We start from the raw sequence: 71,470 nt of genomic DNA, 5'->3' as shown, positions 1-71,470 counted from the left end.
AATGATGGAAGTCGTTCTCTGTAATGAGGGAGTGTATGAATGGAATTGTACATTACCTGTATCAGTAGCAAGTGCAGATAGACTGTGCTAACTGCATCTTTAGATTTCCCCTATTCGATTTGCCTTAGCCCAGAAAGCATTAATAATGAATTCTGACTGTACCACTGGGAATTATCCTGTAATAAATTAAGATCATTAAAAATTAAAACTCTTTAAAAATAGAAGAGAAAGTAAACAAGATAGTTGAGGGTATTGCTGTTAGATACACTGCAGAAACAAACCTCCCGACAGTCTAGTCTGGAAGCCAGACACCAAAGCTTTTGGTATAGGTAAGTAGTATCATTAAGAAACAGTAATGTTTTCTAAAAATACAATGAAGCACTGTGGGTGGTAATTATCTCAAAAGGGGGAAAAACAACTAACAATTCCCTGTGTAATTAAAATAAATTTAACATTGCAGGCTGCCTGAAAGGTATATAATACTATAATAAGCAGTGTCTTTATTATAAAGGATATTTTCAGGAAAGTTCGAGAAATTTCTGTGAAGAACAAAAAAGTGAACATCTTAGGCTGTGTGTGTGTATGTATGTGTGTGTACGTGCTAGGTTTGAACCTAGAACCTGGCTTCTGTTAAATATACATTCTACAGCTTCTGTAGACTCATTAGTAATAGAAAAATCTTAATTCTTTAAGAAAATTAGTTCTTTGATGTTTATGGATAACATTGTAATACAATTGTCCCCCATCACCACACACCCAGGACTCATTAGATCAGCTGAAAGGAGTAAAGCAAAAGTTGACTGGCCACCCTAGCACTGTGGAATAACCTCTTTCCTTTATGAAAGTACCTCAGTCTTCTAAGCTTGTCCCCCCTCCCCAATCTTCCCGAGCTGTTGTCTACCTGGTATTACTTATTCTAACATCTAGTCCTGGCTTCCTCGTTACATGTGTGTCCTGAGTACAATCACTGCCCTGCCACCACCCGGGCTTGTTAGAAAACCTAACCAGACTCCTGCATCAGGACTCACACTGTACGATTACACCCAGATGGTTTAACATACATTAAAACGTTGAGAAGCATGGAGAGCCTCTTACGGTCTGGAATTCTGGAATGCACATTGCTATGAATACTTTTACGTACAGGGTAGCAGAATCTTAGGATACTTCCTTTGCCTCCAAGAACATCTGGGGCCAGGGCTCATGGACATGGCTCAGAAGTAGAGCATTTGACTGGCATGCACAAAACCCTAGGTTCAATTTCTGGCACTGGAATAAAAATCCTCATGCCAACACGCAGTTGTTCTTTTTACCTATGCCAAAAAGTATGTTAGTTAGGCTTGAACCACAAGCAGTACTTCATTATTCGTTCACAAAATGTATCATACATTGAATCAGGCACCAGTGAGAATGTTTACACCACATTGGATGGGTTCAAATCCTCTGGTGATGTATTTTTTTGGAGGGAGGATCCAGAGAATGCTTATCTTGATGATCAAAATAGTGTTTCTGGAATAACTCCCCACAGATACTTCCAGATACTGGGGGTCATTTGGACTCAGGGCTTTACTCATATTAGTTAAGCACTCTACCACTTGCATGATGCCAATAGCTCTGTGGAGTTCCTGGGATCTTGAAAGAATCTCTAATTGACCACACAGGCTTTGGGATGTTTAAGCTACTTTGAATTGAATATCTACTTCTGAGATCATGCCCCTTGGAGCTGGTGAGAGATATTTTTCTATAAAGGCTTCAAATTCCCTGACCAAGAGTCATACTATAACAGATAGTAATTTTTTTTGAGGGGGGGGTAAGTCGTGGGGCTTGAACTCTGGGCTTGGGCGCTATCCCTCAGTTCTTCAGCTCTCTCAGCTCAAGGCGAGCGCTCTATCGCTTGAGCCACAGCCCCACTTCTGGTTTTCTAGTGGTTTATTAGAGATAATAGTCTCATGGACTTTCCTTGCCCGGGCTGGCTTTGAAACGTGATCCTCAGATCTCAGCCTCCTGAGTAGCTAGGATTACAGATGTGAGCCACTGGCGCCCGGCTAACAGATAGTAATTTAATGGCACCAAAATGGATGGCTTTGGTTCATTATATATTTTCCTACTCAGCAGCAAATGGTGAGTCCACTGGTCCATGAAAATTAAAACTCTAAAAATGATTGACAACATTGTATTGAATAAATAATCCGTTTCACAAACCACCTCCAAAATACCTTTTGATTTTAGACTTACTAGAGCTCTGAAGTGCTTTCTGAAGCGAATTGCCTCCCACACCAAAGTGCAAAGGCCTAAGAATTCTTTCTGATGTTCTTCCTACTGACAGTGGTTTCCTCAAGAATGTCTGAGGGACCCCAGGACCTCCCTGGAGGCTTGGTTCAATTCCAGTAGCTCACTTTAGGACTTAGTCATCATGAGATCTGTGCCAGCCAGTCCCAGCAATAAGCAGGCATCCAAAGAAAGGGATAGCCTTCTTCTTTTGTCTCCTTTTTTCACTGTCTCCTCCTCTCCTCCTCCTCTTCCTCCTCTTCCTCTTTTTCTTCCTCCTTCTCCTCCTTCTTCTTCCTCTTTTTGCACTTTAGCTGAAATTATACTTGTAGAGTATACAGAACACAAGTTAAATGATTATTTATAAAAAAAAGACTACTTTGCAAAAAGAATGAATTCCAACTTATGAAGATCACAAAATGGTATGAATAGAATCTGTTGTTTATATCTTTGAGTCAGCAATAAAAGTAACAGACATAAGCAGCTTTACTCATATAATGCAGATCACAGATTCTGTGTGCTGTGCTATGTGTGTGTGTGTGTATGTGCTGCATACACATGCGCGCGTGCATTTGTGTGTGTGTGCATGCCTGTGTGTTGGGCGCTGGCCCAGATCCTCCCAGATCTGTCTCCCTAGTAGCTAGATTTATAGATCTGTGCCACCATTCCCTGGGCCTACATGACTTTTTGTATTGGCATTTATTTATTTGTTTGTTTGCTTGTTTATTTGTTTTGATGCCAGTACTAGGGCTTGAACTGAGGATCTCACATGCTTGCTTAACTTTTTCACTCAAGACTGGTGCTCTACCATTTGAACCACACCTCCACTTCTGGCATTTTCTGGTTAATTGAAGAAAAGAATCACTCAGATTTGTCTGTCTGGGCTGACTTAGAACCTCAACCCTCAGATCTCAGCCCCTTGAGTGGCTAGGATTACAGGCATGAGCCATTGGCATCCCAGTTCAGAGATTCTTAACCTCTTGTGTGAAGATACCATTGACATCCTAGACGTACCATTGATGATACCTGGATGTACCTGGAAGATATCATTGGCATCTACGATGTACTCAGAATGGTTTTGAAAATGCATGCAACAAGTTATGTAGAATAACCACAAAATCCAGTTACAATGAAATCATTACCAGAGTAATTTTTAAATCCCAAATTTGTGGTATAATAATCTATATGCAATATTACAATGCATTAAATAAAAATCTAATGGCAGGTCTAAAAGCTGGCCTTCGACTTATTTTGAAGTATTTGTAACCACTGCCAAGTGATTTGAAAACCTTCTGATTTCTACTCATTCTGGTGGTTTGTTTGCCCATATTTATAACTGAAGAAATGTTAAATTACAGGTTGAAACTAGTTGGGTTTTTTTTAAGTGTCTTGTTCCCAATCATGGTTCACACAATCCTAGTGATAAGGAACCCTTGTACTAAGTGGTTATCAGTTTTTATCTAAGTTCAGCTAAGAACCTTGTTTTTACCTGTCAGCAATTTGTGCATTCCACTTGTGTTACTGAAAACATTTCCTGTAGTAATTTCTTTAGTCTTTCTTCAATATGAAGGTTATGTGGAGACATTCTCCCCCAAGAGGTAGAGGTTGTGACTTTCATTAGATGATTTCAGTTTATTGAGTGAGCTTCTCCTGGAGCAGCATTTCCTGGTTGTCCAGTCATTGGAGGACCCATATCATGACACAAAGTATTAACTGATTAACATGGCAAAGGTTGCTTTAGGTGGAAAACTGACTGAAGTTCTCACCCTGGATGGCTTGGAAATTTGTCTGACTTGCCTTCTGTTCCTTGTAAAGAGGAATTTAGTCACATCTACACCAAGAGCACATGTTGTTAGCCAGGTAAAGAAAGTGATTTATAGCTGCGTGTCTGTGGCTGACACCTGTAATCATAGCTGCTCAGGAGGCTGAGATCTGAGGATCATGGTTTGAAGCCCAGGCAGGAAAGCCTGTAGGATTCTTATCTTTAATTAAGTACCAAAAAGCTGGAAATGGAACTGTGGCTCAGAATGGTAGAATGCCAGCACAAGACTTGGGTGAAAAAGCTAAGGGACAGGTTCCTGAGTTCAAGTCCCAGTATCAGAACAAACAAACAAACAAAGCATTATGTTCATTGTGAGGAAATAAAAAAAGGAAACACAACTATTTTCTAGGTATAGATTCCATGACTCTTGCCCCATTGTGTACTGAATAGTGTAGAAAGAAGAAGTGAGAGGAACATGGAGGCTCATCTTTCTTTATCCAAATGACAGAGCCTGACTTGCCTTCATATTGTCAAGCATTTACACTTCCTCCTGTGAACTCAGCCTCCTGCATCTCAGGCAAATTGACTCTACTAAATTGCTTGTAACTCGGGCACCAGTAGCTCATGCCTATAATCCTAGGTACTCAGGAGCCTGAGTTCTAAGAAGCACCAGCAGAACAGTCCATAAGACTTTTTTTTTCTTTTTTGCCACTGCTGGCCAAAAAACTCATGGCCTGGGCACTGTCCCTGAGATTCTTTTGCTCAAGGTTAGCACTCTACCACTTGAGCCAAAGCACCACTTCCAGCTTTTCCCATTTATGTTCTGAGGAATCAAACCTAGGGCTTCATGCATTGCATACTAGGCAAGTGCTCTACCACAAAGCCACCTTCCCAGCCCCCATAAGACCCTTATCTCCAATTAACCACCAAGAAACTGGAAGTAGAAGTGTGGCTCAAGTGGCAGAGTGCCAGCCTTGAGCAGAAAAAAAGTCACTTGAAAGCAATGAAGCCCTGGGTTCAAGCTGCAATACTGGTATATAAACAACAACAACAAAATCAGCCAAAAATACTGCAAAAGTTTCTCCTCCCAAATACTCATCAGAGAGTGATTGAATAAACAAAATCTAGTTATTTAATACAATTAAATATGATTAAGCTTTAGAAAGGAAAGATATTCAGACACATCCACAACATGGATGAACTTTTTTTTTTTTGAACTCTGGGCCTAGGCACTGTCCCTGAGCTCTTCAGCTCAAGGCTAGTGCTCTACCACTTGAGCCACAACACAACTTCTGGTTTTCTGGTGGTTTATTGGCGATCAGAGTCTCATGGACTTTCCTGCCCAGGCTGGCTTTGAACCGAGATCCTCAGATCCCAGCCTCCTGAGTAGCTAGGATTACAGGTGTGAGCTATCAGTGCCCAGATTGGATGAACTTTGAAAACATTGTGATAAGTGAAATCAGCCAGCCACAAAAGACAAAAAAAGGTTAAGTTAATGATTCCATTTCTATGGGGCTTCTGGGATGGTCAGATTCACAGAGGCAGAAAGGAGGAGGATGGTCGCCAGAGGCCGTTGCTTTATGGGAATAGTTTATGTTTTGCCAAAATGATTGTACAACAATGTGAGTGTACTTCACACTAATGAAATGTACACCTAAAACTAGCTAAAATAGTGAATTTTATACATGTAGATTTTACTATAATTAATAATTATTTTAATGGAGTAAAAAGGCCCAGGGGAAAAAAATAGATGTGTCAATTAGGAAAACATTTAAGCTCTTAGGGTGTAATTTCAAAAGCTACTTGGAGGCTGTGTGCCTGTGGCTCAGGCCTATAATACTAGCTACTCAGGAGGCTGAAATCTGAGGATCACAGTTTGAGCTCATCCCAGGTAGACAAGCCTGAGAAGCTCTTATCTCCAATCAATCACCAGAAAGCTGGAAGTGGAGGTATTGCTCAATTGGTAGAATGTCAGTCTTTTTTTAAAAAGTTGTATAAACAGATTTTATTCAGGAATAATTGCAACAGGGGAAAAGTGAAATAGTCTCAGTTCTGAAGACAGCAAGGAAAAATAGGGTAAATAGTCATCTTATATTTTTAAGTGGTGGTACTGGGATTTGAACTCAGGGCCTCTTGCTTTTTAGGCAAGCACTCGACCACTAAGCCATAGTCCCAGCCTAGAGTGTTGGTCTTAAGCAAAAATGTCAATCGAGAGTTCACTCCCTGAATTCGAATCCCAGTATTACCCCCCGCCCCCCATACAGTAAAAGCAATTAGCTAGAGGGAAAAGTCAGATTGCAGCAGGTTGAGAAGCAAGTATGTGGTAAGGAGGCTGAGGAAGGCTCTCCTGAGAACTTTGGAGAAGCAGGAGACAAGGCAGGTCCTGTAAGGGGGCTTGTTGGACCAGGGGGATTAGGAAGGGGTGCCTGAAGAGGATTGAAGCTAGAAAGAAGTAAGATGGGACAGATCAAAGTCCTGAGTGTGGGGGGGGGCGGGCTGGGAATGTGGCTTAGTGGTACAGCGCTTGCCTAGCATGCATGCAGCCCTGGGTTCCATTCCTCAGTACCACACACTCAGAAAAAGCTGGAAGTGGTGCTGTGGCTCATGTGGTAGAGTGCTAGCCTTGAGCAAAAGGATCTCAGGGACAGTGTCCAGGTTCTGAGTTCAAGCCCCAGGACTGGCAAAAAAAATAAAGTCCTGAGGGAGGATGAGGACAGCTTGCCCCTAACAGAGAAACAGCTACTGTGCAGAGTAAGGGAGGGTGAGGATGGTAAGGAGGTAAAGGTGTGTGTGTGTGTGTGTGTGTTTGTGTGTGTGTATGTGTGTGTGTGTGTGTGTTTGTGTGTGTGTATGTGTGTGTGTGTGTGTGTGTGTGTGTGTAGATCTCAGGGCTTTCTCCATGACCCTGAGCAGGGAAAAGAGATAGTAGGGACCTAGCCGTGGTTGGCAGTCATGATTTATAATCCTTTGCTGTAAGCCTGAGAAACTGTTCTCTGGCTGATAAATACAAGGGAAAGTCCGATTGCACCATTAAACCAAGCTTGGGGTGTTGTTAGGGGAGGGGTGGTTATCAAAGTAACAACAGGGTTAATATGATGAGTTAAAGATGTTGGGGTCACTTGAGGAGCTGGAGGTGGATAAGGAAACTAATAAAAGATTGAGAGACAATAAAAAGATCCTCAGAGTGATGTTTCAAAAGGTCAAGGCAGCGTTAGGATGAAAGAACTGGAAACCCAGAGAGTTGGAGAGTTGGAGACAAAGAGCAAATGTGTGGTGGGAGGGGGGCAGGCAGAACTCAGTGTGATACAGTGTCCTAGTGAAGATGACCTTATTTATTTAGTGTGCCCATACTGGGATCTGAACTCAGGGCCTGGATGCAAGATACTCCTCTGACTGAGCTACAGCTCCACTTCCTACTTTTTGATGTTTCACTGGAGATGAGTTTTAGGGACTTTTCTACCAGGGCTGTCTTCAAGTCTTGATCCTCAGATTGCAGCTTCCTGAACTTGCTGGGATTGCAGGCATGAGCCACCAGTATCTGGCAGTCACTGGCTTTTATGTGAGTTGGGATGGGAAGTGAGACTGTGAGCCACATGGGTGATGGAACATTCTCACAGATGTTCATTTGCATGTGTCCCAAATCAAACCCAAGGTATTTTACCCCATGAGATATACAACAATGTCACTTCAGCAAATGTTACTTCTCTATGTCCACAATGCCATGATGACATAATGAGGCTGAGTCAGTACTTGGTTTTCCTTTCTGCTTCAGCATTTACTAGCCATGAACTACTGCAGTTCTCTCAATATCTCTCATAAAATGTAGTGAGGTAGTGCAAGCCTATAATCCTGGCACCCAGGAAGCTGAGGCAGGAGAAGCATGAGTTCAAGACCAGCCTGAGTTACATAATGAGAACTTGTTCCAACATTACAATATCAAAGATATCTTCAGGCTTGTTCAAAAGGCCAAGCTAAATGGGCATGTGAAAATACCTAGGTAGATAAGTAGAAATATAATTTTCACCAGAAATATGTTTTAACAGAATCTGAAGATGATTTTTCTTTCCTCTTTCTTCATAAATTTATCACTGGGCACTGGGGCTCACACCTGTTATCCTAACTACTCAGGAGGCTGAGGATCTGAGGATTGTGGTTTGAAGGCAGCCTGCAGGAAAATCCCAGAAACTCTTTTTTTTTTTTGGTCCCAGTCATAGGGCCTGAACTCTGGGCCTGGACGCTGTCCTTAGCTCTTCAGCTCTATATAGTTTTTTTTTTTTGTCGGTCGTGGGGCTTGAACTCTAGGCTTGGGCGTTTTCCCTCAGCTCTTCAACTCAAGGCGAGCGCTCTACCACTTGAGCTACAGCGCCACTAGCTCTTCAGCTCAAGGCTAGCACTCTACCACTTCAGCCACAATGCCACTTCCGGTTTTTTCTTTTTTGCTTATGTGGTGCTGAGGAATCGAACCCAGGGCCTCATGCATGCAAGGCAAGCGCTCTACTACTGAGCCACCTTCCCAGCCCCGAGAAACTCTTATTGACAATTAACTACCAAAAACCTGGAAGTGGAGGTGTGACTCAAGTGGTAGAGCAACAATCTTGAGTGAAAAAGCCAAGCAAGAGCACAAGTCTCTGAATTCAAGGCCCAGTACTTGGGTTTGCAAGCACACACACACACATCACTAAGACCCATTTCCCACTCTTTACATTGTCTTCTCAAGTCTGTACTAATCACCATACCTCCTAACTAGAAGTGTTTCTGTCTTTCTCCTCTTCCAACGCTTGTCCATCTTACAGATGACTGCCCAACTTATCTTTCTCATGCCATGTCAAGATAATGAAAAGAGGTACTAAACGTCAGATCAGACACTAGAGAAGCATTATATTTCTTCCCTTTCAAGTTCTTCATCTTTCTGGAGTCTGAGAGAGGTGAGAGGCAAAGCTAGGACTAGTAAGAAGCCAGTACAAATTAGTAGAGATGGAGGCTTCCTCTGGGGACTTGGAATGAGCCACCATCTGGCTGTGTAGATGGAGCACAAATCTATGTGGTTCACTTGAACCACATAGGTTCTCCAGGACTTCACACAGCTCCCAGAACACAGTAGGATTGGGTAGAGATGAGGAATGTTTTTTCATAAGTCTAAAGTCCATTATTTCTCTTCCCTACCACTCCCTTCTCCACCCTGCCCTGTTCCCTCTCCTCCCGTCTTCTAGGTCCAGGATCACATTTCACACCGACTCTTGACACTTCACAAGATGGATCTATTTCCACCTTGCTCTGTTCTCTCACTTAATTGCCCCCCCTTTAAGGTGTATTAATTTCACCCTCTGTAGTTGTGCTGTGCTCTGTGTGTGTGTGTGTGTGTGTGTGTGTGTGTGTGTGTGTGTGTAATTACTGGAGCTTGAACTTAAGGCTCCGGACTTTCCCTTGGCTTTTTTGCTTAAGACTGGCACTCTACCCCTTAAGCTTTCAGCATTTTAGTGGTTAATTGGAGATAAGAGTCTCAGGGACTTTCCTGCACAGACTGGCTTCAAACCATAATCCTCAAATCTTAGCCTCCTGTGAGGCTAGGATTATAAGTGTGAGCTGCCAGCTGCAGCAGTGGGTCTTTTGTGAGTCCTGGCGATGTTTACCAGCTATGTGAGTGAATTCCTCTATTCACGCCTCTGGATCTGGAAAGGGCCTTGTGCTGCCCCTGAGTCCAATAGTCATCGTTCTCACAGCAGAATCCCCTCTGTGCCCTTCGTACTCACCACTCCAACAGGACACTGCAAAGAACCTGTCTACAGTGTCCGTGTGAGCTCATTGTTGATTCATTAGCACGAGCTGTTGGGTGACTCATCACCTGCTCTGAGAACCAGCTTCCCAGGATCTCAGCACAAAGCTTCCACCAGCCTTGCAAAGCCTCTAATCTAATCTTGGCCTTCATTTACTGGGACCTTGAATATGCAGTTTACCCTTCCAGCTTCACTTCCTCCCCCAGCTCACAGAGAATGCAAACTGGTTCCTTCTCTGAAGTGCCTAGCAAGCATTACAGTTATCTGGAATACAATTTGCTTGGATTTTTAATTCAAGCTCATCATGCATAGATTGACCTCTGGACTGAAAGTATGATTGGATGAGAAATCATTAACATAATTTCTTGACAAAATATAGGCAAATGCAAAAAGTTTATAAGATTGAAGCTCTTAAACTATGATAAAGGTTTGTTGAGTATATTTATCAACAGACTTAATAAATATTCAGCCAGGCTCCAGGGGCTCACACCTGTAATCCTAGCTACTGAGATGTGAGGATCATGGTTCTAAGCCAGCCCAAGCAGGAAAGTCCATGAGAATCTTATTTCCCACTTACCAGTAAAATGCTGAAAGTGAAGACATGACTCAAGCCAGCCTTGAGCCAAAAGCCAAGTGAGAACACAAGGCCCTGAGTTCCAGCCGCAGTAATTGAAGGGGATAATAACATTGTGTGTAGGAAGAGTTGACGAGGGCTCTGGAGGAAGTTCACAGAAGTGCCAAGAGCAAGGAAGCACTTCACTCCAGTAGAGGAAATCAAGGAAGGCTTGCATAGCAATCATTCTATGTGAGCCTAGAAAGATGTGGAAGGTTCTGAGAGCTAGATATGCAGTTCAAATCGAAAGTCAGAGCATTCTGGTGGGTGACTCTAAGACTGGACTGCCAGGGAGGGATCCAGCATATGGACACCTTTGACACCATGCTAATTTGAACTTGGTCTCTGTTCTGTGAGCAATAAAAAGTTACTGAAAAGGTTTCTTTCAGGGAGGGGGGAAGAGACAGGATGACAATAATGACATGATTGAAATGTGCTTTATAAGTATCATGGTGGCACATGCCTGTAATAACAGCACTCAGGAAGCAGGGCGATTAAGAGTTCTAGGCCAGTCTGGATTACATCATGAAATCCTATCTCCAAAACCAACCAAGCAAGCAATCTATATATTTGCCAGTCCTGGGGCTTGAACTCAGACCTTGGGCTCATCTCTGAGTTTCTTTTTGCTCAAGGCTATTGCTCTACCACTTGATCCACAATGCTGCTTCTGGCTTTTTCTGGAGATAAAAGTCTCACAGACTTTTCTGCCCTGGCTGGCTTTAAATCTGGGTCCTCAGATCTCATCCTCTGCTGAGTAGCTAGAATTGCAGGTGTGAGCCACTAACATCCAACTGAGAAAGACACTTTGAGCCACAAAACTTGTTTGTTTTTAAGTGTGTGCAAATGGATAGTGCTCCTTCTTTGGCTGGACATCCTGGGAGAGTCTCAGCAAATATGCACATAAATGTGTGGTAAAGAGCAGTGCTAGTTTTGAACTGTTCTGGGCTGAAAGCCAGGCTAGAAGGAAGATGGAGATGGGGTTGATCAACTTCCTTTTGGAAACAAGTTTCTCAAGCCCTTCAGACTATGTCCTTTGGACTCCAACGACTAGTTTGTTTATAAGTAAGCACGAATTGCTACACCATGAGGGTAACTACAAAACCCTTCTTAGAATAAAGAATGGTTTGGGGCTGGGAAGGTGGCTCAGTGGTAGAGCGCTTGTCTTGCATGCATGAGGCCCTGGTTCGATTCCTCAGCAACACATAAGCAGAAAAAAGCTGGAAGTGGCACTGTGGTTCAAGTGGTAGAGCACTAGTCTTGAGCTGAAGAGCTGAGGGATAGGCCTAGGCCTCGAGGTCAAGCCCCATGACCAACAGAAGGAAAGAAAGAAAGAAAGAAAGAAAGAAAGAAAGAAAGTAGGAAGAGAAAGGAAGGAAGGAAGGAAGAAAGAAAGAAAGAAAGAAAAAGAGAAAGAAGAATGGTCAAAAAGAAAAGAAAAAAGAAAAAAGAATGGTCAACACATGGATTTCATTAGGGCTCTGTTGGTAAACTTGAATGAGGAACAAAACCCTGGGTTGGTCCCTGGAAATTGCGGTGCTGGGAGAGGAGGAGGAGGAGGCTCAGGACAGAAAAGAGCTACAGACCACACAGACAAAGATCTGTGAGGCTTCCTCACCTAGAAATAGACCTGCTCCCCAATCATGGAGAAGCCAGGAAGAAAGCAGCCTTGGTGCATGGAAACGTGATAGGTTCTGCTTTGGACTGGCTGTATGGAAAATGCTAGCTCTAGGAGACAGACTGGTCACACAGAGTCAGATTGGTGGACTTTGTGGTTAAGCTGACATCAGATGCAAGTAAGATCTCCACCAGGAAGCATGTTCTGGTTGACAGGAAGAGGAGGGGAAATGGAGGCAGGAGAGATCAGAAAAAATGAGGCTAGGGTAGCAGGAGTCAGGAACTCAAGAGACAAACAACTATATTAATGAATAGTTCAGTTAAAAGCACATAGGCACTATTTTGTTTGCTCTAAACCTTACATTCTCTCATAAGCTGCAATGTTTAGTTGAAAATAAGAATATGAAAAGAGAGAAAGAACAGATCTTCTGACCCTATCTGCTTGCCAGAATAATCAGTGGATTCTGAGAATTGAGCAAGAATATCTTATCTAGAAGAAAGACACTTATCCTGGGGTGGGGAGAACAAACATCTCTCTCTCTCTCTCTCTCTCTCTCTCTCTCACACACACACACACACACAAAATAGTGTTTGCAAAGAAAATAGCTATTTCAAGAATGGGCATGTGCTTTGAAGGGAGCGTGTGGCAGTATTCACTCTTTGTTTGAAAGGCTGCTCAAACATCTATGTCACAACAATTCATAATGAATGAACGAACTAACTCTGAAATCTCAGCGTCCAGTCCAGTACTCGGGGCTCAGGTCTGTAATCCTAGCTAGTAGGGAGGTCGGATCTGAGAATCATGGTTTAAGCCAGTCCAGGTAGGAAAGTCCAATTAACCACCCAAAGGACAGAAATGGAGGTGATGTTCCAGTGACTTTATGGTAGGAACAGCTGTGTTCTTTGGCTGAGAAGAAATTTCTGACAGAGCCATTTGTATGCTCTCAAGTAGCTGATGCTTACTTTTCTAGGGAAGGCTTTGATCTGGTTTCTTGGAGGTTAAGAAATTCTGGCTTTCTTCAGTAAATGGTGCTGGCAAAATTGGTTAACTATTTGGAGAAAACTAAAGCTAGATCCTTATATATCACCCTGCACCAGAATCAACTCCAAATGGATCAAAGACCTCGGAGTCAAAGCAGACACCCTGAAAACATTACAGGATGGAACAGGAGAAACCCTAGGTCTCCTTGGCTCAGGCCGAAATTTTCTTAATAGAGACCTAGAACCACAAAAAATCCAAGAAAGGTTGGACAAATGGGATTTCGTGAAATTGCAGAGCTTCTGCATGGCAAAGGACATAGCTAGCAAGATTAATAGAAAGCCTACAGATTGGGAGAAGATCTTCACTAGCCATACAGCGGACAAGGGTCTCATATCTAAAATATACTTGAAACTCAAAAAATTAAATCCCCCAACAACAAATCTTCAAAGAAACAACTGCCCAATAAATAAGTGGACTAAAGACTTAAAGAGAAACTTCTCTGAAGAGGAAAGAAGGATGGCCAATAGGCACATAAAGAAATGCTCAACTTCTCTAGCCATAAAACAAATGCAAATCAAAACAACATTGAGATACCACCTCACCCCAGTTAGAATGGCTATAATCAAGAACTCTAATAACAACAACTGCATTGTTGGTGGGAATGTAAACTTGTTCAAGCACTTTGGAAAGCAGTATGGAGGTTCCTCAAAAGACTCCACATAGAGCTCACCTATGACCCAACATTTCCACTTCTGGGCATTTACCCAAATGTTCACAAACAAGACCACACTAAAGCTACCAGCACGACTATGTTTATTGCAGCCTTATTTACCATAGCTAAGATATGGAACCAACCCAGATGCCCCTCAGTAGATGAATGGATCAAGAAAATGTGGTATATATACACAATGGAATTCTATGCCTCCATCAGAAAGAATGACATTGCCCCATTTGTTAGGAAATGGAAAGACTTGGAAAAAATTATATTAAGTGAAGTAAGCCAGGCCCAAAGAAACATAGGTCCCGTGGTTTCCCTTATTTGCAATAACTAGTATATGTCTGAGTCAAGCAGAAAAGGTCAGATAAGCTGATGTTAGGGAAATGAACCCTAAGATATGTATTCAAATGTTTTTTTTTCTTTCATGCGATTGTTTCTAACACATTTATAAGATTATTTCTTTGTTGCTTTGTATGTCCCTCCCCCATGGTATAACCCCTGCTTTCACTGTATTTGATGTTTTAATTTGTGGAGGGGAAGGGAAAAAACGAATCGTTTAAATAGGGATACAGGTGGACCCATTGCAACAATGAGACGTACAAATTGTTATGTCAAAAACGAACTTTACAACTTTGGTGGGGGGGAGGATGGGATGGGAAGGGGAAACAAAGGAGGAGGCTACAATGCTTGATAAGAAATGTACTCATTATCTTGCCCATGTAATTGCAACCCCTCTGTACAGTATTTTCACAATTAAAAAAATTTCTGGCTTTCTTTTTGTGTGTATGTATGTATGTGTGCACACATGTGTGTCCATGCACACACACGTGCCAGAACTGGGGTGTGAAGTCAGGACCTGCCCGTTAGCTTTTTCCACTCAAGGCTGGCTCCACTTCACTTCCAGCTTTTTAATTAGTTAATTGGAGATCAGAGACTCCTGGGTTTTCCTTTCTAGGCTGGCTTCAAACTATAATTCTCAGAACTTGAATAACTAGGATTACAGGCATGAGCCACCAGTACCTGGCCAAGAAGCTCTGACTTCTTTAATGGAGCAAGTGAACCCATTCAGCAAGCGGACTTGGAAACCACAGGTGAGACAAGGAAAGCTGAGCTGTGGTGTCTGGCGTGACTCTTTTGGAAAACAAGTTCCCAGGCTCCCTCTCTCCCTCCTCCATCCACTCCAGATTGTTCAGACACAATGTCTTTCATTAGTCAGCTGGCTTTTAACCAGCTCCTCCAGAATCCTGGCTTCACGTACTCCGGAATACTCCCCTAGAGGGAGAGTCCACCACCGGGCCTCACCTCCCTGTTACTGATATGTTTTTCTCTTCCCTTGCTTCTCTCCTCCCTAATTTACTGAGAACCCAGTAAGATATATAAGCCCAAAGATACCTTAGTGCATTCCTGTAGTTCCTGACCCAGAGGACTTTACAATCCAGGACATAAAAATTTTATGTTCTCTAAGACATAAGATTTCTACACATTTCACCATGCCATGAGGATAGAAGAAACTGGAACGTGCAATAAGATAGGGTCATGTAGCACTGAGGAAGGTCAGAAGACCTGGGGGAGGAGACATTTCCACTGAATGCAGAAAGAAGGAAGATGAGTGGAGATGTAGTTGAGAGGTAGAGCATGTGCTTTGCACGTACAAGGCTGCGAGTCTGATCCCCAGCACTGGAGAATAACAAAATGACAGTTTAAACATGCAACGATAAAGATTTCAGCCATATTATACCAAATATACATTTAATTATTCTCATGTTTTGAAGGCTCTTTTCTTCCCTTCTTTCCCTCTTTTCTTCCCTTCTTTCCCTCTTTGCTTCCTTCCTTCCCTTTCCCTTTTCCCTTCCCTTCCCTTTTCCCTTTTTCTTTTCCTTTCCTTTTCTTTCCTTCCTTCCTTTCTTTCCACTACCTCCTCCTCCTTCTTTCCCTTCTTCCTCACTCCTTCTCCACTCCCTCCCCATTCCCTCCCTCCACCCATCCTCCTTCCTTCCTTTCCTTCTTTCCTTCCTTCTTTCTTTCTTTCCTTTCTTTCTTCCTTCCTTCCTTCCTTCCTTCCTTCCTTTCTCTCTTTCTCTTTCTTTCTTTCTCTTTCTTTCTTTCTTCCTTTTTTCCTTTCTTCTTTCTTTCTCTCTTTCTTTTGTTCTTTCTTCTTTCTCTTTCTTTCCAAGTACTGGGACGTGAACTCTTTACCTGACCCTTTTGCTCATTGACTAGTGTTCTACCAACTGAGCCACATCTGAGACTAAGATACAGTCTCATTTCTGAGTGTTGAAGTCACTGGTGAGACATTTGGAAAAGGTGAGTGCAGCTGCTATCTATGTGAGTGTGTCCTCACACATGTGTGCACGTGTGAAACCTTGTCTCAACCCCTGTGTAGCCTAGCCTGGCCTCGAAATTGAGACCCTGCTGCCTTTGTCTCCTGAGTGCTGGAGTTACAGGAGTGGTCACCACGCACAGCCAACACTTACAACTATAACTCATTTCTTTTGTTTTGTTTTCTGGTACTGAGGCTTGAACTCAGGGCCTGGGTAGTAGGTGCTCAAGGCTGGACCCTACCACTTGAGCCACAGCTTTACTATCAGCTTTTTGCTGGTTAAGTGGAGTCTCTCAAATTTATCTGCCTAAATTTAACTTTGAACCTTGATCTTCAGATCTCAGCCTCCTGAGTAGCTAAGATTGTAGGCATGAGCTGCTGGCACTGGCTTCATAACTCAGTTAATAATCCACCACCACTACCCCCTACTTCAGAATCAGAGAATTGCCCACTGTCAGTGTTAGTTTGCTGACTGCTGGATGGTCATGCCATAGAACCAATGCAGATATCTTTCTGATAGCTGCCTGAATGGACCCAATCATCCTTATAGCCATTCAATATGTATTCCAATGCTGAAAGTTGAAGACAGCTTTACTCATATATCCAAGCTTCTTATAGGGAAATTGGATTTAATACATCTTAGGTGACACACAGGAAACAAAATCATTAAATCACAATGCTGACAAATACAGCCTGTGACAATGTTTTCATTGGTCTCTAGTGGCTGAGATATCTCCTCCACAAACTTTTCTACCATAGGTTATAGTATTTGGCTTAAAGCAACTTGCTAAAGTGATATGATGATAATAGTTCTCAGGATAGTGGTACTAAAGTAAAAATAAAATAATGATAATAATAATAATAGCTCCATTGTGGAAATAAAAGATTTCTAATCCTTTGAAGAGTCCATAGAGGGTGGGGATTGGGGATGAGAGAATTTTACTGGTAAATGAAATCTTAACACTGAATGCCTAAATTAATAAACTTGCTGATGTAAGTTGCAGAGAGGAAAGACTATTCTTTCTGGAATCATTTCTACAGATCATTAAGGAGCAAAGGGGTAGGGTTTTTGTTTGTTTTTGCAAATGGAAACAAATGACAGCAGAATGGAGATCATACCATCTGTACAACCTACTCATTTTAAGCAAGGTAATCTGAGACAACTCTCCCCCACAATGCTAAGTGGTTTGCCCCAAATCAGTAGTCTCTTGTGTATGTGGTGTATGTGTATGTGCGCATGTGAATGTGTGTGTGTATATGTGTGTGTGTGCATGTGCGCATGTGCATGCTCATGCATGTGCACTAGACTTGGAGGCTTGGATTCAGACCTGAGTGCTATTGCTAAGCTTTTCGATCAAGGCTAGCAGTCTACCACTTGAGCCACAGCTCCACTTCTGGCTTTTTTGGGTGGCTAATTGGAGGTAAGAGTCTCATGGACTTTCCTTCCCAGGCTGGCTTCAAACTGTGATCCTCAAATCTCAGCCTTCTGAGTAGCTAAGATTACATTGAAAATGACACCAAATCATTTGGGATTTTAAATTTGGATAATTGAAGTTGAGGATGGCATTATGCAAAAATGATAGGTGAAGAAGGATGGCTGAAGAAACTGAATCTGAGTTCTTCTTGAGATAGATTGGTCCTGTATTTCCAAGATTCTACATTTCTATGAGTGTATCTGAGAATCAATAAATGTTGGTAAGGATAGAGCATGGCTAATTTTATGCATCCACTTGACTGGGCCAGGGGATGCCCAGATAGCTAGTTAAACATTGTTTCTAGGTCTCTGTTGAGGGTATTTGTGGAAGAGATTAGCATTGTGTTAGCTGACTGAGAGAAGCAGATGGTTTCTCTCAGTGTGAGTGGCCCATCATTCAATCATTTGGGGGCCTAACTAGGACAAAAAAGAGCAAGAAGGTTGTGTTTGCACTCTGACCACTTGAGCTGAAACACTATCTTCTTTCCTTAGTGTTCCTAGTTCTTAGGGTTTCAGCCATGATTGCAATCTAGATCATCACCTCTCTGGCTCAGAGGACTTTAGATTTTACTATTAGCTCTCTTGAGTTCATGGACCTCTTTATCCTCCACAATTGTGTGAACCAATACTTGATTATTCATTATATGTTATTATAATTATGTATTATATATAATAAAGCACAGTATGTACTATTATATCCTTTTATGTAGACTATGTTTTATATTATGTATAAATAGCAAATAATTATACTTATTACCAAATATGTTATTAATAAATATATTTATAACCATACTTATAAATAAATACAATATTATATATTATATCTAGCTAGGATCCAAGAGAAGATATATATCATATTTATATACATATATGTGTGTGTATTTCTTAGATATATACATATCCCTTAATGGTTTCTTTTCCTAATGAGCTTTTAATTAATGAGTAGTGTATTATTTTATTATTAATAGATAATTTCATCATAGAGAAGGAAAAATCAATCTATAATTGGATTGGATTTTTTCTTTTTACTTGCAGATGTGAGAAATGGATAAGGTTTGAGTGTCTGTTTGGGAAGGCAGAAGTATGTACCTTTGCAGCATCCCTGAGTTTTTCTAGAATGAGGTCTCTAGAAAGGATTCTTCTAGAATTTTTCTAGAATGAGGCTGTCCTCTTGGCCTAGAAGAGCTGGAAGTGAGGTGTGGCATGGCATGTCAAGCCAGAGGGGCATGCAATGGAACAGAACTATCATGGTAAGTTTGGGCTCTTGACTTCTGGCTCTGGAAATACTGGGTCCATACCCTGATTTGGGGCCTAGAAAATCCTTACCTTACAAAGTAAAAGCAAGTGTGGCTACAAACCTTTCCCCCATGAGGTAACTGGCTATATTCAACCTCCAAACAACAGGGTGTTTTGTTTACTTTGTCATGCTGCAACCCTGTAATGTAGGATGCTCTTTACATAGTTAAAGAAAAGACAGACAACACAGAATTGCATTTATCATCATGTAGCATATCTTTCTGAAGAAATAATTACTATCATTTCTATTTGGTGTTAGCTTTTTTTGTTGTTGTTGTTGGTTGTGGGGCTTGAACTCTGGGCCTGGGTGCTGTGCTCTATCACTTGAGCCACAGCACCACTTCTGGTTTTCTGGTGGTTAATTGGAGGTAAGTGTCTCATGGACTTTCTTGCCCAGGCCGAGTTTGAACCATGATCCTCAGATCTCAGCCTCCTGGGAAGCTAGAATTGATGTTAGCTTTTTGAGACAGAGTCTTACTGTGCAGTTGAGGTTGGCCTCAACTAGGCAGCCTAGGTGAATCTGGAACTTGTGATACGTCTATCTCTGTCTCCTGATTGCTAGGATTACAGAATGTATCACCATATCCAGTGAATGAAGAATGCCTTGTTACTAGTGAAGACTATCTTGTCACTAACCTTGGAACCTCTTTAACTGTAGTCATCTAGGTTCTAACAAAAAGAGAGCAGCCTAGCTGAGAGGTTCCATTTTTTTTTAAATAGTGCCCATCCTTTTGAACCTGGCAGTGGCCAATGTTCTCAGTCCCTAGCTACTGTGTCTCCTACAATGCTTTCTTATGGGAAGCAGCGCCAGCCAAGAATCACTTTGCTGTGACTCAACAAGGTGGGCATCTTTAAACTGCACAGGGATGTTGCTTAAAAATCTGGGCGAGGAACAACGACATCTGTTGAGGTTGTTTTGGAAAGGGGGAAAAGAGAGATGAGGGAGAGAGTTGGAGAAGGTAAATTTGATCAGGGTACCTTGTAGGTATATGTGCCCATGGTAACACAAGATCCTCTTGTATAACTAACAGATGCTAATAAAAATTTATTATCCAGCCAGGTGCTGGTGGCTCATGTCTGTAACCCTAGCTACTCCAGAGGCTGAAATCTGAGGATTGAGGTTTGAAGCCATCCTGGGCAGAAAAGTCTGTTAAGACTCTCATTACCAACAAAACTAGCAAAAACAAACCAAAAGTGGAGGCATAGTTCAAGGGGTAAAGTGCCAGCTCTGAGTGAAAAAGCTAAGGGAGAGTGCCCAGGCCCTAAATTCCAGCTTCAGTACAGGCAAAAGAAAATAGATGAGAAGTTTGAGGGTAGCTTCTGAATGCTGTGTTTGAAGTCAGTTTAGAAACTAAGTTACTGAAAGCCAAAAGTGGCTATCAGGAAAGTTCATCACTAAAAAGGAAATCTCATCTTCCTGTTGTGTTGCTAAACCCCCAAACTACAGGACTAGCTTAAGTGATTTATCTTGACATTTGACATGATCCTTTATATAGTGCAAATAAAAATAATTGACTTGTCTTTTCTAAGCTAGGATGAAATTAGAACATTTCTGAATAAGTAATATTGTGATTTGTTCCTGATACTTACTCTAGGAACTATCCCTGAAGACATGGGTGAAATATTTGATTCAAGGAGCTCTTTGCTAGCTGAGAAGTTCATTCCATCAAGGGTTCCAATAAATAGGGATTGTAAGCATGGGACTATGATCTGCCGGAAATATGGAGAGGACCCGGCTACAGCACAATTTTGCAGTTAACACATTGTACCCTGTAATTATCATGTCAACTATCCAGCTGGAAAAGTTCCTGCAGACATTAAATTCTTACCTTGAAACAAACAAACAAACAAACAAAAAAAGCCAGTAAACTCATGCCTGTAATCCTACCTACTCAGGAGGCTGAGACCTGAGGATTGAAATTTGAAGCCAGCCTGGGCAGGAAAAGTCCATGAACCTTTTATCTTCAATTAGCCACCAAAAAGCCCAAAGTGAAGCTGTAGTTCAAGTGGTAGACTGCCAGCCTTGAGCGAAAAAGCTAAAAGACAGTATCCGGGCCCTGAATTCAAGTCCCAGTACCTACACCAGAATAAACAAAAACAACAAACGAGCAAGTGACTTCTAACAATATCTCAAATTCTCCCCTAAGTGATTTTTTTCTTAGTCTTCAACTAACATATATGCGTCTGTTTCCTGAATTATAAGCAACGGTAACTTCCCCTCCTTCAATGCTAAAAAAAAAAAATGAATTCTGGGGCTGAGAAGGTGGCTCAGTGGTAGAGCACTTGCCTTGCATGCATGAGGCCCTGGGTTCGATTCCTCAGCACCACATAAGCAAAAAGAAAAAAGCCAGAAGTGGAGCACTAGCCTTGAGCTGAAGAGCTGAGGGACAGCGCCCAGGCCCAGAGTTCAGGCCCCACGACCGGACCCCCCAAAAAAATGAATTCTACACCTAAATGAATGAACGATGTGGTATTTTGGGCCATGTACCCCTGGAATTCCTGGGTTAAAGCCCTGATTCTCCAGTATAGCAGAAGGCAGCTGTATTACCCAGTGTCTGTAATGATGTAACTGAGTTCATAGAATAGGTTCTAATCAAGTGTGACTGATGGCTTTATAAAAAGAGGAAATTTGGACATAGAAAGAAGAGCATGTGAAGAAAGCTGAAGAGAGAAGTCCTGGAAGAAACCAATCCTGCTGACATCTTGAGCTGAGATGTCTTAACTTTGGAAATACAAGAAGATAAAATTCTGTGGTTTAAGCCAGCCAGCCATGATGTCTGGGCTTCAGTACCTAAACAGTTATTTAAACATTACCCTGGATGTTTCTGTGAAGACTTCTTTTTCGAGCAGATTAGGCCCCTCAGTTGACTGAGTCAAGCTGATTATTCTCCATCTTGTAGGTGGACCTCACCTAATCAGTTGAAGACCTGAGGACAACAAAGAATGTCTCTTTCCCCCTCCAACCAGGAAGAAGAAATTCTGCAGGTGGACTTTGGACTTGGATTGCAACTCTTCCTGGAATCTCCAGCCTGCCAGACCTTAGAATCATTTCATTATTCTCTCTGTCTTTCTTTGTCTCCTCTGAAACTAATGTTGAAATTTAATCTCCATTGTGTGACATTAAGAGAATGCTTAATTTGAACAGTGTTTAAGGGTGTGACCTTTGGGAAATGAACAGGATTAGACAAGGTTGCAGAGTGGAGCCTCCATTATCCAATACGGTGGCTTCATCTGAAGAGAGAGCAGGGGCTGACTGCGGGTGGCTCTGGCCTGTAATCTTAGCTACTTGAGAGGCGAAGATGGCCGTTAGAAATCAGCCCAATCAGGGAAGTCTGTGATATTCTAATCTTCATTAACCAACAAAACCTGGAAGTAGAGCTGTGGCTCAAGTGGTATAGCACTAAGAGAGAGTGAGTGAGAGAGAGAGAGAGAGAGAGAGAAGGGCCAGGGCCAGCATCCAGGTCCTGAATTCAAGCCTCAGGACCAGCAACAATGAGACAGAGACAAAGACAGACAGACAGACACAGACAGACAGACACTACACACACACACACACACACACACACACACACACACACACACACACACATACACACATACACACCAGGCTTCTATGTCCCCTCAGGCCACAAGAAGGCCATCTCTAGATGCATCCATTTTATCATAGACCAGAGCAATTACTAAAAAATAAACCTCAGACTATGGTATTGTTATAACAACAGACAGTAGACTCTTTCTGTATGTACACACATCTTTTTGGTCTGTTTCTTTGAATAGCCCTGACGAACAGCCGGCCCAAGGCAGACAGAGAACTTCCAAGACCAAAGAGATGGAGGCCCAGAGGGTGCCCAGAGCTGAGGGCGTGGCCTGGATCCAGAAAGCTGTAGTGTCCTGGACACTGCAGGAGACCTTGGGGCACATGTTGGGCGCTGAGAACTGTGATGAGTCTGGACAAGAAGGGAGGGCCTGTGCACTGAGGACAGGGAGAATGTGGCCTTGGGGGAGGGCAGGAGTGTGGCATCACTTCAAGGCCTTGGGAGGAGCATCACACGAAGATAAGCACTGGGCACCCAAGGCCTGAAAATGGAGTCGCAGGACCAGGACCTGTGATGTGGCCTACGCTAGGACAGAGGACACGTGCTGACCACTGATTGGACAGGGCCAGGTCTAGTGTTCCAGAAGCTCACAAGGCTAGGAAGGCTCTGTTCACTGATGTCCAGTGGGCTGCTTTCACGAGGTTTCTATAGACATCTACTTAGGCACCTTACAATCTCACAGGGAGATTGTAAACACAGCGGGCAGGAGTCAAACCGGATTAAGATTATGAAGCAGTCTCTGGAAAGAGGATGATCCCTACAAAGAACGTACACTAAATTGAATTAACCTTTAACAGCCTGCTGGTGACCTACTTTGCCAGTCCACTTAAATGAGAGACTGCAGCAGTCACCATATACAGTCTTGGCAAGCGTTTGTTAAACAAATCTATAGGCACATAAATCAAATGAACAAATATTTGCCAGATGGCCGATAAGTGACTTCATGGGAATTAACATCTGATCTAGTGGCTTGATTTAGTTGTGTGTGTGTGTGTCTTGAACTCAGGGCCTGAGCGCAGTTCCTGAGCCTCTTTGTGCTAGCACTCTACCATTTAACCCATATAGCTACTTCTGTGTTTTGCCTGGTTAATTGGAGATAAAAGTCTCAGGGACTTTTCTGCCTCCGCTGGCTTGGAACCGTGATCCTCAATTCTTAGCCTCTTGAGTAGGTAGGATTACAAGTGTGAGCCACCAGTGCCGGGCATATTTTTTCTTCCCTTTTTTGGGATAGTATTTCTTTCTTTCTTTCTTTCTTTCTTTCTTTTGTCGGTTGTGGGGCTTGAACTCTGGGTTTGGGCGCTGTCCCTCAGCTCTTCAGCTCAAGGCTAGTGCTCTACCACTTGAGCTACAGAGCCACTTCCAGTTTTCGAGTGGTTTATTGGAGATAAGAGTTTCTCGGACTTTCTCGCCTGGGCTGGCTTTGAACCATGATGCTCAGATCTCAGCCTCCCAGCTGGGATAGTATTTCTATATGTAGCCCAGGCAGGTCTTTTTTTATTTTCTTTTGTTGGTCGTGGGGCTTGAACTCTGGGCCTGGGGGCTGTCCCTCAGCTCTTCAGCTCAAGGCGAGCACTCTACCACTTGACCTATAGCGCCACTTCTGGTTTTCTGGTGGTTTATTGGCAATAAAAGTTTCTCGGACTTTCCTGCCCGAGCTGGCTTTGAACCGCGATCCTCAGATCTCAGCCTCCCGAGTAGCTAGGATTATAGGCGTGAGCCACCGGCACCCAGCTCCCAGGCAGGTCTTGAACTGGAGATTCTCCTTCCTCAGATTTCTGAGTGCCACCACACCTGGGTCTTTTTCACGGATAATCAAAGACAACAGGAAAATCTGAAAGCAGAACAGTCTTTCTCTCTTGATTTCCAATTGAAACAATGTGGTCTCCACTTCTGAGACTCTTCATCACTTTCTCAGTTCATCTCTGTAGGTTATGAGTCCTTCGCCTTAAGGAACTGGCTGGCTACACTGAGAAAAATCTCAACTCACAACGAGTTTATTTTTCAATACCAGGACCTCACACATGCTAGCAAGTGCTCTGCCACAGAGCTACATCCCCAGCCCTAAATGTAAAACTTGAACACAGGAAAAATAGGAAATGATTCTTAATTTATATTTGTTTTAAAATACAATTCCCAGGAACTTAATATTAAAAATCCTTTTTTTTTTTTTTTGTCAGTTGTGGGGCTTGTACTCTGGGAGCTGTCCCTGAGCTTTTCAGCTTAAGGTGAGCACTCTGCCACTTGAGCCACAGTGGCACTTCTGATTTTTTTGGTGGTTAATGGAAGGTAAGAGTCTCACAGACTTTCCTGCCCAGGCTGGCTTTGAACCATGATCCTCAGATCTCAGCTTCCTGAGCAGGTAGGATTACAGGCCACTGGCGCCTGGCTTACTCCTATTGTTTTTGCAGGGTAGTGATCTTTACACAACCTCTCCAGAAACCTGTTTACTGAATGTTGTTTCTCTTTATTGACATGCTGGCTACAGCCTAGCTGCACAGCAAGGCACAGCTCCCAGATGGTGGGATAGAACTGTCAAGCTTTGGAACCTGTCCTGATAAACCGGGTCTATTTTCATTGCTAAAGTTATCAGAAACATCCACTTGGAGGCCAGGTGTTGGTGGCTCATGCCTGTAATCCTAATTACTCAGGAGGCTGAGATCTGAGCGCTGGAATTCAAAGTCAGCCTAGGCAGGAAAATCTATGAGACTCTTATGTCCAATTAACCACCCCCAAACCAAAGGCGAAGCTGTGGCTCAAGTAGTAGAGCATTAACCTTGAGTGAAAAGCCAAGTAAGACTGTGAGGTCCTGGGTTCAAGCCTGAGCACCAGCACAAACAAAGAAAATGGAAAAAAAGGAAGGAAGGAAGGAACGAACGAACGAAGGAAGGAAGAAAGGAAGGTAGGAAGGAAGTAAGGAAAAAAGACCCACTTTATGTGATGCTTTTTAAAATTTTACTTGTCAAACATTTTAGGTAGAAGATGTGTGCTGGCTGGATGTGGAGGGAGGGAAAAGCGAAATCGTGTCACAAAGGGCTTTAGTGAAAATTTTTCTGGAAAGATAAAAGCTTTCCATTCCATATGGGTTTGGGATCTCCTTGCCTAAAGCAATTTTAGCAAAATTGCTGTAACTCAAACACATATTATCAAATCACATGATGAAGACAAACAGTTCACAGACAGGCCCTTGTCAGGGAACAGCATTGGGAGGAGAAATGATTGGTCTCTTTGTATTTGCAATGGCTGATCGTATTCAAGCTTGGGTTAAATTCAGAGACAGGGTGCTCACCAGGATGACTGTCATAATGAGCGGCCTAGTGCCCAGCAAATGCCATTAGTAAAATAATGCTGTATCCTCAAGTAACACCTAACGGGCTGAGGTATGGCTTAAGTACTCTGTGCTTAAGTACAGAGTACTTAAGCCTAGCAATCTGAAGCCCTGAGTTCAGATCCCAGCACCCTAATTGTGTGCTTTGGGGTCCATATGCATGATGGGACAGGTTGTAATTTCACAGCTTGATGAAGTGCTGTGCTTCTGGGTTGGAGAGGGATACCTGGTCATTATCGGCAAAGAGAAAGTCCTGCCACTGTTAGGACTTGCCTAGTGGTTGGAGAATCATCAGGGTAATTGTTTTACCGGAAGCCATTCCAGAATGTTCTTGTCCCAAGGAGTGGCTGTGCAGATCTTCACACAGTGACTGGCCATCTTTTACTCAACAGAGACAGTTTACTGTTATAAATAGGTTAATATCCCTGCCTCCCCCAATGAAATTAGTACTAAATAAAATTTACTTAAGCTGTAATGCCTTTGATTAGCTGTTGGGAAATAAGAAAATGTACTATTTTAGCCAGCTAATTCCTCATAATTGCTATCTTGCTTCTGCAGAATTAAATTCAAGTTAGCAATGCCTCAAACGAATGCTTGCTTCTGGTAAATGAAGATTCGCTGAAAGTCTGCTGAGGATCTTAAGCATTCAGAGAATGAATGGTGAATCACTTGCTAAAAAGCTTTCCATTCATCAAACACTGGGTCCACTGGTTTGGATGCAGCCCGACAAAGACTGCATCACCACTGGGCTGCCCAAAGGCTCAGAGAGCAGTGCCAGGGAATGATTGCTAGGCAAGCTGACTTTAGACAAGCCTTCATGAAATATAAAATGCCTGAGGAAAATGGAGCCAGCTGTTAGATTTAGACAGGTTGTTAGGTACAGTGGTTCACATCTGCTATCCCAGCTTCGCAAGAGGCAGAGATGAGTAGGATTGCAGTTCCAAGGCTAGCTGAGGCAAAAAAGTTAGCGAGATCATATCTCAATCAATAAACTGGGCTTGGTGGCATATGCCTATGGTCTTAATTACAAAGGGAAGCTTCAGAAGGAGGATCATGATCTGACAAATCCTGGACATCAACGTGAGACCCTGTGTAAGAAATAACTAAATAGGAGTCTTTAATTCCCATTTCCTGCCTAGGGAGTAAGATGTGTTTCTCTCTCTTTCTCTCTATGTTAATCTTGTTATACTAAAAAAAAATCTCCCACTCTCTCCAAATCCTGGAAAGTTGAAATCCTCTTAGCCATCCAGCTCAGTTCACTGTTTTCATTACTCTCTCTTTCCCCCTATTAAACTCTTTGCTTTGCCATTAAAAAAAAACCAAACAATACAACAACAACAAACAATAATTTAAAAAAAGAGAAAGGGCTGGAGGCATGGCACCAAGTCTCGAGTTCAAAAATAGCTCTAAAGAGGATTTGGAGTGTGGGGTTGTCTAACAAGAGCTGGAAGAAGGTAGTTATGAAGGGCATTACTAAGCTAGAATACGAAACATGGAGAGAGCGTAGACCTGTAGGGGAATGAAAGGGGCTGCCTTTGAGGAAAGTGTGAATATGTATGCAGTTGGAAGACAAAATAAGGAATACAAGATGGTTGCTTGTGAGGTGGCCAGGCAGCGCTGTGGCCAGGCTGGGACCCCCGCAAGCCCATATGCCCATCTGGAACCTATTTATTCCATTTGTGATGAGGGGCCCCAGAAGGGGTAGCATGGTTCTCTGTTCCAGAAAGATGGACTGAGAAAAAGTGGCTGGATATCAGGCAGTTACTGCAGGGATCTTAGAAGGGCCTGAACCAGAGCCATATTCTTAGAGGGGAGCAGACTTGAATCAGGATAGAGGAAGGAAAACCTCAAAGCAAAGATGACTCCTTAATGATGTGCACCCTTAAATATACATGAAGTCAGTGTTAATGTGCGTCATTCAGATGGTGACAATTTTATGTGTCAACTGGTCTGGGCTAAGGTGACTAGAGGCTGGGGCAAACATTTTTCAGGAGGTTTCTGTGAGAGTATTCTGGGATGTGGTCAGCATTTCAGTTGGTAGACTTTGTGGCCAGCAGATAACCCTCCATAACCCAGGAGGCCTTCATCCAGTCAGCTGAAGGCTTGAACGGCAGAAAGACTGACCTTCCCTGAGAAGCAGGAACTTGGCCAGCGACACTCTGCAGACTTGGCCTGCGGCTGGCCCCGGGCCTCTGGGCTGCTGGCTGCCCCAGCAGATTTTGGGTTTGCCAAGCTTCCTCAAGTGCATGAGCCAAGTTCTTAAAATCAATCTCTGTCCTTCTCTTCCTCTCTCTTTCTCTCTCAACTTCTGTATCTGTGGGTTCTGTATTCAAGCTTTCTACCAACTCAGAATCGAAAGTGCTTGGTAAAAGTATCAAGCTGGACATGGTGACTCAAGCCTATAATCCTTGTGGGCAGTAGTGATCCGGGGATTGAAGTTGAAGGTCATCCCGGGCAACAAGAAACTTGTGAGCCTCCCTCTCAACCAAAGGCTAGGCGTGGGAGCGTGTGCCTGTCATCGCCAGCAACATGAGAAAGCCCAAGTAGGAGTATCAAAGCCTAGCAGGCACAAAGCAAGACGCTACCTCAAAAATTACCCATGCAAAAATGGGTTAGAGGCACGTAGTAGAGCACCTGCCTAACAAATGCTAGCCCCTGAATTCACTGTCCTGTACTGCCAAAGAAAATGTCTATATTGGACATATACAGATCTTTTTTTCCCCTTGCTGCTATTCATTAGACAATATAGCTTAACAACTGTTCACACAGCATTTATATTGCACTAGATGTTATAAATCATCTAGAGTTTACTGAAAGTGTATGAGAAGACATACACAGGTTATGTAAATATCAGACTGTTTTGTTCTATTTTTAAATTATATAATTCCCTTTTATCTCTTCTGTTATGTAATCATTTTGTCTAGATTTTCAATTATTTTGGGAATTTTAATGCATATTTTTCTTTAAAAATTTTATTGTAAAGGTGATGTACAGAGGGGTTATAATTACACAAGTAATTGAACCCCCTCCCTAGTTTTCTTCCACTTCCCCCCAACAACTATCCCCCAAGTTGAAAGTTCATTCTAAACATAGTGTCTAGTTGCATTGGTTCATCCTTTGTCCCGCCATTTCTGTGATTCCTATCCCTTTCCCAAATCAGATAAACTTGTATACAAGACAAAGGGTACAGAGATGAAAAAAACCAGTGACAACAAACCAAAGAGAAAAGAAAGAACTGCAAACAGTACACTAAAAGAACCTCTCCTTTCCATTTCTTGGAGTTATCAGACCATTTTATATAAGAGGGTTTGGAATCTACAGTGTTTGAAACTCCTCTTCTTAAATGGAAGATGGTAAGTGGTAACTGGGTGTATGCATGTCTGTTTCTAATAAAACCTAATGACCCTGAGAAGCTGGGTGCTGGTGGCTCATACTTGTAATCCTAGCAGTTCAGGAGGCTGAGACCTGAGGATCACAGTTTGAAGCTAGCCCAATGGGAAAGTCCACGAGACTCTTTATTTTCAATTAACCAGCAAAAAGCCAGAAGTGGGGGTTTGGCTCAAGTGCTAGAGCATTAGCCTTGAATGGAAAAATCAATCAAGAGCACAAGGCCTTGAGTTCAAGCCCTAATACCAGCACAATAAACACACACACACACACACACACACACACAGGGAGCTAGTGTGTCTCAAGATTTAGTCCTACACCTGCCACTGTTCACATCACACAACCTCCCTGCCTTGTCTCATGCACAATGGTGTTACCTGGCCTGCTTGCACTGGTCAGTGACAGCCATATGACACTGAGGGTCAGGAGCAGGGAGAAGCTGGAGCCTCAGAGCTGAGCTTTCCTCTCAGATGTCCACCCTGCATGGCTCCGACACCTCTGGGTTTGTGTTTTGCCTCTCCTTATTCCTGGCTCTGATTGTATAGCACAAACATGGTCATGATCATTGGGTGGAGAGAGGAGCCCTTGGTCCTTGGTCTACCAACCTGTGATCCACCTTTTTAAGATCAGGGGTTATAGTGTTATGATCAGGGGTTATAGAGTCGTTAATCTTATATTTATTTTGATATCCCCTAAGCTTCAGTGCTGGGCAGAGAGTCAAGGACCTAGAAGATTCTCAATAAATGTTTAATGAATGAACAAATATTTGTCTAATGACAGAGGCAATTAAGCCAAATAAGAAGTAAATAAACACTGGGACTGTAAATAATCAGTCTCCTAGCAGAAAGTTAGCCAGGTTGAAAGAGTATTTGTGGTATAAATGTGTCTAGAGAAGATTTGCCCCAAAGGAAGGCAGGAAAGCTCTTGTGTGTGGAAGAATGGAATATGTAGATTACAACCAAAACGTTTCCAGCTTGTAATCAAAACCAAACCCTGACGCTTTGGCCTTGAAACAAATACATGGTATAATGCAAAAATACCAACGGTGGAAAATACTTGATTAAACAACATTCCAAACTCTCCCCGGAGGGGCTGGGAAGGTGGCTCAGTGGTAGAGCGCTTGCCTGGCATGCCTGAGGCCCTGGTTCGATTCCTCAGCACCACATAAGCAAAAAGAAAAAAGTTGGAAGTGGTACTGTAGCTCAAGTGGTAGAGTGCTAACCTTGAGCTGAAGAGCTGAGGGACAGCGCCCAGGCCCAGAGTTCAGGCGCCAGGACTGGACCAAAAAAAAAAAAAACTCTCCCTGGATGCCATTCATGAAAGAAATTTTTAAAATATCATTTAATATATATATATATATATATATATATATATATATTTCTTCCTTTTTAAAAGAAAGGATATTAATGTCACTATTGTAAGATTTGAATTTTTTGTTCACCAAGGAAACGCTTTTTTACTCTCTTTCTGAGGAATAATTTACGTGTACTCTAAATCAATACATGTTTAGGGGGAGGTGAATTTTCAGCATAGAATGTGTTTTGTCTGTCATCCTTGTAGGGATGGGAAACCTATAGTAGGTGGATCATGGCTCAGGTGCGCACCCGGGTGAGAAATGAGATCCTATTCTAAAAAGTACCGGTGAGGAAACAGGTGTAGAAGCGTGGCTTCGCAATGGAGTGCCAGCCTAGCAAGCAGGAGGCCTTGAGTTCAAACCCTAATACTGCCACCAAAAATTAAGAAAAAAGGGAAATCTTTCCCTAGGGGTAAATGGCTGGTAAAGCCAAAGAGGCAGCTGAGCACTGAGATCCCAGGTTCGAGGCCTGGGAATGACCCGCACCTGCGGGGCTGGGTGGATGAAACCACAGACAGCGGGGCCATGGTTGTCAGTGGCTCCGTCTTCTTCAGTGCTGTCGGCTGATCAGTCCTCCTCTGATGTCAAGCGCCAGCAGCGGGCAGAAATCGGAAACAAGCTGTGGGAATCTTTAAAAGTTTGCAAAACTGTATCGTTTGGCATGAATCTGTAGCCATTGTCAGGGGCAGATGGACCACAAAGGGTTCTATTGTGTATTTATCCACTCTGTTCTGGGTTCATCTTCAAGAACTAAGGCAGCTCGCCGTGGACTGGAGGCTGGCTTAAAGGACAACCCCACTGTGGAATTAGCTACGTTTGCCTTTCCTCAGGACAGGCGGAGAGAGAAGCCAGCCACCGGGGGCTCTGCCTTTGCCTAGCTCAGGTAAAATGGCCCAGAATCTTTTCCGGGTTCTATTCTATTTCTGTAGTGTAACACAGCCATGCTATAGATTTGACCAGCTGAAAAATGTCTAGCGAAGTTTACGATTATTGTTTGGAAACAGGAATACTGATAATGTTATGGGGGTAATTAATTACTCAAGTAGGAAAGGCTTTTAAGTTTGAGCTGCATTGTTTATTTTTTTGTCTTGAAACAAAGCCCAGGCTAGGCTGTAACTCCTGATCTTTCTGCCTCAGCCTCTCAAGTACCGGGATTATAGGTGTATGCTACTTGACCTGTTAAACTTTTCTTTTTCTCTCTCTCTTTTAAGCTCTCGTTTACATTGACTTTATACTAAATTTATTTCTGGGCCATATGTGTCTCCGAGAGTGTCTTTTTCTTCTGTGCCATCTCTTCTGGTTCAGGGGCAATTTGTTCCTTTTCAGAGTGGGTCATCTCCATGTGGCGGGGCGTTGCTTGTGTGTGGACTCATGCGCCCATGGGTTCAGCAAGGAGAGTTGACACCTTGGATACATGGCCCATCTGGATGTGTTCAGTGAGCAGAGAGTCTAAAGTGGCTGAGTGTGGTGGCACATGCCTGTAATCCTTACACTCAGGAGCCTGATACAGGGGGATCATGAGTTGGAGTGAGACTATCTTGAAAAAATAAAAAGGAAAGAGAATGAATCTACAGTAAACTTCAAGATTATCATCTCCCCTCTCGCCTTCTCTCTCTCCTTCCCTCCCTCTCTCCCTCCCTTTCTCCCCTCCTCCCCCTGCTGGTACTGGGACTTGGACTGAGGGCCTTGTGCTCATGCTTAGCCTCTTCCTGCTCTACTGCTGGCTAACTGGAGAGAAGTTCTCAATGATTGTTTTTTTCCCCTCTCAGGCTGGCTTTGAACCACAATCCTCAGAAAATCCTAAGTAGCTAGGTGTGGGCCAGCAAAAATTCCATGCTCTCTTCAGACCACTGAGATTCTGTGCCAATGCTACCTGCTGGGGATGGCCTGGCAGACGTACACTGCTTGTGTAAATCGACAGTTTTCAGATATGTGCTGCGTTTGGGGCCATGCATGCTTTAATGGCCTGGGAAGTTTCCTGCCGCCTCCTCCACTTGCTTGCTGGGCAGGTGCTATTCAGACGAATGGGCCATGCCTCCAGCCCTTTTTCTGTACTATTTTTGTTGTGGTTTTAAATTCTGGGCCTGAGCGCTGTCCCTGAGCTTTTGTGCTCGAGGCTAACACTCTATTGCTTGAGCCACAGCTCCACTTCTAACTTTTTGGTGATTAATTGATGAAGAATCCCACCAGCTTTCCTGTCCAGTGGCTTCAAACCACGATCCTCAGATCTCAGCCTCCTGAGTAGCTGGGATTACAGGTGTGAGCCACCAGCACCTGGCTGTGCACTGGTTATTTTGGAGATAGGGTCTCACTTCCTGCCAAGGTGCAGGCCTGGACTAGACCTTCCTGTTTGAGGCTTTGGGTCATCGCTGGGATAACCACTGTGCAGTATCAGGCTCAGTTTTTGTTGTTGGTGTTTTTCCATTGAGATGGAGTCTCTCAGACTTTTCTACCCAGGCTGGCCTTGAACCTTGAATCTCCCATTCTCAGCCTCCTAAGTAGCTAAGATGACAGGTGTGAGATATTGGCATGGCTCCTGGCACCAGTTCTTAAGAGAAAATGAAGATTGGTGCCTCTTGATTTGCATGATGGAGTCTCACAGGTCAGATGAGCAATGAGTCCGCTTTGGACATCAGCTCAGGCCTGAGGCCACAGGAAGAGACGGAGAAGTTCTTTTTGATTGCAGTTCTCATAATGAATGTCAAGTAATACAGTCAGGAAAAAATGGAGGCAGAACAGCCATGCGGGAGGAACAGGGAAATGGCGAGCCGAGCATTAGTAGAACAGTATCCACACAGGGGGAACAGCAGGGGCACCAGGAGCATCAGCTTCCACAGACCAAAGCAGAGCTAAGCCCAGCCCTCCGCGCCCCCCGCCCCGCCCATCTCCCCATTTCATGGCTTGCATTTTACTTAAGATCTGAAGCAAAAAGATCATTGCTTTCATATTCAAACAAACTCAGGAAGCCATGAGCTGCTGCTACCGGTCCACGGCCTGGCTGGCCTCCAGCTCCCACTGCAGCTGCCTCCTCCCAGGCCTTTGTATCTGTGTCCATGCTGAGCCCTATCTGTGCAGCCCCAGACCACGTGCCATGGAGCTAGGCTTCCCTGAGCTGCCGCCCTTGAACTCTGGAGCTCTTTATCAGCCCTGGTTTGCCAGAGGTCTGCCCCCAGCTGTCTCAAGTCCTCACTAGTGGGTAGTCAGGAGGGTGTTCCGCCTGCTGGTGCCACCTGCCGAGCATTCTGCATTGGGACAGGATCTCAGTGAACACTTGAAAAAAAAAAGCATGTGGAAGTCTTGCACACGGCTCAAACCCATCATGCTGGCTACGCAGGAGACTGAGAGCTGAGGAGATGAGTTCAAGCTGGGGCAGAAAAGTCTGTGAGACTTTGATCTCCAATGAACCAGCAAAACATCAAAGTAGAGGTGTGGTTCAAGTAGGAGAGCACCAGCCGTAAGTGAAAAAGCTAAGCAGAGAATTCCAGGCCCTGAGTTCAAGCCCCAGTACTGGCACGAGCACATACACACACACACACACACACACACACACACACACACACACACACACACACACACACAGAATGAATGTATGAAAAGGCATTATCTTTGGTAGAGGATGCAACCAATCCAATTTTTCCTTCCTTCCTTCCCTCCCTCCCTCTCTCCCTCACCTCCTTCCTTCCTTCCTTCCTTTCCTTCCTCCCTCTCTTCCTTCTTTATTTTCTTTCTTTGGGGGATACGTGCTGGTACTCATGAGCCTTGAACATGCTCGGCAAGTGCTCTACTATGGGGCTATCTCCAGCCCTGAGTTTCCTTCTCTTACTCTACGATTTGCAGTGCTGAGGAGGGAAGCCAGGGCCTTGCACATGTCCAGCAAGTGCTCCACCACTGAGCTCCTCTCCCCAGCCTCCACTGCGGTTGAGAAGTGAAAAATTAAGACAGGGCTGAAATCCCCGTCTTCAGACACATCCCTGGTGAACGGGGCTCATTCAAACAGGAGGTGTCTCAGACGGCTCTGACACTAAAGAGAAGCCATTTTGGTGGGTGATTGTCATTTGCCCCTATTTCCAGTGCACTGTTGATAGATTGAGTCGGCCCCTGGCCTTTCCAGCAGCCATGCAGGCCCCACGCCAATTCCCCTGTGGATATTGAAAATGAAAATAGAGCCATCGAATAACTCCATTAAAGGATTGTGGTATGTCACTTTAAAGAGCAGGTGTCACTGGTGTAGAGAGAGTGAGACGTTGTGAACGGTCCTAGCCCTGTAGTTCAGAACTGTGCAGCGGCCCAAGGCCACATAAGGCGAATCTTGGGCTGTCTTGGCATGGTGCTCTGATTTAGGGTCTCCTCAAATAGGTACGGTGTCTGGGAGACAGTGGGAGTGGGGGGGGGTCACCTGCCATCCCTTTTGCTCTGTGAGAAGTGTTGAGGGAGCCCAGGCCAGCCTCCACTAGACTGGGTCCAACACTGGCCCTCATTGCCTTTGGGGCTTTAAGCCGAACAGGTACGCTACTCTGCACAGTATTTCCCCTCGTTTTGCAATAGAAAAGACTCGACTTCTCTGTATACTGCTTTCAGACTTGAATACCCAGTGCCAGTGCAAAGCAGGGCCCTTAATTGTCTCCCTGTACCTGCGGAGGAAGCTGGCAGAGTACTTACCCAGCATGCAGGGCCCTGGGTGTGATCCCTGGTATCATAAACAAATATAACAAAACAACAACAACAATAATAATTGATGATGATGATGATGATGATAAGCAGAAGCAGCAACTCTGGGCCTCTCAGGAGCCCAAGAATTATTTGTATTCGATAAAACTTGGCCTGGACAAGACAATGAGCTGTCTTTGATTTTTTCCCATGGCTCATTTCCAAAGCTAAAACCAAAACAAAACAAAAAAAACTAGGAAAAAGAAAAAAAAGAATAGTCCCCTGTTTTGATCCCCAGTACTATAAAATAAATAATAACCACAACAGTGATGATGATGATGATAATAATAATAATAACACTAGAACGGCCCCTCTGTTGCTGCCCACGCAGGGCGTTTCAGTTCTGCTCCGTGAGGCTCTGCAGACTCCTGTCACGCTGCTGACTTCCCTCTTCCACCCTCTGTGCCTAAAATACTTTTACCCAGTTTCTGGGTCATGCTTGATCCCTGCTTGAACTGCATGGATCGGTGTACGGATTCTGTCTAGACTGACACACAACCTGCCTGGTTGTTTTGTGCTGGTACTGGGTCTTGAACTCATGGCCTGGCCACTGTGCCTGAGCTTTTTGCTGGTGCTCTACCACTTGAGCTACAACTCGGCTTCTAGCTTTTTGCTGGTTCATCGGCGTCTCACAGACTTCCCTGCCAGAGAGGCTTTGATCCTCCGGATCCTCAGATCTCAGCCTTCTGAGTAGTAGCTAGAATTACAGGTGTGAGCCACCAGCACCTGGTTCCATCTTATTTTCTTGAAAAGATGAAAACAGATTTGCAAGATTGCAACTTGTCAATTCTCCATGAAAACTCTGTTGTTTATGGATAGGTCTTCATCCCTGGCTGTCTCCCAGCTAGAGACAAACAGGAGAGCCTCTCTTCCCCCAGAGCCACCCTCCTCCCTGCCCCCTCCTTCCCATCCCCTCCTCCTCCCCACCCCCACTCCTCCTGGCCCCCTTGGAGTCTTCCCATTACAGGGTCGTGATTGACGTGGCCCACACTCAGGACTCCTGGACCTCTGTGTTCAAGTACCTCCTGTCAACAGCACCCAAGAAGCCCGCACGCCTTTGCCTGACCTTGCTTTCCCTTCCAGTCTATTTATTCCTTTCCTTTCACAGCGAGATGGCTCGCTTCCTCTTTCTTCCTCGTGCCCCATGGGTTGGCAGTCCAGCTTCCTGTTCTGTCACTCTATTGAAATTGAATCCTAAGAAGTCAACTGTGGTGTCCTTGAGCCCCAAACCACAGACGCTTTTGTTTCAGCTTTGCTTTTCTTATTTTCTTGGCAGCATCCACTTTCTCTCCCTTCCTCTGATGCATTGTGTGTGTGTGTGTGTGTGTGTGTGTGTGTGTGTGCGCGCGCGCGCATGGCTGTGGCATCGCTGGGCTTCAGTCAGGACTTGGGTGTTGTCCCATTGCTCCCACCCACCACACACATACACTTGAAGGCTGGTGTTCTACTATTTGAGCCGCAGCTCCACTTCTGGCTTATTTCTTTATTTATTCTGGTGGTTAATTGGAGATAAGAGTTTCATGGACTCTTCCTCCCTGGGTTGGCTTTGAACTGCAGTCCTTAGACCTCAGCCTCCTGAGTAGCTAGGATGACAGGTGTGAGCCTGTACTTCTTTGGTATATTTTTACCCACTTATTTCCTAACTAGATTTTCCAAACTGCTCCATTGCACGGCTGTGGATGAGGAACCCAAACACCAGCAGTATACTTGTCACTAATTGACTAAATAATCTTGGCAAAGTAGTCTCTCTGTGCCTCAGTTTCCCCAACTTTGGAATGGGTCTGGTAGGAAGCGGTCTTATCTCAGTTTGTTGTAAGGAGTGATGGGAGCATCCATGTGATGTGAATGCAATGTCAATGTCAGGCACACAGAAGATGCTATTTGTTACCAGTACAACAAGTCACTGTCTTTGGAGACATTTTCTTTTAAGACATATTGCTTCCATTGCCCAACACAGAGCTAGACAATAAATAATTATCCCTAGTTAGACATTTACAGGGCTCAGAGAGCCCAGGGAAGGAAGGAAGATGGAAATCTGGCTTTTCTCTCCATACCATGACTTGGATTCAAGGCCTTTCACTCACTAGGCCTTTTGCTTAAGGCTGGTGCTCTACCATTTGAGCCATGCTTCTAGCCTGACCTTTTGCTGGTGATGTTGGAGTTAAAGCCTTGAGGACTCTTCTGCCCAGAATTGGCTTCGAACCACGATCCCTTTGATCTCAACCTCCTGTGCAGCCAGGATTATAGGTGTGAGCCAACAGTGACCAACTTCCAGCTTTTTTCTATATTGTTGTTGTTTTTCACCAAACCATTTAAGTGGTTGAGAATTTAAACCGCTCCTTTCTGGATGTATCCTTCTTGTTGGCCAGGAAGGGACGACAAGGGCTCAAACTCTAGCTGTGGAGGGTGACAATCCCAGCGAGGTCTGCTTGGCTTCGAACACGAGGTCCCATCCGCGGCTTACACGCGGCTCTCCGCGGGGAATACGGTCTTCTGTCCCCAGGAGGCTGCGGCCCTGGAAGCCGAGTCCTGGCGCCATGGCGCCATCTCGTGGCCGCTCTGGGGTACGACGCGGGCAGCGCCGTGTTCTACGGTGTGGGCAAAGGTCCTCAGCGCTGCGTCCCTTTCTGGAGAAAAGTGTGAGTGGGGTTGGCCTGGAGGGAAGAATAAGGGGAAGGCCCTGTAAGGTGTGTGTGTGTGTGTGCACGTATGTGTGTGTGAGAGTAGATCCCTCAGCATAGTGCGGGCACGGGAATCTTCTGCTCCTCTACAAGATCCTTCTCCCTGGAGGGCAATTCCCTCCGGACCCGCGCTGCCCCGCCCCTCCCCCATTTTGGACTCAATTTCCAGTGCTGTGCACGGAGGCAGTTTTCTAGAAACACCTGTGTCGCCTTCTCATTCCCCCCTTTCGGATGTCAGGAAATCAGGGCTGGGAAGATTTAGCCGAGTCATCAGATTTGGCGCCCAGCTGAACAGCAGCCCTCCTCCCAGGACCAGCCCGCACCCCCCTGTCCTGTCCCGCAGCTGGCAGCCAGCACCGCGCAGGTAAGGGCCCCGCAGCCCGGGGCCATCCGCACCGCGGGGGTGGGGGGAAGTGGAGGCACCGTGGTTTGCCATTGTGTTGCTGAGGTCAGAGGGATTTAAACCCCCGGCGGAGGATGGGGTGCTAGGTGATCTTCTCTGAAGCGGATCTGATTTCTCTGTTCTCAGGCTGTGTGCCTTGATCGATAATTGTGCTATGGAGCACACGGTCAGCAAAGTTAGGCAAGTGTTGGATGCTTTGGACGGAAGCATCTGCAGGCTGGGTCAGCACCTAGGGTGTAAGCTCCCAACAGAGTGATGAAAGGAACAGACTGGGCCAGGTGTGGGTGGCCCTCACCGAGCTACTCAGGAGGCAGAGATGGGAGGATCACTGGTTTGAGGCCAAACATAACATGAAATAGACACGTTTGAAAGACCTCCGTGCCAACAGAAGAGCTGGGATGGTAGTGTGTCCCTGACCTCCCAGCTGCTACAGTGCAAAGCATACATAGGAGGATTGAGGTCTGGGAAGGCCAGGCAAAAATCAAGACCTTATCTCAAAAGTCACCGGAACTAAAAGAGATAAAGGCATGGCTTGAGTGGTAGAGCTCCTGTCTAGTTAGCATGAAGTCTTGAGTTCAAACTCCAGTATTACCTAAAAGAAAAGAATAGAATGTGGAATAGGGCAGCCTCCTCTTGTAATCTGAAGAGACTGAGGTAGGAGGATCAAACGTTGAAGGCTGCTGAGCGCTGGTGGCTCATACCTGTAATGCTGCTCATGAGGCTGAGATCAGAGATGGAGGCTCAAAGCCAGCCCGGGCACTGAGTTCAAGCCCCACAATCGACAAAAAAAGCTGAAGGCCATCTTGTGCGATTTAGAGCATCTCAAAATTTAAAAAAAAATACCAAAATTGCTGAGGATATAGTTCAGTGGTAGAACTGCTCCTTGCTCCTGTCCACAAAGGATAGATTTGGAGTCTTGAACTGCTCTCATTCACGGCTGTTTGACTAAATTTATTCGAAGCCCCCGCTTTTTTTTCTTCTAAAAGGAAGCAAATGAAACCTGCCTCTCAACATTAAGAATTCAATGAAATAGGGTAAAAGCTCTCTTATTTGGAATTCAGGCTGGCTGAAGTTTTAGAGCAAATGAAGAAGTTGTTTGAAGCTGAGAATCATAAAAGATAATACATACATCAAATATTTTGTGTTGAAATATAACATCTCCCTATCCGACTTCTGGGCATGGCTTTTTTTCTCTGAACATATATCTCCTAGTTGGCTTTTAAGTTGTTTTCCTTACAATAAGCCACACATCTTGTCTTACCTGTGGGCATTAGTTTTGCTTGCTTTAAACAGAGTAAGAATTTACACACATGTGATGTCACTTAAAGAAACATTCCAAGTCCAAAAATTATTCCAAGCCAGTCCTTGGTGGCTCATGCTTGTAATCCTAGCTATGCAGAAAGTGGATATCCAGAGGATCATGTTTCTAAGCCAGACTGAGCAGAAAAATCATGAGATTTTGATCTCCAAGTTAACAAGCAAAAATTTGGGCTGGGTGTTTGGCTCCAGCGGTAGAATACCAGCTGAACACATAAGCTGAGAGAGTACAAGACACTGAATTCAAACCTGGTACCGGGGTGGGGGGGGGGGAGGGGGGGAGGAAAGAGGAAGGGGAGGTGAAAAGAGAGGGAGGGGAGAGATCATTCCAAATTTCCAGGATTGTGTTTATCCAAGATTGTGTTTATATGTTTAGCATTCCATGTGCTTTCTGAAAAACAACAACCTTTCTCTGTATTCTTAGTCTCTGAGTTCTGTTTTCTCAGACTAGGTAATATTTAACTGCATATCATGGTTACTGGGCTGATGGAGCTGGGTGGTAGAACCCTTGCCTAGCATTGCAGGAGCCTTGCATTCCATCAGTCAACCCAGGGGCCGTCAGTCTCCCAGACACAATCCCAGGTCCAGCACCTCCTGCCGAGCGTGTCACATTGGGGCAGCCAGGCCCGGCGTGTGTGTGCTGTCAGCACAGCAGCAGCTGGTGCAGGTGCAGCGCTTAACCTGCCACTGGGTACACTGATGTCATCTCACATGGCTTTCCCTGTGCTGTGGCGATAGTGTATAACCCACAGCCTGACATAGAAAATGCCCCTCTCATAACTGATAGCAATTTTTGGAATTATTATTGGCCCTATGTCCGCATTCGAAGGCTGTTTCTTCCCTCATTTTGCAGATGAGAAAAGATCTGAATGTGTATAATTTGGGCCTTACTGAATTTGTACCAAATAAGAAAAGGATTAGTGATGAGAAACCTAGTATTTTGAGCCCAGAAGGATTTGCATCGGCAACTCCTGCCATAAAGGACACACGAAGTCACTGTAAACTTACATCTTTTCTTTGGAACACGGTAGGACTGTACTGTGTTCTTCCAGGGATGGGGCTGGGGAAAGCCGGAAGCCAGGGCCTGAGCAGAAGAGAACCCATCAACCATTGTGCACGAGTGTGTGTGTGTGTGTGCGTGTGTGCGTGTGTGTGTGTGGCACCTCCACACTTTCCTGCTCATTATAAAGTTGTCTACCAAGCTTGTAGCAATGGCACACACACCTGTAATCCTAGCTACTTGGGAGGCAGAGGGAGGGAGGATCATGGCTTGAGTTCAGCGGAAAGTCAAGAGCCCCCATCTCAGGTGCTCTGTGCCTGTCCCCCCAGCTATGTGAGAAACTGATGGAGGAGGCTCCTGATCCAGGCTGGTCAGGACAAAATGGAAGACCCTGTCCCCCAGGTAACTAAAACCAAAGGGCTCCAGGAGGTGGCACAAGGAAAAGCAAAGCCCCAGTATCACCACCAAAAACCCTTCCCCCCCAAAAAAGGAATATTCAGGCCCCACAGTCCCTGACATTCTGGTCAAGTAGTTCTGGGGCAGGCTTAAGAGTCTATAACATGTATCAGGGGTGCTGATATAAGAGAGCCCTCCCACGAAAAACAACACGAAAAACCTTGTGAGAGTTTTTGTTTCATTTACATCAAAGACCAGGCTGAGCTCTGAGAGGTAATCAGTGCGGACAATGGAGATCACAGTCCTCCAGTTTTTAATCTTGTGATGGGAGGTTGGGAGGTGGTGCAAGAACAGATGGTGAAGATGGAGAGAGATGGAGATGGAGCCTCTGTGTGTGTGTGTGTGTGTGTGTGTGTGTGTGTGTGTGTGAGTGTGTAGCTGCTTAGGCTGAATTTTCCATGAGGAGTGGTTCAGCGCTTCTTGACTTTGCCCTGCTGGAGAGCCTATCATGATTTTGAATTCTAGATCTGCTTATTAAGATTGCTGTGACTGGACTGGGAATGTAGCTTAGTGGTAGAGTGCTTGCCTAGCATGCATGAAGCCTGGCTTGGATTCCTCAGTACCACATAAACAGAAAAAGCCAGAAGTGGTGCTGTGGCTCAAGTAGCAAAGTGCTAGCCTTGAGCAAAAGAAGCTCAGGGACGGTGCCCCTGAGATCAAGTCCCAGGACCAGAGAGAGAGAGAAAGAAAGAAAGGAAGAAAGAAAGAAAGAAAGAAAGAAAGAAAGAAAGAAAGAAAGAAAGAAAGAAAGAAAGAAAGGATGGAAGGAAGGAAGGAAGAAAGAAAGAAAGGAAGAAAGAAAGAAAGGAAGGAAGGAAGAAAGGAAGGAAGGAGGAAAAGAAGGAAGGAAGAAAGAAAGAGAGAGAAGGAAGAAAGAAAGAGAGGAAGAAAGAAAGAGAAGGAAGAAAAGAAGGAAGGAAGGAAAGAAAGAAAAGAAAGAGAAAGAAAGAAGGAAAGTAAAGAAAGAAAGGGAAAACAAGGAAGCAAGCCATTCTCCCCAGCCAAGAGCAGCTCCAGGACTCATTTCTTCTGCCTTGGAGCAGAGATGCCAGCTGTTCTCCAGTGAGCCTGGAGGTTGGGGGGAAGGAGTGTCATCTTACAAGGAGAACATGGCTGAAACCGTCTAGGGCAATGGGGGTTGGGGAGATGGCAGGAAAACAAGATCCCTTACCCACCTCCAGATCACAGGGAGTTAAGAGGGCCAAAGGGCAGCTGTTTCAAGAGATCTGGGTTCCGGCAGGCAGGAACATGGCCCAGTTTCCCCAGGACTTTCTTGACATTAGCACTGAAAGTCTGGGGTCCCAGGATCCACTCCCCTCCAGCTTGGATAACCAAGGCTTGGATAAAACAAGTCACCCTAGTTCAGTGACTGCCCATTGGATTGCTGATACCACCTCCAAAGTCAATGGCAGCCTTGATCTGGGCAGCCAGGGTGCTGGGTGTTGAATTCTAGCTGCTATTCTCCAAGGTTTGCCTTTGATCACCACTGACTTTTTCTGTGACTGTCCTATCAGCAAAGTACAAGAAATCACCCTAACGACCAAATTCAGCACCGGTAGCCTTCACATTCGGACCCTAGCCTGGTGCTTTGTGTAGCAATGTCTGGTTTGTGGCTCATATGATGATTCTGATTTGGGATTTTTTTTTTTTTTAGTTCCATGGACAACTCACAGAGAATCCTGGACCAGCCCCTTCCCATCCCAACTTCCCAGCCCAAGAAGAAAAGAACACCGATTCTGTCCTTCTTTTCTAAGGTTTGAAACAAAGTGTAATGAACAAATGTGCTTTCCTGGGAGTCCTGCAGGACCAGTGTCTACCCAATTGCAGGTGCCTGCAGCACCGAGGCTGGGGCTGGTGGCTCATGTCTATAATCCTAGACTTTCAACAGGCTGAGATTTGAGGATCCTGGTTCAAAACCATCCTGGGCAGACACATCTGAGAGACTCCTATCTCTGATTAATCAGCAAAAAAAAAAAAAAAAAAGGCAAAAGTTGGAGATGTAAGTCAAATGGTAGAACACCATCATTGATTAAAAAAAAAAAGCTGAGAGAGAATGTGATATCTTGAGTTTAAACACTGGCAGAGAGGCTAGGCACCAATGGCTTACACCTGTAATCCTAGCTACTCAGGAGGCTGAGATCTGAGGATCACGGTTCAAAGCCAGCCTGGGGAAGAAAGTCCGTGAAACTCTTATTTCCAATAAACCACTAGAAAACCAGAAGTGGCTCCGTGGCTCAAGTGGTAGAGCGCTCGCCTTGAGCTGAAGAGCTGAGGGACAGCGCCCAGGCCCAGAGTTCAAGCCTCACGACCAACAACAAAATCAAACAAACAAAAACAAAACACTGGCAGAGAAATAGCCAGATCAGGATCCAGTGCTATACCCCTTCTTACTAAAGATGGGGTGTGTTGGTAGTGGCTTTTCGCTTATCTGGGTCTTCATGGTCTTGAGTCCATCTCTAGTATGGGTTGCTGTGTTCTATGTGTTGGAGAACACCAGGGCCTTCCTGGAGACCGAGATCATTGCTCACAAGGACCGTGGCTGGCCCCATCTCTTGCTGTGCGGTGGCTTAGATAGAGTTCAGTCTTTGAAGAACACATTTGTGCTTCCAACACACTATGTTTCCCCATGTGTGCTGTTTATGCATTTCTCTTCGGGAGCTCGGTGGCTCAGATGTGTGCAATCTCTAGAGGTGGGACCACCTTTAAGTGCCTTGAAATGGTTGTGGCTGTATAGCACACGTGTGTGGCTCTGCTCTGCCAGTGCTGTCACATTCATTCTATTCGGTGGCTGTGGAAGATGATGGCTGAGAATGGACGCTTGGGATTACCATGGTGGTTAGCTACAAAGAGGAACAGAAAAACGAGAGGGAAGAAACAAGGGATCTCTTTGCTTTGAGTTGGGATGAGCACTGTGAAAGGATTCATATTTTCAGCCTCTATCAGCCCCTTAGAGTGTCCTCCATCTTCCTAAGGGTGTATATGTGGGGGAAGAGGTCCTGGGGCTTGAACTCAGGGCCTGGACACTGTCCCGGAGGTTTTTGTTTTACTCAAGGCTAGCGTGCTACCACTTGAGTCACATCTCTCTACTTGTTGGTCTTTGATGGTTAATTAGAGATGGATGTCATGGACTTTCTCACTAGGGCTGCCTTCAAACTGTGATCCTCAGATCTCAGCCTCCTGAGTAGCTAGGATCACAGGCGTGAGCCACCAGCGCCCAGCTCTTCCCAAATTTTATCTCACTCATTGTAATTATAGAGCATCTCTTCCCATAATTCCCCCAGCTCCACCTTAACACTAGCCCTGAAGTCATTTTCCCCTAATCCTTTGCCTTTATCAATTCCTTTATGATGTGCATCAAGTAATGTATCTTTCCAATGAAAATCAGGCATCCTTAGACACTGACAGGGTAGTTCAGTGGTCAAGTGTGGGCTTAGCATACATAAAGTTCTGGGTTTGATCCTCAGCACCACACACACACACACACACACTTTTAGTGATAGGATTTTTCTTCAAGCGAAGGAAGATGTGGCAGGGCTTGGGTTCAGATTATGACTCTGACCTCTCCCAAATTAAGACATTATTGACTTCCCTTCAGGTCTCTTGGAAACTGCGATTCCAGAATCAGGAGCCTTTGAAGAATGCGTTTTTCACACTGGCAGAGAGAGCTCGTGATCCCAATGCCAAAAAGCGCCATCTGGCAATGAGAGGCCTGGGCGCCATGGCTTGCGAAGCCCCAGACCAGGTAGTGGAGGGAGGCGGAGCGCAGCGGGGCCTTCCTGACCCTCCCCGGCCATAATCTCAGGTGGAACCTAGCTTCCAGGAACAGCGCATGGGTAGAACTTCACAGCATCTATGGGTCAAGGATGAGATGCCCCATGTTAGCCCAATCCTGTTCCTTCCTGCGGCCCAGGGTCCTCCACCAAGGTCGTCAGGCAGACATGGGCTTCTCCAGTTATGGGCCTGAGGTCCCTTCTTTCTGGCAGACTGCTCACACGGGTTGGCTGCAGCCAAGTCTGATACCAGGTGAAGAAGTCACAAGAAAGACATGAATTTTGTCAGACTCTGTTAGTGTGGAAGTGAGTCCCAGGGTCTGTCCACACTGGAGAAGAGCAGAGGGGAGAGCATGTGACTCAGGGTTGCATGGGGCCATCTTTCCCCTGGAGTATTAGCTGTGGAAAACGACGACGGTGGACACTGCCCTCCTGGGGGAGTCGAAGAGCCTTGCTCACAATTTACATTTGTTTAGTAAGAGACATTTTGTCACATTGCTTCCATTAGCATCTGCCAATGTCAGAACCATCTCATGGTCTTGCTATTATACATAAGGGACTTAATGCTCCAGGCCCTTGGATGACCTTGGCCTGTCCATTTCCTTGAAATGCCCGCCCAACTCACCTGCCCAGACCCCACATTCCAGGTTACCCTCTCATAAAAGACCTAGCTGGGCTCTCAAGTTGGGTTTAGAGCACCATTTGTGTTTTGATGAGAGTTGGTGGGAGGTCCTAAAGATGCTGGTCTCCTGGTCCTAGACTTGCTTTATCAAAACCCAGGAGTAGGGCTGGGAAGGTGACTCAGTGGTAGAGCACTTGCCTTGCATGCATGAGGCCCTGGGTTCCATTCCTCAGCACCACATAAGCAGAAATAGCCAGAAGTGGTTCAAGTGGCTCAAGTGGTAGAGCGCTAGCCATGAGCTGAAGAGCGTCGAGGCCCAGAGTTCAAGCCCCACTACCGACCAAAACCCCCCCCCCCAAAACAAAAAACCACAAGAAGCCATTCTTAGGCTACGAATGGTTTTGTTCACAGGTGAGGAAGTACAAGAAAATGATGCTCGACCTGCTGGTGTATGGACTGTACGACCCCGTGAGTTTGGAAGTCATCTACGAGAGTGTGAAGGCCCTGACCATCATCCTGGGAAAGATCCAGGGCAAATGTCTGGGCTCCTTCTTCATAGACATCACCCTGCAGACCCGGACTCTACTAGATGATGTGAGTGAGATGATCACTAAAATTCTAGAGGATTCAGGTCACGTGGGCTGGGAAACGAGAGGCCCCACATAGAATGCTGCTTCGGGACCTCTTACCATGTTCCATACACCAGGCTGGCACTTTATACTGACAATCTCATCACCCTGGGAAGTGGCTACGGGGGTTCACTGTATGTGTGTCATCACCTGGGCCCACCCCAGGGTCCCAGAGTCTGTAAATGGCCCTACAAGCAGACTCTCTGGATTCAGCGTCTGCTCTATTAACTGCTGAATGACAAGACCAGTTGAGCAGGAAGTGCGTGGGTTAGTGTTTAGTCTGGGACCATGAGGATTGGGGGTTTGCAGTTGCAATCTAATGCATCGCCCTGCCACTGTTCTCTCTGTTCTGTCTGTCTCTGTGTTTACCCCTAGAACAGCTCGCTCCAGCTCCTCATCTCCTCAATCTCCGTGGAGCCACAGGGCCCGAGCGGGATGAATGGATGAAAGCTGTTGAGATTATGAAAGGCAGGGCTGATCAGAAGCTGCTAGACTTCCTTCCTGTCCTCCAGAAACCGATTTTTCTCTTTTAAATGTCCACCTTTCATCTTTGGGGAGAGGACAGGAAGGTGTCCACCAGGCCATCTGGGAATGCCACCAAATGCCTGGAGGACTTGTCCTTACACCTCTCCGGAATGTCAGGTGAACATCAGGCCTGAATGACTAGTTTCAGCCACTTTTTAAAACCTACTTGCCTGTGATTAATTAATTAATTGGTTAATGAATATCTGCAGAGATTCAGGTTTAAATTCAGAATCAGGGTGCTGTCCTTAGTTTTTTTGTTTTTTTAACCTTGTCAAGGCTGGTACTCTACCACTTGAGCCACAGCTCTGCTTCTGGCTTTTTGGCTGATTAATTGGAGATAAGAGTCTCACCGATTTTGTCTGCCTGGGCTGGCTTTGAACTGTGATCCTTAGATCTCAGCCTCCTGAGTAATGAGGAGTATAGGGGTAAGCCACCAGTGTTTTTTGTTTGTTTGTTTTGTTTTTGGTTGTTGTTGCTTTTTGATTTAATTAGAGCCTGTAGAACAAGGAATTTCTCGGGCAGGGCTGTTAGCCCCTCACTGAGCCTGCTTCAGCTGTGCTTACCATGTATGGTCCACCGGATGCCTGTAACCTGCATTCCTGTCATCTGCAGTCCCGTGCATGGCTGAACTAAGGGAGGGCTTTGAAGGGAGCAAGCTCTCTCTCACAGTGTTAGCTGAGTTGTACATACACATAAGCACTTGACAGCACAATGAACAAAGTGCAGCCTGGAGGCAGATTCTGTATGTGTACATATGCTAAAAGTATTGCAGATACTTCACACATTAAACAGCGGGCCTCAGTCCTGCCGAGTCTCTGTGATCCCAGCTCTACATGCTTTTCTCCTAACAGAGGAGGCCCTCACCAGCCCTGTTTCCTCTGGCTTGCCTGGTGCTGCGTTGGACCAGGAAACAATGACAGAAAATCTATGTAGCAAGTCAGGAAACCAGCTTCCTGTGCTGCCTATCTGTCTGATAAGGAGATGCTGGACTAGCTGCTGAAGTGCCCTGGTCTTTAGTCTCTATTGGGGGGCAGGGTGGAGAAGAGAGATAAGATAAATCAGTGGAAGAGAATGAGAGGGTGGAACCCAAGGCCTTGGGCTTAGGAACACACCAACCAATCAGACAAAAGCTGGGAGAGTAGGGAGAGTTGTCAGGGGAAGAACTACAATCCTGATTTCCTTCGCAGATGAAATAAATTCAGACCAAAAAGTACAGAGAGGTGACCCGGTAAACATATTGGGACTAATAAATAAGGGGCTGCTCAAGTACATTCTAATACAAGTTAAAAAAAAAAACACCACCAACCTAACTCAATCCAATGTAGCCCAACTCAATTCAATCCAATCCAATCCAATGCAACCCAATTTAGCCCAACCCAATTCAATCCAATCCATTCAACCCAACCCAAACCTGAACAAACTCAAGCCAACTCAAACCAAACCCAAACAAGAACAAAACAAAAGAATGTCAATTCCTCCAGGTGCTGACAAAGGCTAAGCTCCTGGATTGGTTGGTAGGAGATCTGCGTTTCATAGCATCTGTGGAATGGAGTGAGTGTAAGGAGGAGGAAAAGCCCACCATGCCATGTATACTTAAGAATGATGATGCTGTTGTTTTGTTTGCTTAACCCACAGGACAATGATGGTGTGAGATACTCGGCCTTCGTTTTATTTGGGCAATTGGCCGCATTTGCTGGGAAGAAGTGGAAGAATTTCTTTACCAATCAGGTGAAGCAGACGCAAGATTCCCTCCTAACCCATTTACAGGATAGAAACCCTCACGTGGCTAAGGTAAGACTGTGATCCTCCAGCCAACTCATGAAGCTTCTGAGCTCTTCCTAGCGGGGAATGGTGCAGTCTTGCAGAGCTCAGATGTGGACGCCTCGGGTTCCTGTCAGTTAGAAATTGGAAGTTGTGCTGGGAATGGTGATGCTAATCTCAGTACTCAGGAGGAAGAGGCAGGAGGATTTTGAGTTAGGGGCCCCCCTGGGTTATATAGTAAGACCCTGTCTCAAAGAACCAAAACAAACAAAAGGATAGTCAGTAGGAAAGCCATGTGGATGGTGGAGAAGGTGCCTTCTCATGTAGCATCTCTTCCAGAGCCAGGGGGTTCACATCCATCCCTTCCCACTCCACCAGCCCAATCCAGCACCTGCCCGTGCTAGAAAAACTCAGGTTGGCATAGGATGGAGAGGGAGCAGGTTGGGTCAGTGGGGGAAGGGGTTGCAGCAGCTCATCTAAAAGGGAGAGACTTGTTCATCTGCAGAGCCTGGGGTAGATTTCTCATTCCTGGATTCTCCATACCTTGTGCAACTTCTGTGTTAGTCTCTGAGCATGATGAATCCTCACAGGGCTGGATCAACTGCAGCCTGTTTTGGACTGGGCTCGTAAAGGCTTCTGTGAAACTGTGTGTGTGTGTGTGTGTGTGTGTGTGAGAGAGAGAGAGAGAGAGAGAGAGAGAGAGAGAAAGAGAGAGAGAGAGAGAGAGAGAGAGGAGAAACAGAGACAGATAGAGGCAAAGGCAAAGACAGAAACAGAGGGACACAGAGAGAGAGAGAGAGACAGATTAAATTTAAGATTTAAGGGTATTACCTGGAAGGTTTAGGTTTGCAAACTGCCTCACCATAGATTGGGGTGCAGTCTTGCTGGTATTTTCTCCAGCGTAGGATGACAGTCTTCCTTTCCTCAGGCATGCAAAACAACTTTTCAAGCCTGTTCTCCATATCTGAGACTGAAGAAGGACCGCACCTTCCAAGGTGAAGAAGATCAAAGGAACTCCAAACTCTGCTGGCAGCTGGTGAGCAGGCCAGGGCAGGAGAGAATTCTCTTCCGATCTCTGACACAGAAGGTGGCCAAAGCCCACCAGGGCGTTACCCCCCCAGACACACAGTGAATGACTTTCCATGGTCATTGACCCCTCATGCACTGCCATGGTGAGATGCCTGGACGATTATGCACACGGCTCTTGGCAGATCTGGTTTAGGTTAGGAGTTGCTCGCAGGTGACACAGCCACCACCTTGCCTGCCTGTGCTTATCCTGGAGGCTTCCCCCGTCTTCCCCTCACGTGTACCTTTGCTAATGTCTTTCAGAGCCACTATCATCCAGAGCTCCTGCAGTTCTTCTACGCCAATAAAATACTCTAAGCGCAGAGAGGCAGGACAATGGTTCCACATAAGAATCTGCCAGGGACATCCGGGTCCCTCTGTCTGTTTTGTCTCGTTGGATATCCCTTTTGCTTGCTTTTTAGGATTGTATCAGAAAAGAAGGAGTCAGGTGGGCAAAGGAGGGGGAAAAATAACACCATGGAGTCGTGTACCCATACCCAGAATAAAATATTAGGTTTTTTTTTCTCATCTTTCAATTTCTCCCCACCCAAACTTGACCAGAAATTTCCTTTCTTTAAAAATATTGAAAATTCCTTGAAAAATATTGAAGATATTAAAAATATTGTACGTTCAATGCTTAATTCTCAGCCATTCTCTTCTTCAGTTCATCCCTGTGAGCTAACTTGGATTCCTAAGGCTTGATTTCTCATCGAAGATTTAATTTCTGATCAAACTTGACCGGGAGGTGCTCACTTTCTTTTAAAATGTTGAAAGCATCTGTGGTTCAACCCTTATTTCTCAGCCACTTTCTTCTTAAAAGTTTATTCCTGTTCTAGCTTAGCAGAATAATTATCATCTTAACGTTTTATTTGCTATTTATATTTGGCTATTTGCTGTCGATAGCTATTCTGGCCAAGATTTATTTCAAGCTGGCCAAGAGGGCAAACATATGGCTTGCAGTGATGATAGTTAGGAGTTTCTCATCGTCTTTAAAAGTCATTGCTTTCAAGATCATCTTAAAGAGAACCAACCAAAAAATGTCAATGTATTGAAATTTCTTTGATGGTAACTTATGGAATAAAAATAGTAAATAATGGGGCTGGGAAGGTGGCTCAGTGGTAGAGCGCTTGCCTTGCATGCCTGAGGCCCTGGGTTCGATTCCTCAGCACCACATAAGCAAAAAGAAAAAAGCCGGAAGTGGCGCTGTGGCTCAAGTGGTAGAGCGCTATCCTTGAGCTGAAGAGCTGAGGGACAGCGCCCAGGCCCAGAGTTCAGGCCCCACGACCGGACCCCAAAAAAATAGTAAGTAATATTTATTGATTATTATTGATTTATTAATATGTATCTACTATTTGTAGGAACTTTTTCTTTTTTTCTTTTTGGTCATGGGGCTCAAACTCAAGGCCTGGATACTGTTCCTGAGCTTTTTCACTCTAGGATAGTGCTCTACCACTTTGAGCTACATCATGACTTCTGGTTTTCTGGTGGTTATTTGGAGATAAAAGTCTCATGGACTTGCTTACCTCTGGCTTTGAACCATAATCCTTAGATCTCATCCTCCAGAGTAGCTAGCTATTGGTGCCTGGCTATCTAAGAACTCTTTACAAATGCTTTTAGAATTCACAGCAACCCAAGCACATAGATATTATTAACATTCTTATAAGATGAGAAAACTAAGGAGCAGTTAAGTAACTTGCCCAAGATAAATGGTGGAGCCAGAATTAAAATCCATAGGGGGGCTGGGGCTTGATGGTGCGTACTGTAACCCCAGCCACTCAGGAGGCAGAAATAGCAGGATCATGGTTCAAGAGTATTCTGGGCACAAGTTGGCTAGACCTTATCTCCAAAATAAGCAAGGCATAGTGGTTCATGCCTGTGGCTCCTGCTACTCAGGAGGTGGAAATTGGAGAATTGTGGTCTGAGTCTAGCACATGCAAAATCTCTAGACTCTATCTGAAAAATGAAAAGCAAAAAAAAAAAAAAAAGGCTCAAACGGTAGAGTGCTCACCCTTGGTGGGGGAGGGGAAGGTGGGGGGGTAGGGGGGGTTAGAAATGTGAATACCAAAACACACATGCAAACAGAAGTCTCCAGTGCCTCCTTCACCCCAGCAGCTACAGCTGCTACAGAAGCCACCAAGTCTCCACTTTCAGCCATTTCTGTGAGGTAAGCATGTGTTTGCATTAACCATTTATTGCCTGATATGCTCATGTATCACGACCAATCTTCATTATCTGAGGGGTTATAGCACTACTCCTTTTTGTTATTTAGAGCACATTTTATTCGTTTCTATAATAAAACACACATAGATAAGACTTTATATATTTAATAGTATGCTACCCCTGAGACAAAGGGGAAAAATAAGTCTAATGTTTCCAAACCAGGATGGCTATTCATTTCTGTAGGATCCAGTTCAACACAGTAATTTGAGATACTTTCTTCCAAAGTTAACAGCACAGCACAAAATTCTCTGAATTCAAATTATGCACATGCATATGCATGACATATATGAATATGTATATGCAAGGCAAGTGATAGCAGTCTGTTATGTATCCATCCCAGTAATTCCAAGGATATCCAACATTAAAAAATAAGGATTAAAAAACCAAACCTCAAGAACAGCCCAGTGATATTCCTCTTGTGCTATCCAGCACCATTATTTTTTCCTCAGCTTCTCAATGATCATCTGGAAAGAAACCTAGAGTAACATCTGGTTTTCAAAGCGGCTGTGCTGAAAGCAGGGATTGTAGAGCAGGCCTGTGGTGTTTTGTATTCACAGAGGTCTGACATGCTCTGAAGACTTGTTCCAGGGCCTAAAGGAGGGTAAGATGGATTTTTTTTTAAAAAAGCACCCTGTATTATTCATAAGATGCTTCAGCTTCTGCCGGGCGCTGCTGGCTCACACCTGTAATCCTAACCACTCAGGAGGCTGAGATCTGAAGATTGAGGGTCAAAGCCAGTAGGCAGAAAAAGGCCATGAGAATCTCATCTCTAATTAACCAGCAAAAAAAAAGCCAGAAGTGGAGATGTGGCTCAAGAGGTAGAATACCACCTGTGAACAGAAAAAGCTGAGGGAGAGCATGAGGCCCTGAGTTCAAGGCCCCCCCAACACATAGACACAAACACACACAAATGCAGGGCGGGGAGATGGAAGGAGGAAATAAGGGAGGGAGAGAGGGAAAAGGAAAAGCAGGGAAGAGAAAAGGAGAGAGAGAGAGAGAGAGAGTGTGTGTGTGTGTGTCTGAGATCTAACAAGTGTGTGACCAGGTTTGGTAAGAGTATGAACAGAGGCTTGTGGAATTCCAGTCAATTAACTGCTGGGGGAGAATGCTTCACACATTAAAAACACTACAGTGCATGAAATGACAGCTGTACAGGGTAGCCAGCAATTAGTTATGTAAGATATGTATTTATGCTTTTCTGAATTTCCCAAGCTTTCTGTAACAGACACGTATCACTTTGACAATAATAAAACATATGCAAGAGTGCCCTGTTAAAACAAAAGTGCTGGTGGCTCATGCCTGTCATCCTAGCTACTCAAGAGGCTGAGATCTGAGGATCGTGGTTCAAAGCCAGCAGGAAAAGTCTGTGAAATGCTTATCTCCAATGAACCACCAGAAAACTGAAAGTGGAGCTGTGGCTCAAAGTGGTAGAGGCTAGCTTTGAGCAGAAGAAAACTTAGTGACCGTGTTGGGGCCTGGAGTTAGAGCCCCATGACTGACAATAAATAAATAAAAATCAGTATAAGGAATGTACTTTGGGAGGCCCAGATGGCTATTGTTCACACCCAGTCCTGTGTGTGTGTGTGTGTGTGTGTGTTGCCTTTGTCCTTTAGTGACCATGTGTTTTATCCTGTTGGTCACAATAACCTGTGGGGTGACATGCTTTCCTGATAAGAAATAAAATAGATAATGGTGGAGTATCAGTGGGGGGGGGGGGGGTTGGGTCTTGGGTTTGAACTCAAGCCATCATGTTTGCTAGGTGAGGCTTTTTATCACTTGAGCCACACCCTTTTCTACCTTGTTAATTATTTTTTAACAGGATCTCCATTTTTGTTCTGGCCAGTCTGGACCATGAGCCGCCTGTTTACACATCCTGCATACTGGGATGACAGACATGCACCACTGTACCCTGCTTTTTGTTGAGATGGAGTCTCTTGAACTTAAAATTAATTTAATTAAAAAAGTATCTTTAAATAGTTGTACAAAGGAGTTGCCGTTTAACAAAACACCTTATGAATACTTTACATCTCGATGAATTCCCTTGAAAATTTTTTTTTTTTGCCAAGTCTGACCTCAAACTTTGCTCCTCTTGATAGTCAAGTACAATGAATCTGCCATCTGACAAGTTTGTTTGGTTTTTTAAAAAGTCTCTTCATGTAGTCCATGAAAGTCTGGAACTTGAGATTTCCTGCTTTTGTCTCTGATGTACAGACAGGTGGTGTGTGCCTTTAAAATTTTTTTATTTTGTCAGTCCTGGAGCTTGAGCTTGGCCTGGGCACTGTCCCTGAGCTTCTTTTGCTCAAGGCTAACACTCTGCTGCTTGAGCCACAGTGCCACTTCCTGCTTTTTCTGAGTGGTTTATGGGAGATAAGAGTCTCTCAAGCCCCTCTTCAGTCTCGTGAGTAGCTAGGATTACAGGCATCAGCCACTGACACCCAGCCCAGTATACCATTTTTAATCAATCCCCATTTCTTGAGGTTGGGAATTTTGACAAAAAATGAATAATAGAGCTGGAGGTGTGGTCCAGGTAGAGTATTTGTCTAGCAAGCAAGTACTAAACCCTGGGTTCAATTGCCAGCGTTACCAAAAAAAAGTCATAATTAAATGAGAATAGTGAGTTGTTTCCTACTGGATCCAGAAGTGTTTCCTGAATGCTGAGAGCAGATGCAGTGCTTTTATATTTTTCTGGAATAGGTTTGTTCATTCCAACCTAATATTTCCAACAGCTCCATTAATAACTCTGAGTTAGGCCTTTCAGGCAATCTCTTGTTAATAATTAACACCTCACCTTAGATTTCTGGATTGGACTGCTGTAATCACGTTTCTTTCAAGCTAATGAATTTCCTACAGTTTTTCACCAGCTAATGGTCCAAATGTCTCCTAGCAAGTAGAAAATGTTTTCAGAATTGTAGGTTACAAAGTTAAAAGGTCATTTTTTAAGCCACACTGCTAGAGGTACATGCTTCTGTCTCTCGTGCAGGAAGTGATGCAAAATCCAAAGCTTTCCAGCAAGGCGATAGAAAGAGGGGGGGGAGGGGAGAGAGAATAGGAGGGGGGAGGGAGAGGGAGAGTGACCTGCTAGAAAGGGGTGGAGCCTCACTCTCCAAGCCCTGCAGCCAAACCAAAAGACTGTGCTAAGATGTTAACACTAACTGGCTGTCTGGAGTGAGTGTTAAGAGCCTTGTTTTCTTGTAAGATGTAGTTGAAAACCCACCTCACAAGCACTATGGCTGTCAAATGAGCTTGTGGAAACTGAGAAATGTTACTCTGCTTATTTATGTGGAAACCATTTGACAAGGAATTCTGGGAGCCTGTTTATCGCAAGAGAAGGGTGCAATGATTGAAATAGAATTTTAACACAGACCCCATTTAAAAGAATTAAAAAATCAGCATTAAGGAAAAAAATCCTTAAAGCTGGGCACTGGTGGCTCATGTCTGTAATCCTAGCCACTCAGGAGACAGAGATCTAAGGATTGAGGTTGAAAGCCAGCCCAGGCAGGAAAGTCTGTAAGACTATCATCACCAATAAACTACGCAGAAAACGCAAGAAGTAGTGCTGTGGCTCAAGTGGTAGAGTGCCAGAGCCTTGAGCAAAAGAAATTCAGGGACAATGCCCAGGCCCTGAGTTCAAGCCCAATACCTGAAAACAACAACAACAATAACAACAACAATCCTTACAAAATCAGGAAAATATATCATTTCACATAAAGATGGGGTTTCAGATACCAAGAACTCCCTTATATATGTAATAAGATTCAGTTCACAAATTAACATTGTATCTATTTGTCCATCTTATGTTTCAACATAATAACCTTCACAAACGTGTGAATTGTGAAAAAACTGCAATTCCTCTTAAGAAGACTCCAGGAACTAGGTTCAAGTTTAACTCAAACATTGCCAGATGTTGGTAGCTCACACCTGTAATCCTAGCTACTCAGGAAGCTGAGATCTGACAATCACATTTGGAACCAGTCTGGGCAGACAAATCCATGAGATGTTTGCCTTCAATTAACGATCAGCAAAGGCTAGAAGTGGGGTGTGTGGCTCAAGTGGTAAAGCTCCAGCTTAAACAAAAAAGACAAGCAAGAGTTTGAGGCCCTGCATTCAAACACAGTACACACACACACACACACACACACACACACACACACACCCTCTTGACCATGTTTGGATTTAAGTGTACTAGAAGAAGCAGAAATAAGACAACGGTTAAGTTACTAGTTGCTCATAAACCTGAGGAGAGCCAACTTCAGGATCTTCTGACTAGCAAGAAAAATCTATATGATATGCAGAGTAATGAATTAAACCAATTAAAAGCTGGTGAGCTCATTTCACAACCTAAGAGACAAATCCAATTTCCTAAATGAAACTTTATGACTTACAGGAGCAAACACAATTTCCTCTAAGCGTGGTTTATTTGTTCAGATGGCTAAACTATTTCATGTCTTATTCTTTTTTCCTCCCATTAATGTGTAGTCAACTGACAGGAAGAATTTTCATTATGAAGGTAGTGTAACATGCAGTTTAATTTTACAAGCCCTTTGTCCTACCTGCTTTGGTCTCATACTTGGATCTTACTATTGATGAATCTTGTGTTCATTAGCTCAAGAAAAGTAATAGCTGGTCTTGCATTTTAGATTTTTTTTACAAAGCTTTTTATTAAATAAGATTTCAACTTGGATGCCAAGACTTAATATCTGCCTGAGAAATCAAAACTTCGATCTTCTGTTTTCCCTAGTGTTCATACAAGACCGTTCCCAACAGGCTGTGTGAATTATGGTTCCTCAGATCTCAGCCTCTTGAGTAGCTAGAACTACAGATGTGAGCACTTGGCATGGCCTCAAATCTCTTCCATTAGGAAGTTACCATGAGCTGTTTGAACTTGGGAAGTGGGAGAAATGCTGCAAGTCAGTTTCTATACAGGCCGCCGGCATTCAGCCACACCCCAGACTTCAGCTCCAGGAACAAGTACAGAGAGCTTAATTTGGATGCCCTGAGAGTGAGGGAGACCCCAGTTGGTCCCCTCCATCCTCTTCCATCTACAGCTTGAGAAACCACACAGCCTGTTGGAGACAGTCTTGTATCAACACTTGGGAAAACAGAAGATCAAAATTTTGATTTCCTAGACAGATATTATTTCTTGGTATGCAAGTTGAAATGCTATTTAAGAAAAAGCTTTGTAAAAAGTCCATGAGTCTCTTGACATGCCTGTCATCCTCGCTATGAAGGAAGTATAAATAAGAGGCTTGCAGTCTAGGCTGGCCTAGAAAAGACCTACTCAGAAACTAACAAAAGCAAAAAACCAAAAGCCCAGGCATGTGTGGTTCAAGGAGTAGAGCACCTGCCTAAGTTCAAACCCCAGACAAAACTTCCAAACAGAATAGAATACAAGAGAATACAATAAAATAAACAAGCAATAGGCTAAGGACATATCTCAATGGTAAAGTGTTTCCTTAGCATGCGTTAGGCCCTAGGTTCAAAGCCCAGCATGGCACAATAATATAAATAAACCAATTGGCAAATGCAAAATATGAACTTTGCAGCTTGTGGGCAGGGACATAAAGGGAAAATGGTGGGGGGGGGAGTGAAGGAAGGGGTGACAAAGTCCAAGGAGCACTGGACTCATTATCTGACTTTTATAACTCCTTTGTATAACTCAATAATAATAATAATAAATTCAAAAGAGATTCCACTTCAACCTCTTCCTGTCTACCATAAATATCACCACCCACCTAGGCTTTGGGGGCACACTTCCTTGTTCTTTTCTTTTTTCTCTAGAGGTCAGCTTTGAACATTTATTACTCAGTATGGACTTTGTGCTTGTGTTGAGTAATGGAGCAAGCCCAGAGCCTGTCCCAACAGGTCTGAAGACTGCCTACAGAACCCTATGTACCTCATGCTGTTGCCCTTTCTAGAACAATTGAATGGCATGAATTCTCTTAACAGGTATACGTTCATTTTTATTAACTCAGAATCTGCAAGAAAGCCAAGTGTGTTATTTATAACATTAACCCACAATCTACTAGGAAGCAATTAAGATCACCGCACATACCTCCTCTTCAGCAGAGCACCCTTAGTTTCTAAATTTAAGCATCTTTCTCTGACCAACTCTTTCAGCATTGTGAGTGCCTTGATTCAAAAACCCTGGGCAAGTCATGCTAGTGGCTCACACCTGTAATCCTAGCTACTCAGGAGGCTGAATCTGTGGATCATGATTCAAAACTAGACCCAGGCAGAAAAATCCACAAGACTCTTCTTTCTGAGATTCTTACTTCCAATCAACCAATAAGAAGCCAGAAGTGGAGCGGTGGCTAAAGTGATAGAAAACAAGCCTTGAGTGAAAAAGCTAAGGGACAGTGCCCAGGCATGGAGTTCAAGCCCCAGGACCAGCACATAAAAACCAAGATCTGGGCGCTGGGAAGGTGGCTCAGTGGTAGAGCGCTTGCCTTGCATGCATGAGGCCCTGGGTTCGATTCCTCAGCACCACATAAGCAGAAAAAGCTGGAAGTGGCGCTGTGGCTCAAGTGGTAGAGCGCTAGCCTTGAATTGAAGAGCTCAGGGACAGTGCCCAGGCCCAGAGTTCAGGCCCCACGACTGACAAAAAAATGAAACAAACAAACAAAAAAACCCAACAAGATCTGGGGATGCAGATGTGTTTGTGTGTGTGCATGCATGAGTGCAAGTGTGTGTGTGTGTGTGTGTGTGTGATGTTTCAACATGCTTTCTGTATCAAAAGAAATTTCCACATGTATATGACTTATCCAATGAGCCTATATTTCAAAAAATACCAGGAACTCTTAGTCAGAATTCCTTTTTATATCTTTCTCTCTTCTCCCCCCTCTTTCCTTTCAAGGTGCTTGCAATTTGACAACTAACTTCCAGAGTCCAGGGATTTAGCTTCATCTGATCTATAATTACATCCTTACGAATTCACAGCTTTTAGAGACTGCTCAGGCTGTCTGCATCCTATCCATGGATTTGAGGTGTTCTGAATTAAGAACTGCTCATCTCCTTCTGGGACGCCATTTGGAAGCGCTGCCTGAAAGATGGTGCTTACACGCAGGGCTGGCATGGCTAACGCCTCTGCTTTGGGTGCTGTAGAATGCTCTTTGGAGGAGAGGCGCTCTCCGAGCAGTTACGGCTAATGGCAATGAGGGCCAGAAGCAACTGTAGCTTGATAGGGCTGGAGGTGCGCAGGACCCACTCCTTGCTCCTGTGGGTAGCCCTGGGGCACGAGGCTTTCTTCTTTCTTCTCAGACTCCTGGTCAGGTGTGAGAGGGCTTCAGCCTTGCACCAACTCTTTCTTGGCCCTTAGCCTGAGGTCTTAGGCCATGTCCAGGTAAAGAACTATTCCTAGGGGGAATCCCTGCCCAGAGTCAGATGGTGACCATGGCCCCACATGACCTGCTCTTCTTGGTCTGGCCTTGACTATTCTCCACTACACTCAATCAGTCATTCCAGGACCAAGTGCTGTGGTGTTTACCTATAATCCCAGCTAATCAGAAGGCCGAGGTAGGAGAATCACAGTCTGAGACTGGCCTGGGAAAAAGTGTGAGATGCTCCCTAAAAAATAAACCCAAAGCAAAAAGGGCTAGAAGCATGGCCCAAGTGACAGAGTGCGTGCTAAGCAAGCTCAAGGCTCAGTTCAAACCCTATTTCTTAAAAAGAAATTAATAAGTGCATGTGGGTTTCAAGCGTTCTTTTGTCTCTGGCATCCCAAGAGACAGCCATGACTGCCTGGTACCTTTTTTTATCAGGGATATTCGCACTGCATCCTGGGCCTCTGGTGTACAGCATTTCTATAGGGTGACCACCAGCCATACGCAATAGCCAAAGTTCTTTAATATGGCTGGTCTACAGTAAATGAGCTGGGGCCTGGGCTGTAGCTCAGTCGCAGAGCAAATGCTCACATCTGTGAGGTCCTGAGCTTAATTCCCAGCATCCTCTACCCACCGCCCCCCCTCTCCCCACAAAGCTCCACAGGTGCATAAAATACACACTACATTTTTTGAATACCTGATGAAAATAAGAAGGCAGGAGTGGGCTGTTTTGGAGTCATGGGACTTTTGTGTTAAGCTGGGACAAAGCCAGGGGGGCAGAGCTGGCATCCAGCCTGGCAGCTACTGAATAATACATGAAGGGTGGGGAGAAGAGGAGGGTTAAATGTGGGACAGGATTAGTCGGGGGAACCAAGGAATGCAAGTTCCCTCCTCTTTCCTCAGCCTCCCCCAGAGCTGCGGCCATCTCCAGACTGGCCAAGGGGCAGGCAGACTGAAGGAAAAAAGGGAAAAAGTCCCAAGGGGTCTCTCAGTCTTCAGCGGAGGGTGTGGAGCTACTGAGCATGTGCAGTGGAGGCTAAGGCCTGCATCAGGGCCTGGATTTGTCAGCCCTCCCCCCTCGTCATAGGAGATGACAAGAAACAGATGGTCCATTCCTGTAATTCCTTCCCTGAAGACACCCAGCCTAGAATCCAGCCTACCCTAGCTAAGTGTCAAAATGGCTATTACTATCATAAAAATCAGGAGCCTCTCCTCTGAGCCTTGTCTCTTTCTTTTCTTTTTCTTTCTTTCTTTTATTTTTTGTGCCAGTACTGGGACTTGAACTCAGGGTGATCTCCCTTAGCTTTTATGCTTAAGGCTGGTGCTTTATTTCCAGCTTTTTGCTGGTTAATCGGAGATAGGTATTTCATAGACTTTCCTTCTTAGGCTGGCTTTGAACCTTGATCCTCAGATGTCAGCCTCCTGAGTAGCTAGGATTACAGACCTGAACCTCTTGCCCCCAGCTTCTGCCCTGCCTTTTTAGGTAGCAATTTGTTTTTCTTTCCTGTTTCCCTACTACCCAGAGGGGAGAGCCTTCTTTTTTATTTATTTATTTTTTATTGTGAAAATACTGTACAGAGGGGTTACAATTACATGGGCAAGATAATGAGTACATTTCTTATCAAGCATTGTAGCCTCCTCCTTTGTTTCCCCTTCCCATCCCTTCCCAGCCTCCTCCCTGCCCCCCCTCTCCCCCCCCCAGCCTTCTATACCCACCAACCATCACAGCTGGGCGGACAGTCAGAGCCCACAGGCTGGAGCTCTGTAGGAGATGACTTCCCATGGGTTTCTTGCAACCCAAGGCCAGGCTGGAGTTCCTAAATGGTGGGGAAAGCTGCACATTCTTAGACTTCATGAACGACTGTGTCCAGGGTGGGGCAGGGAGCCTGTGAGTCCGGACTTTGAAATGCGCCTCAGCTATCTAATGCACTAGCCTGGTTTGGAAGCAAGCAATGGTTTTCAGCCCCAGCCACATCAGATTCACCTGCAGGGTCCTAAAAATACCGACACTGGGCCCCTATCTGGGCCTATGAAGTCAGGAGTCAGGGCCAAGGATTAGTTGGTTTTGTGTGTGTGTGTATAATTTTACTGCTATTATTGTATAATCTTATTGTAGAGAGGGGTTACCATTTCATAAGTCAGGTAATAAATGCATTTTTTGTTGGTTTCGGGGCTTGAACTCTGGGCCTGGGTGCTGTCCCTCAGCAATTCAGCTCAAGGCTCTCTACCACTTGAGCCACAGCACTACTTCCAGTTTTCTAGTGGTTCATTGGAAATAAGAGTCTCATGGAACTTTCCTGCCCAGACTGGCTTTGAACTGCAATCCTTGGATCTCAGCCCCCTGAGTAGCTAGGATTACAGGTGTGAGCCACTGGTGCCCAGCTACTTTTTTTTTTTTTTTGGACAATTTCACTCCTTCCTTTGCTTTGCCCCAGTTTCCCCCTCCCATCCCTGCCCACAAGTTGCATAGTCATTTTCTACATTGTGCATATAAATAGCATGATTGCATTTGTTCACCCTTCCGCCTTCCCTCCCTTTCTGTGCTCCCCCTCCCCCACTCCACCCCATATCAGTATTTTGTAAATCTCCAAAGGGGATGTAACCCAGTGGCACAGCACTTCCCTAGCAGGTTTAAGGCCCTGTCCACAACACAGCATAAACACAAAGAGTAAAAACTCCCTAGGAACCAGGTGTGGTAGCAGGTACCTGTAATCCCAGTCCTCTGGAGGCTAAGGCTAGAGGACGGTGAGTTGAGGCCAGCTTGGGCTACATAGTGTGACAAACAAAAAAAACCAAAAGCTTCCTGGAGACTTTCAAAAGGGCATCGAGGAAGGTGTCACGCAAGAGAAACAAGCCATAAAGAACAGAACGAAGCCATGAGGTTTCTGAAGTAGTAAAAAATTTATAGAGTTGAGTAACTTAATCTTAGAGGGCAACAGTAGCCAAGAATGTCTTTCAAGCGGTGAGTGAAAAAGGGAAGGGGGCATCTGCAGGGGCCCAGGGGCCTCTGACCTGCCTGGGAAGTCAGAGGGTCCAGGTAGCCATTGGGGGGCAGGGGAACAAGGACCAGGTGCCTTCACAGGTGGTCATGGAGTATTGCAGTGAAGACAGCTAGCTAGCCTCCCCTACCCCCCCCCCCCCCCCCCCCCCCCCCGCACGCATCACACAGCAAGGGCACCGCCAGCCCCCATCCACGGCAGCAGCATTGGGGATAGGACTCTCCTCAGGCAGAGGGAGAAAGGCAGTTCTGCTCAGTGACCAGAGGAGGGCGACAGAGTCCCGGCATTTCACCTCCCAAACTGGCTTAAGGTTTCCAGGCCACTTAGGAATGTTTCCTGCAAGGACTTTGTCAGAAGTGGAGCTGTGGCTTAAGTGGTGGAGTGCTAGTCTTGAGCAAGAAAGCTCAGGGACAGTGCTCAGGCCTTGAGAGCAAATCCCAGGACCAGCATAAAGGACAAAAGAAAAGAGAAAAAGGAGAGAGAGAGAGAAAGAGAGAGAGAGAGAGAGAAATAGACAGACAAAGACAGAGAAAAAAGAGAGTCTAGAGAGGCTTTGGTTTGCTGCTTGGAGGAGAGAGTATTGATGTTCAGAGAGAGAGAGAGAGAGAGAGAGGGAGGGAGGGAGGGGAGTGAGGAGAGAGAGGCTTTGGCTTGCTGTAGCCTGGAGGGGAGCGTATTAATGTTCTCAGACAAGGTGGGAAGTGCCTTCGGTGCGCATCGCTGGTTTTGCATAGCTGCTGTGGAGCTTGGTGGGTGTGCTTCACGCTGATCACCTCAGGGAAACCCTGCTTCGTCTGTTGTAGTAGTAGGTACCCTGCTTTCTTTGGCTGCAGGAGTCTCTGGACTGTTGAGCTGCCCTGCCCTGCTCAGCCTTCCCTCCCTGATGGGGACTGGACCCTTTCTTGTCTTGGGCTGGTGAGTTCACCCTCACTGTCATCCTCCATGACCAGACCTTACCTTAGTGTGTGTTATGTTTTCAGGGGGTGATGATAAAATAGCAAGCAGGAGCTGGTGCCTCATGCCTGGAATCCTAACTACTCAGGAGGCTGAGATCTGAGGATGGAGGATTAAAGCCAGCCCAGGCAGGAAAGTCTGTGAGACACTTATCTCCAATTAATCAGCCAAAAGTGGAAGTGGGGCTGTGGCTCAGGTGGTAGAGTGCCAACATTGAGTGAAAAAGCTTGGGAACAGTGCGCAGGCACTGAGTTCAAGCCCTAGTACAGGCACGTGTGTGTGTGTGTGTGTGTGTGTGTGTGCCTGCGCGCGTGCACATACACAGAGCAAATAAATCAACCTCCTCAGCCATTTAAAATATACAGGGGCATTTAGTTTATTCATGATGTTGTATGACCATCACCACTGTCTAGTTACTGAAAAGTTTTTGTTACCTGAAAAGCAAATCCACGTCCTTTAACCAGTTCCTCTCCATCCCCTATCAACCCAGGCCCCATCCTTGGTGACCGCCAAACCACCTTGTATCTCTGTGCATTTACCTATCCTATTCCATAGAAATGGGAATACACAATACATTGTCTTTTGTATGTGCTTTAAAAAAACCTGAAAATACGGTTTCCAAGGTTTATCCACAATATAACACGCACTCCATTTAAAACAGGTCCATCTGTGGATATTTAGTGTGTTTTTACCTGTGACTATTATGAACAATGCTGCTAGGAACATTGGTCTATGAGGCTATATTTGAGTCCTTGCTGTTGAGTTTTTGGGAATATACCAAGAGTTGAATTGCTAGGTCATGTAGCTAGACATCACTATGTCTAACTTTGTGTGTGTGTGTGTGTGTGTGTGTGTGTGTGTTTAGGTGTGCCGGTACTGGGATTGAACTCCTATCCTCATGATCTTGCTGGTTTGTTTTTTTTTTTCCAATTATGGCTGGCATTCTATCACTTGAGCCATGTCTCCATTCTGGTTTTTTTGTGCTGGTTAATTGGAGATAAGAGTCTTGGCATTTGTGTGCCTAGGCTGGTTTTAAACCTTGATCTTCAGATCTCAGCCTCCTGAGTAGCTAGCATTACAGGTGTGAGCCACTGAGGCCCAGCTGGCGGCGGCATTGTTAGGTACAGCCTCATGTGACTGCCCTGGGAGGAGACCTGGAAGGTGTGACTACTTTCTCCTAAACGTCACATTCAATCTGATAGCTACTTCCCTTGAACAGGTGCATCACTTTTAACCAACACGCGTTCACTTTTGGCCTGATGAGAGGAGTGGCGTGAGAGTTAAGGCAGGCGGCCACTGGGAACTGTGGGGTCTTGGAGATCTGAGGCTGACTCCCCTCAGACAGGGAGCAAAAACCTCTGGGCTTGAATTCTGCTGATGTGAGTGAACGTGGCAATGGTTCTTCCACTCGGGTCTTAGAGGAGGAAGCGGCCTTGTGACTTTGAGCAGGTAAGATGCCCCCGGACGCCTGACCTTCAGTATCTGTGAAGTAATAGATGAGTGATGATGTCTTTTAAATTACATTTTTTATTGTCCTTAAGTAGTTGTACAAAGGGATTGCCATGCAACAAATCAGTTTATAAGTATAATGTATCTTGATCCACGTCCCCCTTTGACCAGTCTCCCTTCCCCTCCGTGGGTGACAGCGTAAGCTGCTAAATTTGTGTTTCTGTGTGATGCAGCAATCTGAAATGAATACGCCAACCCTGGCATAAGCCCCGTTTTCATTTTCTACAATTATCTAAACTGTGTTTTCTAAATCTCGACATTAACACAAATATTAGATCTTGTGTTTCAGAGGGTTAAACAGTAGTTCTGGAATGAAACCATTTGCCAGCAAGAGTTCTTGTCTTCTTACTTTGAATAAAAGGAATACACACACACACACACACACACACACACAGAGAACATAATTAAATTGCCTTTTTTTTGACACCTTGTGTGGATCAGATTATCAAGCAAATTGCTTTTTCATTTGTCATGCTGGGTTGTAAACATTCTCTATGGTTTTCCAGAGGGACTTATGACACTAAATAACTATGGTCAGATCTTAATTATTTGTTTCAGTTTCTCTTTTAATAAAAAGTTGATCCTGTGTGTGTGTATGTGTGTGTATGCATGCATGTGCACGCATGCACATGCACATGTCTATACTGGAGTTTAAACTCAGAGCCTGGGCACTGTCCCTTAGCTTTTTGGGTTAAGCCTGGTGCTCTACCACTTGAACCATACCTCTACTTCTGGGTTTTCCTGGTTAATTGGAGAAGAGATTCATTGACTTTTCTGCCCTGGCTGGCTTTAAACCTCAGTTTTATTTTTATTTTTTCTTCTTTTTTTCTGCCAGTCATGGGGCTTGAACTTAGGGCCTACGCACTATCCCCGAGCTTCTTTTGCTCAAGGGTAGCACTCTATCACTTAAGCCACAGCACCACTTATGGCTTTTTCTGTTTATGTGGTACTGAGGATTCGAACCCAGGGCTTCGTGCATGCTAGGCAAGCACTCTACCACTGAGCCACCTTCCCAGCCCTAAACCTCAATTTTCATATCTCAGCCTCTGGAGTAGCTAGGATTATAGGTATGAATATCAGTGACTGGCTTATACTTCCCTTAGTAAAATATGGACTTATATCATTTAGGCAGATCTCTTGTAGGTAGATCTCTCTCTCATTGTGGAGATGTAGCTGAGATACAGCCTGGTGGTAATTGTCAAAATTTCCTAATCAAAGTTGCAGACTTATGGAAAAATGAGATATCATTAAACCAGGACCAAGGAGGTAGATGGCCCGCCAAGCCCAAGGTAAACTGCTAGGAAACTGAAACTTCCAGGCCTAGAGAGAGACTACGAAAATTAGCTGGTCCCTGGGATTGACACAAATAGACTCAATAAATGAAGGAAGCTTGATTGCTGAGGAAATCGCAGGGCTGGGATTCAGCACCTATCTCAATGATTAAGTTACTTCCAAAGTGGGGACAGTTGAACCTATAGAAAGGTGATCTCCGTGCTCACCCAGTACGTGGTTGTAGGAGATAAATTCCAAGGGAGATGCATACAGAGAACAGAATTGTGGGTCCCCAGACTGGCAGACCACAGTCAAGAAATGATCTTAGTCCATTTGTGCTGTCATTAGCAGGATACCCAAGGCTGAAGAATTTGTTTTGTGTTGTTCTTTTGTTTGTACTGGGCTTTTGAAATCAAGACCATATATGTGTTCAAATATTCTACCCCTTAAGTCACATCCTCAACACTTTTTGCTTTAGTTGTTGTTTAGATAGGGTCTCACACATTCACCTTATCTGGAAACAAGGCTTTTAGAGCAAATCAAGTTAAGAAGAAGTCAGTAGACAGGCAGGCTGTAATCAACTGTGAGTGCTATCCTTATGAGATGGGAGACGTTCTCACACAAACACAGAGTGAAGGCTGTGTGAAAATCCACAGGGGGAGAGGCCATGTCAAGCTGGGGCTGGAGCTTGGAAGGATGTAGCTACAAGCCAAGGAATGCTGGGGATTGCTGGCCACCACCGCAAGCAACGAATGCAAATGAGAGTTATTTCCTAGAGTCTCATGGGCACTGTGGACTTGCCAATGCTGTCATTTCAGACTTCAGCCTCTAGTACTGCAAGTTTCAGTGTTGAGAGCCAGTTTGCAGTACTTTGTGAAGGCAGCTTTGGGTATTAAAAAAAAAGAGTTGGGAATGATTTAAAATTGAGAACAGAGATTATGAAGCAAATCAAACCCCAGAATATTGCTATTGTGTAAAATCTGGGAATGATTTGTGTCTCAGCCAAATAATCTGTGCATGTTAAAATTTGTCTAGAAAGCAGAGTTGGCATGAAGCTTGTGGGCAGGTAGTTTTTTTAATAAAGGATTTAGATTTAGAAATTTAGATTTAGACTTTTTAGATTTAGATTTAGAAATAATATTCCACTTAGGAATCTTGCAGTTTTCCACAGCAATCAGGTAGTAAGACTAGATGCATAAGGAGCTGGTCATTGCTGGGCTCTTGGGATGTCTACTGGATTTCCATTGTAGAGTGGCAAATCTCTTGCACTTCTGCGTCTGCACCTGGATGAATGTAGAGCAGTCTCCAGGGTTGTGAGGCCATGCCTTAGCAGTAGGACCAGGGTAAACAGCTGAGAGGCACACCAGGCCAAACCTGCTGGGGGCTGGTTACCATGGCAGCGACTAGAAGCAAAAGGTAGGCTGGAAGAATGTGAGGAGGGACACAAATGGAACCCAAATCCATGTGGAGAATTTGGCTAATAGAAATGGAACCGTTAACTTAGTTTTTTTGTGTTTTTTTAAAGCTGAAAACTGCAAGGGAAATCTTATCTGTAAATAGCACTGACAATTTAAAAGGGTATTTATTATATGTCTAAGAGCTATTTAAGTACTTGAGAGAAGTTGCTTGATTGGCCAGAAAATTGAATTACTTTGAAAAAGAATATTGACTATATTGGATGTATGAATACAGTGAAAATAGTCAAAGGCACTTAATTAAATTATAAAAGTTGCCTTAAAAATTCTCGTGGAAAAAAATTATTGTGGAAAACTGCAAGATTCCTAAGTGGAATATTATTTCTAAATCTAAATCTAAAAAGTCTAAATCTAAATTTCTAAATCTAAAGCTTTGGGAAAACGAAGACTTTTGATTTGTTTCTATAAGAACTGGATCTTGATCTGTTGAAGGTGCACCTGAATACTCTTTCTATACCTGAGTATTCTTTCTACCCTTACAAATGAAAACAATTTATAGTTATATTTTTCACGTCTACCAAAAAAAATCATTATTGTTTCCTTTGGTGCTGATCTGAAAGGTGGGATTTTAGCTCAGTGGGAGAGTGCGTGCCAGCAAGTTCAAGGCCTTGAGCTCAGTCCCCAGCACCAATGGGGGAGGGTACGAGGAAGGAAGGATAAACACACAGATCACCATTTAATTTGGACTCTAACTTTTCTATCTTTTGGGATTCTTTGGTTGTAAACAATAGAAATTCAATTGTCCTCTCCCTCTCCCTTTCCCTCTCTCTTCTCCTTCACACTCCTTCTTTCTCTCTCCCCTCCCTCCCCTCCCCTCCTCCCCTCCCCTCTGCAGAATATTGATATAAATAGCCCAAGCTATTTTCAAGCTCATGATCCCCCTGACTCTTCCCCACACTTAACATTTGCTTCATTTGATGCTACTGGCCACCTTCTTAAACCTCAACCAGCCAAGAAGCAAAAATGACCGAGTTTGAGGAGGAAGAGATGGAAGAAGGCTGGCATCAGAGAAAGGCCTAATCCCCCCCCCCACACTCTCCACACACACACACACACACACACACACACACACACACGCACGCTCGCATGCACGCACGCACACACACATGCGCGCACACCCCCCCCCCCACGCCCTTCCCAAGCTTCTCCCAAATCTCTGGGCTATCCAGGTCTCCAGCCTGGTGTCTAGCTGTACAGCCCAGCCCAGGTATAGGCCAGCTGTCAGGTCACAAAGAGATGCTGAACTTCTTCCTGCCCTCAGGGCTCTCATCCTGAACTTATTTTGCCTTCCTTCTGTTAGAGGTGCCAGGTGATGCCCTCTCAGTGCTGGACACTGGCAGTTCACACCTGTAATTACAGTTATTCAGGAGGCTCAATTGGTAGAGCTCTATCTTTGAAGGAAAAAGCTAACTCAGCACCTAGGTCCTGAGTTCAAGCCCCAGTATGGACACAAAAAAAGAGAAAGAAAAAGAGAGAGGGGGGTGGAGGGAGGGAGGGAGGGAGGTGGTAGGGAGGGAGGGAGGAAGAAAGGAAGGAAGGAAGGAAGGAAGGAAGGAAGGTAGGAAGGAAGGAAGGAAGGAAGGAAAAAGGGAAAGAAGAGAGAAAGAGAACTGGGCATGAGTGACTAATACCTATAATCCTATCTAGTCAGGAGGCTGAGATCTGAGGATTGAGATCTGAGGATTGTGGTTCAGGGCAGAGGGGTGGATGCCTTGAATTTGCGCTAGGGCTGCCATATAACCCTCATTTTCTCAGCCCAGCTGATGGGCTCTCATTCTGTATTTGTATTGTACAGTGAGCAAATGAAGGAAGTGATTTTCCATTTCTGGAAGCACAACGTGGCCTGACCTAAGCTCTGAGCAACACAAATAGTCTTATGCCAACACCTGCTGAATTGTCAGTTCTCTGTTGGCCTCATTTCTTATGTCTTTGTGGATCACAGGCCCATGCACTGAGTTCAGGTCATGGGTGCAATGAAGCATGCCCTTTATCAACTCAGTACCTCTCCATTCCTGCTCAGTCTTTCCTGATTCAGACAGAAGTTGGGCTGCACCTGTGAGGTCTGCAGTTAGAGCAGTAGAGTAAGAGTGGACAGTTGTGGCCTATGTGTTCAGGGCACAGTAGAGGCCACCCTGCTGGAGACAGCGCTAGAGGGGGAGATGACCAGCAGATGGCTCCTGCAGGTGAAAGTCTCACCCACGTCTTTTCCCTTTCCCTTTCCTGGAACCTCTTGTTTTCCCATGGGTTGGGTACCTGCCTCATGAGTCTAGATACAGCCTTGCTCTTGGCCCCTGGAAGGGCAGATTGTAAATTGGGAAGCAGTGGGAGAATGTGGTTAAAGACCATTTATTATGACAATGGCTTATGGGGGGAGATCATGCACAAAAACAAAATTAAGTAATATTTGAAGTCACTGGCAAACAAGCCCTGGGGAACTTTGGTTAGATGAGAGAAATGGAATATCAAATACTGTTGCAGGAATAAGCTTGTTTGCCTGCTTCCTGAGCCCTCCTTTTCATTCCTTTTGCTTTTCTTTTCTTTCTCCCCCCTCCTTTTTCTTTTTGTCAGTCCTGGGGCATGAACTCAGGACCTAGGTGTTGGCCCTGAGCTTTTCGACTCAAGACTAGCACTCTACCACTTTGAGCCACAGCGCCATTTCTGTTTTTTTGGTGGCTAATTGGAGATAAGAGTCCCATGGACTTTCCTGCCTGACCTGGTGTGAACCAGGATCCTCAGATCTCAGCCTCCTGAGTAGCGAGGATTATAGGTATGAGCCACTAGTCCCCCATTCTCTCTTTTTTTCCCTCTCTCTCTGTTCCTACCTTCCTTTCTTTCTCTTTCTCTCTCTTTCTTTCTCTTTTTTGTGTGTCCATACTGGGGTTTGAACTCAGGACCTAGGTGCTGTCCCTTAGCTTTTTCCTTCAAGGCTAGAGCTCTGCCAATTGAGCCTCCTGAATATCTGTGATTATAGGTGTGAACTGCCAGTGTCCAGCCTTCTTCTTACTTGTTTAATCTCTCGGTAAACTCCCTTCCCTGCCCTTGCTCCTCTCTTTGAGGCATCTTCTCTTTCTCTGACAACCATCAGAAAACACCCGTAAGGTGAGGGTGTTGCTCTTCTCCACTAAGGCGTAATGACTAATAGGGTGGAAATCTTTTAATTGCCAAGGATGCTCCTGTGCGGACCTCTGCCCTGGGGCCTTCTTTCCCCATCTTTCAGGTGAGTGGGGTATTCTTTATTTTTGGGCCCATTTTTGAGTCCTCAGGCCACATCCTATAGGTCCTACCTATAATGCTGGCCAGCTCCAAGTCCAACAGGAAGAAGCTTTTGGGGTGATGGGCTAAGGTTAATTCAGCCCAGGCAAGTCTGGTCTGTGGAGTGAGCCTGCAGGGCTGTTGACTGCTCCTTGCAATCAGGATCCGGTTGTGGGGACACGTTTCTCCGTCTGTCAGGTCTCATTACCCTCTCCAGGCCTGGGCAACAGGGCCTTGGCTCTGCCACTTTCTCCTCCACCGTCTAGCTAATGTTTCTTACACTTCCTGGTAATTCTATCACCCGACGTTTGATTCCGTTTTGGGCCCATGCCTGCCCATGGGTGACAGATGGAAAGTATCGGAGTCCCCTTCCGAAGATCTGGTTTGCAACTTGGCTCCCATCACACAGGCCCGGCTAGGAGCACAGGGGCAGCCACGGTGGGGAAGTTTCTCACCCCTCACTTGGCTGTAAGTTCCTGCCCGGCAGGGGCTGATAGGTGCCCAAAATGGGCACTTACTTCATCTAGAGTGCGGCCTGTTTGGGGTTCTTGTTGCCATGGAAACCTTTTTGTAAGGAGTTGGAGCTATCCACCCAGATGAATATGAATCTTAATTACTCTTTCTGTTTTGCTTTGTTTTGTTATTCCTTTGGTGCCAGTATTGGGGCTTGAACTTAGGGTCAGGATGCTGCCCCTGACCTTTTTTTTTTTTTTTTTTGCTCAAAGCTAGTGCCCTACCACTTGAGCCACAGCTCCACTTCCAGCTTTTTGGTGGTTAAGAAACTCATGGAACACATGGGCTTTACTGTCCAAGGAACCTAGTTACTCAACCTTCTGAGTAAGTAGGATTACCAACATGAGCCACTGGCACCTGGCTCCTTTAGCTTTTTTTCTCTTTTTCTTTTGCCAGTCCTGGGGCTTGAACTCAGGGCCTGCGCACTGTCCTTGAGCTTCTCTGTGCTCAAGGTAAGTACTCTACCACTTCAGCCACAGTGCCACTTCTGGCCTTTTCTGGTTATGTGGTACTGAGGAATCGAACCCAGGGCTTCATGCAT

General features: G+C 44.8%; 1 protein-coding gene across 2 annotated transcripts; it reads left to right on the top strand.

Annotated features, from left to right (window-relative positions):
• Positions 1 to 37,810: 37,810 nt before the first annotated feature.
• On the top strand, positions 37,811 to 50,488 carry Mro (maestro). 2 transcript variants are annotated; one of them, XM_013018922.1, is made up of 7 exons: positions 37,811 to 37,826; positions 42,699 to 42,798; positions 44,640 to 44,786; positions 45,848 to 46,030; positions 48,226 to 48,381; positions 49,280 to 49,387; positions 49,681 to 50,488. In XM_013018922.1, the coding sequence occupies exons 2-7, from the start codon at positions 42,703 to 42,705 to the stop codon at positions 49,732 to 49,734; spliced, it is 744 nt and encodes a 247-aa protein (XP_012874376.1). In that variant the 5' UTR covers positions 37,811 to 37,826; positions 42,699 to 42,702; the 3' UTR covers positions 49,735 to 50,488. The 2 variants fall into 2 exon arrangements, with proteins under 2 accessions (XP_012874376.1, XP_012874375.1); XM_013018921.1 differs by lacking the exon at positions 37,811 to 37,826 and adding an exon at positions 38,220 to 38,232.
• Positions 50,489 to 71,470: the final 20,982 nt, after the last annotated feature.

The sequence above is a fragment of the Dipodomys ordii genome, unplaced genomic scaffold, assembly GCF_000151885.1.
Source record: "Dipodomys ordii isolate 6190 unplaced genomic scaffold, Dord_2.0 Scaffold43, whole genome shotgun sequence".
Taxonomy (NCBI): Eukaryota; Metazoa; Chordata; class Mammalia; order Rodentia; family Heteromyidae; genus Dipodomys; species Dipodomys ordii.
Note: the sequence above shows the minus strand (reverse complement) of the source record. Positions and strands in the feature narration are given on the sequence as shown.

What these genes read in the sequence shown, in the direction of transcription:
- Mro (XM_013018922.1), top strand. Translation starts at nt 42,703, where the DNA reads ATGGACAACTCACAGAGAATCCTGGACCAGCCCCTTCCCATCCCAACT. An exon ending in CTTGCGAAGCCCCAGACCAG is followed by an intron (nt 44,787 to 45,847) that starts GTAGTGGAGGGA and finishes TTTTGTTCACAG; the next exon opens with GTGAGGAAGTACAAGAAAAT. An exon ending in CCAAACTCTGCTGGCAGCTG is followed by an intron (nt 49,388 to 49,680) that starts GTGAGCAGGCCA and finishes AATGTCTTTCAG; the next exon opens with AGCCACTATCATCCAGAGCT.